This window comes from Neopsephotus bourkii, unplaced genomic scaffold (assembly GCF_033783945.1).
Source record: "Neopsephotus bourkii isolate Nb327-2 ecotype Australia unplaced genomic scaffold, CSIRO-AGI_Nbou_v1 NB_1139, whole genome shotgun sequence".
NCBI lineage: Eukaryota > Metazoa > Chordata > Aves > Psittaciformes > Psittacidae > Neopsephotus > Neopsephotus bourkii.
The window spans coordinates 681,401-749,599 of NW_026901625.1; the positions used below are offsets into that span (position 1 = coordinate 681,401).

At 55.9% G+C, this 68,199-nt stretch overlaps 3 protein-coding genes across 5 annotated transcripts in view; 2 read left to right on the forward strand and 1 right to left on the reverse strand.

Annotated features, from left to right (window-relative positions):
* Nucleotides 1-8,767: 8,767 nt before the first annotated feature.
* Nucleotides 8,768-35,632, forward strand: CDK18 (cyclin dependent kinase 18). Of its 3 annotated transcripts, XM_061362830.1 has the most exons (17): nucleotides 8,768-9,075; nucleotides 23,619-23,750; nucleotides 25,041-25,195; nucleotides 27,966-28,111; nucleotides 28,644-28,769; nucleotides 30,236-30,292; nucleotides 31,027-31,141; nucleotides 31,277-31,371; nucleotides 31,449-31,511; nucleotides 31,800-31,923; nucleotides 32,001-32,121; nucleotides 32,413-32,510; nucleotides 32,743-32,848; nucleotides 33,051-33,093; nucleotides 33,519-33,609; nucleotides 33,758-33,835; nucleotides 34,226-35,632. In XM_061362830.1, exons 3-17 carry the CDS (start codon nucleotides 25,072-25,074, stop codon nucleotides 34,258-34,260), a joined length of 1,422 nt encoding a protein of 473 aa, XP_061218814.1. In that variant the 5' UTR covers nucleotides 8,768-9,075; nucleotides 23,619-23,750; nucleotides 25,041-25,071; the 3' UTR covers nucleotides 34,261-35,632. The 3 variants fall into 3 exon arrangements, with proteins under 3 accessions (XP_061218814.1, XP_061218813.1, XP_061218815.1); XM_061362829.1 differs by lacking the exon at nucleotides 23,619-23,750 and having other exon boundaries at nucleotides 8,769-9,075; XM_061362831.1 differs by lacking the exons at nucleotides 8,768-9,075; nucleotides 23,619-23,750 and adding an exon at nucleotides 13,932-14,064.
* Nucleotides 35,633-42,442: 6,810 nt separating this feature from the next.
* Nucleotides 42,443-58,512, forward strand: MFSD4A (major facilitator superfamily domain containing 4A). Its single transcript, XM_061362832.1, has 10 exons — nucleotides 42,443-42,793; nucleotides 47,440-47,638; nucleotides 47,723-47,962; nucleotides 52,129-52,297; nucleotides 53,580-53,695; nucleotides 54,616-54,789; nucleotides 55,946-56,093; nucleotides 56,347-56,417; nucleotides 56,605-56,725; nucleotides 57,391-58,512. Exons 1-10 carry the CDS (start codon nucleotides 42,564-42,566, stop codon nucleotides 57,453-57,455), a joined length of 1,533 nt encoding a protein of 510 aa, XP_061218816.1. The 5' UTR covers nucleotides 42,443-42,563; the 3' UTR covers nucleotides 57,456-58,512.
* A 7,843-nt stretch (nucleotides 58,513-66,355) lies between these two features.
* ELK4 (ETS transcription factor ELK4) overlaps nucleotides 66,356-68,199 on the reverse strand; it is a 12,933-nt gene continuing 11,089 nt past the window's right edge. Inside the window, exons 4-5 of the mRNA XM_061362833.1 lie at nucleotides 68,004-68,120; nucleotides 66,356-67,370 (exon numbers count right to left, since the gene is read on the reverse strand). Of these exons, the coding sequence (XP_061218817.1) occupies nucleotides 67,272-67,370; nucleotides 68,004-68,120 (216 nt within the window). The 3' untranslated portion in view covers nucleotides 66,356-67,271. The remainder of the gene's footprint in view (nucleotides 67,371-68,003; nucleotides 68,121-68,199) is intronic.

Consider the following 68,199-nt stretch of genomic DNA (forward strand, 5'->3'; position numbering starts at 1 on the left):
GCATCCCATTAGCTGTGCAGGAACGAAACACTCGGCTATCCATTTGATGCACAGGATGAAGATCCTGGCAGCACCTCTGGACCTGGGACACTGCTTCCTATAGATCCTGGCTAGAGGAAACCTCCAAGAACAGGGAAAGCTGCTGACAAACAGACACTGGTGCTGGTGAGGGGCTGATCCCATCAGCGCAGCACTTGGGCGAGCAGGATGGTGAGTGTAGTGCAAGGACTCTGCTGCTCACAGATGGGTGTTTGCATCCCCTGCAAGCCACAGGAGAGCTGCATCTAAGTTGTAGTTAATGTTGAGAGTTAACTGTAAAAGAGCAACATCCTCTAAGATGCACATATTGAGCTGGATTTCTATAGCATTTGCTGAGCTGCACCCAGGGCAGAAATGACGGGTGGCTGTCCATCCTTGGGGGTACTTCAGCTGCTCCGAACCACAGTGTTCTCACAAAGGCCCCCATGGTTCCTGTAACAGCGGGGAGGGAATCAGCGGCTGTGTTCGGAGTGCTTTACCAGAATCCACCCATAGCTGGCAGCAGGACCAGAGGCTGCTCATGGGAGCAGTGAGGTGCTGCCCTGCTGAGAGAGGGATCGTTGGTCTCAAACCCCGTTAATGCGCAGTGACCCTGTGCAATGCCCAGCCGAACCCTCTGTGTGCCAGCGGCAAACCTGAAGGGTTTCTCTAGAGCATTAAAGCCCAGGCAGCGCCCACAGCGGAGCGGAACTGAAGCACCCACACTTGGGATGCTGCTGGTGGCAGACGCGGGATGGGGACGCGCACGGGGATCTGACCCCCGTGTTCTGCAGCGCTCCCCATGGACCAGCACGGGCACACGGCCGAGTGCTCAGGGCTCCTCCGGCCCTTGGCCTCCTGCTGCCGCACAGGCACACGGGGCGGGGGGGATGCTGTCCTCCCGCAGAACAGGTTCAGCAGCTTCAGGGCCCCAGGCTGAGCTTTGGCCAGCGCCTGTGCTCCTGAGTGTGTGCACACATGGGCTGCGAGGGCGGGGGTTTAACACCAGGGGCTGCTTTAGCCCCTTCCCCAGCCCTGCAGCAGCTCCAGTCCATGCCCCATCCCTGGCAGTGCTCAAGGCCAGGTTGGACACAGGGGCTTGGAGCAAGCTGCTCCAGTGGAAGGGGTCCCTGCCCGTGGCACGGGTTGGAGCTGGAGGAGCTTTAAGCTTCTTTCCAACTCAGACCATTCCATGATTCTATGCTGGTCCTATGGGATACACCAGTGCTGGTCCCTGCATGCTGGGAAGCCTGGGCCCCGCTGTCTGCTGTGTGCATTGGTGACAGGATGCTCTGCGCTGACCCAGCATCCAGGCAGCACCGGGGCTGAGCAGGGTCACTGGGTTCCCCGCTCCAGCCTGGGTGAAGGCAATGGAGCGAGCAGAAAGGGTGGCCTGGCCCTGTTTGCGTCCGTCTCATCCGTGCGCTCGGGTGCAGGCTCTGGAGTCATTTCTGCAGAGGACCACGAGGTGGAAGCATTTTCCATCAACTCCTGAGATGATCCCGGATCCTGGGGAAACCTGGCTCTGGCTTGGGAACAGGGGGGAGCAGGGCAGCCCAGGAGCTGGACAAAAGAGAAGGGCTCAAGCAGGGGCACAGGCACAAGGGTAAAATCCCCTTCTCCAGGAAAGGCTCCTGTAACCATCCCTGATGCTCACTGCTTGCTACGCAGAATGCACCTCCGAGGCAGGGATGCAGAGGCACACACTGCACAGGCCATGCATGCTCCGGAGCATTGCTCCATGCACTGGTAACCGCTGCACTCCAGATGCTGAGCCCCGACATCCCGGGCTCCTCTTTCCCTTCCTCTAAGCAGGACTCCATCTGTGTGGATGTGTGGCAGCTCTGTGCAGCCCACTGCCCTGGCACAGGAGGGCCAGCACAGACATCCCCCTGCTTGTCCGTCTGCATCCATGCACCACGTCCTGCTGCTCATGGGGCTGTGAGCTGGTGGGACCTGCCTCTGCTTGCCTGGGAGGCTTTCCCTGGCCAGGCAGGAGCCAGGAGCAGGGCTGGGCACGGTGTGGAGCTCAGCCCCTGTTCCTCGTGCCTGCCATGGGGTGCTGAGTCACGGCCCAGCAGCGGTGCCTTATCTAGGCAGCAGCAGCAGGGATCACTGGAGCCAGGCACCGGCCTGCAGGGAGGTTCCCAGCCCATGGGAGGTGTCTGATGGTGCTTTCCCACCCCAAGAGCCCGGCTGCTGTCAGCCAGCGTCTGCCCCACACTGTATTGGGAACACAGCCACCGTGGTACCATTCCTCACAGCCATCAGCCTGTGCGGTGGTACCGTGCTCTGTGGCAAAGCCTGTGCTGAACACTCATCTCCCTGAAGTACTTTATACTTGAGGCACAGAGAGGGTAAAGCACTCGGCAGCAGTGAACCATCACTGGGATGGATTCACCTGAGTGTGATGAGGGCTCTGCTCAGTGCTGCTCCACCACACTGTCCCATCGACCTTCACCTCTCCCTCACTTGTGGCTCTGGACTTGGGCATTTCCTTGTTAGCTGCAGGTGTGGAAAGCTTAAACATGGTGAAACCAGGGAGGAGATCATACCCAGAGCCAGCTAAATAGAGACAGACACAGGTAATCCCACAGCCAGGAGGTGCCTGGCTTCCAAGCAGCACCAGCCTCTAGGCAGGACCCGCACTCCTTGCCTGGCTCCAGAGGCAGTCTGGTCCAGCATCCCTGTATGTGACAGGATAAATGTGCAGAGCCCAGCTCGGTATGCAAAACTGCCTTGACATTTCGCTTCCCTTGTGTTTGTTTAATAAGTAAACAGCTAAAAATAAGCTGGTTTTACCCAAGGGGCTTTTGAGTAGCACTAAACCAAGAGAGTGAAGGCTATAGATTGTGTAACAAAGCTGTATGCTGGGGAACAGAACTGGTATTTCCCTCTCTCTCTCAGTTTTACATCAGAGTAGTTTGATGGAAGGTAGAGGCAGAAGTGTTGTATTCAAGCCCAGGTTTCCATAGAGCCTGTTGGGATGAAGATAGGAGCTGACACTGAGGAGCACAGACCTCAGGAGCTCACACACAGCCCCATCAGGGGCACCCCATGCCCTGGGTGTTGGTGGCCCCACTGGGAGGTTTTTGGGATGCTGTTGCTGCAGCAACAGACTGGTCAGTGGATGGTGTGGGCTGAACATCAGCTCCATGCTCACCCATCAGACCCATAGGGGCTGCAGGGGCTCCAGCTTTGCTGGCGCAAGCACCAGCATATCCAGGAAGGTGGGACTGCACCCTCTCCACTTCCAGCTATCCAAGCGTCTTTCTTGGATGTATCCCCACCATTCCACCCTTTCCAGGGTGCTTTGCTCTGTGCTCCACCATGCATGTGTCTGGCACTGCAGTTCAAGCCCTTTCTTCTCTCTCTTCTTGGTCTCGCATTTATCCTCCCTCTAATACCCACTGAAGTTTCTGCCTGCATCAATGTTTTGGGCTGAAAACAGCTACAGACTGAGGCAAGCAGCAGATCCTGGCTTAGCATCCCCAGGCTGCTGCAGCCAGCAGGGAGGGAGTCCCTTTCTGGTGCCACCCAAGCTGTTCTTGCTGAGCAGTGCCAGCCTGCTGCCAGGGCTCCTCCTCTTCCACCCATCCTTCCAACCCTGTGGCCAGAGGCTCGGTAGAGTCCTTATCATTCTGTAGCCAGACCTGCACTGCCTACACTGAGGGATCGCACCCTGCTAATAGGGGTCTTACTGGTTTGGGCTGGAAAACCCCATCTGACGCTGGTTTTGATCACTGGTCCCAGTCCAAGCGGGGACTCCCACTTCCCGTCAGCAGGAAAGCACCAGACACTTTGCTGGTGTTCCTGGTGTACACTGGTGCAGAGATGCAGCTGGGCTGTTGGGTTTGCCCAGGCACGTTGCCCTGCAGTACTTTAACCCCAGTGCTCCTTGCTCCCAAGAGGAAGCAGAGATTTAAGGCCCTGTGCGCTTGCTCACCTCTCCCCCGCAGGGAGGACTGTGCCCAGCTGCAGCTCACCCTTGCAAAGGGGAAGCTTGAGTCAGTGGGAGAGATGGGTTGTCCGGGGACAAAAATAGACTTCTCCCTGCCCTTGCTTCACGGGGGGTGAGGAGGAGCAAGGTCCACTCCTAGGAGCAAACTCCTTTGGGAATGGTGTTCGGCTGCTTTTGAACGGCAGCGCTGGCGCCTGGGGTCCTCTCTGCAGAGCCGAGAGGCTTTAAACCCTGCAGACAACATCTGAACCCCATCTGAACCCATCACCCCTTGTCCTATCACTACAGCCCCTGATGAAGATCAGTGCCTTTGGGAGGTGCCAGCCCTACCTTGGTGCGGAGGCTTCCTCTGCTCTGGAACATGGACAGGGTGCCCGAAGAGAAACACCAAGGACAGAGGCCAAACTCCCCTTCCAGGCACACCACTGGCAGGGCAATGGATGCTTTTGGTCCAGAGCTACTTGCTGGGAGAGAAGTTCTGGTGCCTGTTGTACCCTGTGCATGTCTCTGGCTTTGCCCATGGTGCTGCTGGGTTCTGTTCACTGACAGGAGCATCCTGCAGGAAACACTCGGGGCACAGTTTGGGCTTTTCTCCCTCATTTGGCAGCTCCTGGTTGCTACGTGCGTGTCTCTCTGGTGTGGATTGGTGGATCTGTTGTTATGGTGATGCTTCATGGAGATCTGCTGCTGGATTCACCAGGTTGCTGTTGGCCTGATGGAGGCCAGGGTCAGCCGTGCTCCGGCCCACTGTGCTGTGTGAACGTGTCACACAGCATGGCAACAACACAGTGCTGTGCACTGAGCTTAGTCCCGGGGTGGACGGTGCTCACAGGCAGCTCTTGTGCAGCTCTTCTGGGCTCAGTTATGAACCCCAGCTTGGTTTGTGTTGGAAGGGACCTTAAAGCTCATTCAGTCCCAATCCCCTGCCATGGGCACGGACACCTCCCACTACAGCAGCCTGCTCCAAGCCCCTGTGTCCAACCTGCAGGGACAGCACCGGGTGCCTTTGGCCTCTCTAGCAGTGGCCATGAGCAGATCCGGACACTGGGCTGGCCTGGAGTTACACAAAGGCTCATATCCCCGTCTTCCTTGACTTAGCAGCCAGCCTTTAGACTGAAGCAGTCTGCTTGCTGCTGAAATGCAGCGCTGGTCTGCAGGCAATGATTTCCACATGCCTGCCTGTGCACAAGAGAGAGGGCCATGGGCAAGGGAAGCATTGAACACATTCTCTTTCCATGACTCGGTGCCTGTGTCGCTATTGAATGGCAGGGCAGCGGAAAGGGAGCTGCTGCCTGGATGCAGTCACTGTAAAACATCCCCTGCAGACCTACACACAGCAGCACACATGCATGTCCATGTGAGGTTGGTAGGGGGGAAATGTGCCTGGGAGCTGCTGGGGATCTGGAGGGATCTGTGGGCAGGGGAATGAGGATGGAGGAGCAGGGAGAAAGCAGGTGAAACCCGTGGGAGCTGAGCTGTGATTCCAAGTCAAGCACATTCCTGTTGCTGCTGTTTTATTGCTCTAGTCTAAGCTGTCAGGTTCAATGTACTTCTGTATTTCCTGGGATTGCCAGGACTCTCATGTGAGAGAACTGGGTTGCAGATTGGAGCTCCCAGACCTCTCTCAAGGAGACAGTGATGCCCACTGGGTACACACTGTTTGGAGGCTGTATCTTCATTAACTGCCTCTTACTGGGCCTGGCACATCATTGCTCAGCTCCTTTTGACATCTTCATTCCAGTCAGCTCCCTTCTAAGCACATCCAAATGACTCCCACTTAGGCTTTGATTCCAGCCTGGAGATGGTGTAGGGGAGCTCCTGCCTCTCACAGGGTGCTACACAAGGCACCTGCAGAGGGCAGGCAGGCAGAGTGCCCCCAGTCTGGGCACTGGGATTAAATGGGGGCTAACAGTTTACAGCAGATACTAACGTAAGAGGACAGGCTGCCTCCATCCACCTTTATGCATTTGGAGCCTTGGTATCACCTCTGCTCAGCTCTTTGCCCTTGCATTGGCCATGGGTCTGAGGTGCTCTCCCCATCACCCCAAGACTGTGCTGGCTCCTCGGCATCCGCGGTCCCTCTCTCCCATCTCTGTAGTGCTGTTTGCTGACAAGGAGGGTTTGGAGAGGAGCAGCCCTGGCAGACCCCTTGGGTCTGTGATTGAAATGCTGCTCAGGATGCTGCAGCCTTCCCTGCTGCTCCTGGAAACCGCTGCAGCCTGCTTGGTGCCTGCAGCCTGTGGAGCAAGACACTGCTGCCCCTGGCTTAGCACAGGAGCCCAGCTCAGCACCTCCGGCTGCTGTGGTTTCAGGAGGGGTGCAGAGGCATGTGGTGAACAGCAGAGATGGGATCGCTTCTACCTGGAGGATGCCCTAGCACTGTGCCAATGGCATGAGCAGCTCAGAGCCATCATCCTGGGTTACAGGCATCCCAGCCCTGTGCGGTTCCAGTCTCCATCCAGCCTGACCCCTGCTTGCTGCAGCTTTCCCTCTTCTCTCCCCTCTCCAAGCAAAGGCACAGCTGAGCTGAGGTGCTGTCTGCAAGGAGGTGACAGCAGAGGGGTCCCGGGGGGAGGAAGATCATCAAAAGATGCAGTTCCTATCAAGAGGGAGAGCAGGAAGGGATCCCAAGGCAAGGGATGCGCTGGGAACTGCACAACTGGGAGGAGGAGGATTTGCTGAGCAAAGTCTCCCCCAGCATGAGCTGAGGTGATCACAGGCACAGACTTACACAAAGCCTGCTCTTAGGCTGGAGATTTGGAGCAATTCCTTCTTCTCTGCCTCTGTGTTTGAGAGCCTCCCTGCAGGCGCTGCCTTGCAAACACTGCTCAGCACTGCAGAGGCACCCGCTGCTGGGTGCCAAGTCCAACACCAGTGACCTGAGCCCGTGTTGCCTTTCACAGAGCACACATTAAGGGACAGTTTGCTCTGGCTGTTCCTGGTGGAACAGACCCAGCCCCATTACACAGGGCAGAGTCTCATTGATGCCTCAGCAGTCTGGCAGGGAGATGCCCTGTGCTCCTGTCCCATGTGCTGGTGAGCATCAGGCTGGAACACAGCTCCCTCCCACCACTCTCTAACATGCATGCCATGGGGTCCCTGCCCGGCTTCCCTTCTCCACACCCTCCTCCCAGAGCCACCCCTGCCAAGCTTACAGCAACCCCTTCCTGCTGGTTATTGTCAGTTATGTCTGTGAGGGATGTTATGCTCCAATAACAGCAACTGAGCTCCTGTCTCTGTCCACTAATGGCTTCTAATGTTCTTGCTCCTTGAACGTCTCTCTTGGAGCTGGCTCCTCCGTCCATCTCCAGTCTGGGGCTTCCTTTCCTTCACCAGCCACAGCTTTTGCTGGAGATCTCCTTTGCTTTTTGATTTAAAATGGGCTCAGTGGTCTCATGGAGCAGGTGGCAGCAGTTGTTAGGCTGAGGGCTGGGCTGTGCTGGGAAAGACACAAGTGCTTGAGAGACCTCCCTCCTGGAGACATCTCCCCTTTAAGCAGAGGAGATGGGCAAGGGTGGAAGCCAGAGCCATGCCAGAGCCTGCGGGAAACATGCTGGTTCCTGCAGCCGGTGGCATGAAGGGAGCGTGAGGACATCGTCACCCCGGGCTGCGCTGACTCTGCAGCACACATGACCAGGTACTCATTGACCAGGGATAGGGGAGGGCCTCTGGGTCTCCCCCTTTGCTGCTCCTCCCCGTGCCCTGCGGTGCAGGGCACAAACCGGCTGCTTGTGTCACAGGGGATGGGCCTCACCCCTGCTGCAGTCATCGTGCCCCAGCCAGGGCAATGTGCCCCAAGCCCGAGCTCTGCAGGGGCAGTTCCAGCCCACTGAGCCCTGTGAGCTCAGCTGGGTCCTCGCTCATGTGCTCCCTGATGGCATTGACTGAAGAGCTGGTGTCAGATGCTTGACCCCAGTCACAGAGCAAAGCATTACTCAGGGCTTCAGGTCTGGGCTCAGTGTTGCCATGGGACAGGCTAAAGTGAACAAACAAAATGGGTCCTGGTAAAACATCCCTTTCCTCCACGGGGGCTGGTTTTACACTTTGGCAATGCCATCTGTGGAGCACTTCCCTGTTCTTCCAAGTGTCTCCCAGCAAGCCTGATGGTTCCAATATAAGAAACGAGAGTCAGCAAGTCCACCGAGACTCCCACATGCTAAGAGGAAAAGGGAAAAAGGAGTTCTGCCAGCAGCAGAATGAAGGAAGCCCAAATATGTGCGTTCTGGACAACCTTCCTTGTGGAATCTATCTGGGAAGGAGAAAATCCTGTATGAGAAGCTGCTATATGCTTCCCTGCAATAGGATTTCCTGCAGAGCTTGTGCCCCCTTTCCTCTTCCTCACCAGCTGCGCTCTCCAGGTTCCCACTCTCCATACTCTGTGGAGATGGATTTTGCTCCTTCCTTGCCGAGGTGTCCCGGGGGCATCCCTCTGCCTCTCCCCTCCCCATGAAACCTCCCGCACATGCCCCAGATTTAGGCAATACCCACTAATTACAAACACTCTCCTGACAGACAGGATGCTCTGTAGGGGGAAGGTGAGGATTCACAGAGCTGGGGATACAAGAAACTAATTAGCTTCAGCCAGGCAGCGCTGGCACCTCCCGTCAGCCTCGTTCCGTGGCTGCTCTATTTTTGGCAAACTGAGACTGTTTGGCTAAATATAAGACAACAAATGGCTGGGATGGATGGGGAAGGCACTGCTGAGCACATAACCCCAGCGGAGTGACGGCGCCCGGCCTCCCCTGCCCTGCCCAGAGCGGCGAGGACCCGGAGGAGCTCACGGAGTGGGGCGCTGAGGTTGGAGCAGCGGGCGCGCGTGTCCGCGGCTCCTGCGCGCACCGCTCCCGGCCCGGCTGCAGGGGCACAGCGGGGCCGAGCCCATCCCGGGGCTGCGGCGGGGAGGAGCCAGCGCCGCACCGAGCCCAGCGCCGGGTCCCGCACTGCTCCCGCACGGCTCCAACCCCTTCCGGCTCCGGCACCGCTCCAGCCCCGGAGCGGCCCCGCAGCTCCCGTTGCGCCGCCCCTGCCCTTCCCCGGGACCCGGCGTGGCGGCGGCAGGAAGGAGGAAGGAGGGAGAGCGACCTGCTCGGCGGTCGGTGAGTACCGGTAACCCCTGCCCATCGCTGCCCGCAGCCCCGGCGGCCGGGGAACGCCGCTGCCTTCGGGACTCTTTGGGCAGAAAGTGCTCGGGGAGGGGGGGCTGAACTTGGAGGTGCAGCTCTGGACAAGCGCAGCAGGGGGTTGTACCTGGCTGCGCCGTAGCGGGGGGAGCCCTGCGCGTGTTTTCGTCCTAAACACGTTTAGGAAGCCCTTGGGCAGCCCTGCGCTCTCTGTCGCCTTCAGCACGCACCGGTCGGTGGGAACCCCTGGGATGGGTCCCTGTGGGAAGGACTGGGGGGCCCCCGGTGTGAAAGGTTCCGGGGGAGCTGGTAGGGAGTGGGGTAGGTTCCCAGGCTGGAATCCTGCCGCCGGGGGGTTCCCGGGGTGGATCCTGCCGCCGCTGGCTTCCTGGGCTGCAGTCCTGCCCCTGGCCGGCAGCTTGGGTTCTCGTTGTGCTGCATTGGTTTGGGGTTGTCAGTCTCGGCTGGATCTCTCCAGTACGCCTGTTGCGCTGACAAGTTCCCAGGGGCATGCAGAACTTGCCCCTGGGTGCTGTCCCCCTCCTCTCTGGCGATGCTCCCCTGGGTAAGCCTGGTCTCCCTGCCATGCCAGCACTAGCTCCTGTAGTCAGGCTTTAATGCACTGCCCCTTCCCTCCGTGAAAATCAGCTGCAATGAGTGTGCTGGGTGGCGGGCACAATGGTGGCATTAGCTCTGAAAAAGAAGAAAGCATCAGGGTCCAGCCTGGGGCTGCTGGGGTTGGGTTTTGGTGCTCTGCATCAACCAAATGAATGGCGTGATGTGTGCTGGGGTTGGAGAAGGAGCCTGAAGGGGAAGTGCTTTGAACAAGCAGCAGGGAAAAGTTAGTGCCTCTGGATGAGATTTGTGAAGGGGCAAGTGCCTTCCGACAGGACCCTCTTCCTGCAAGGAAATGGGATTAATTTCCTCCTTAGTGGTAATGGGGCAGCGTGTGCTAACACAGAGAGCTGAGATGTGGGAAACGCAAACAGAGTCTTGTTGTGCAGTGTCACCAGGCATTGCCACGGCATCTGGTCACCCCATCTGTGGATAGTCATGAAAACCAGTTCCCATGATCCTTAAAAGATTCCCTTGATGCAAACAGCAGGCCATGAGCTAACCGGTCAGTTCGTGTCAGTGGGAACACATCAGTAGTGGCACGCAGAGATTTCCAAGTGCAGTCTAGAGCATCCTTTCCTCCCTGCAGAAGGCACAAGTACATTGATGGGAACGGTATGTCCAAGAGCCTGATGCGAAGAAGGAGCAGAGGCAGGAACAGAAGGAAGGTGCCTGGTTCACCCCATCCATGAAGCTCTATTTGTGTGTGTATGTGTGAAGCATTTAGCCCCCAGTTTCCTGATGTTGAGGTACCATGTCCAGTGAGGGCAGTTCCTAAACAAGTAGTGGAGCAACCTCCCCAGCAATGGCTGGGGGTTCCTCCTCTCTTCTGCTTGGAAAAGGGGAGATTTTGTGACTAAAGATCAGGACTCTGCAGGTGTGACCCTGTCCCTGGCCTTGCTGAGGGTTCTGACAGACCTTGGACACGTCAGCATACCCTATGCCTGAGTTCCCCCATCTGCTAACACTTGACCTTGCTTTGCTCCCCGAGATCTATAGAGCTTTGGGATGCTGGCAGAGATAGGCATGGAAGCACTGAAATACATGTCTCAGTGCTGCAAAGGCCCCTTTCACTACACAAGCACTCTTTGTGGGCCCCTGAATGGACCCTTCAGACAGGCTTGGAGTGACAAAGAGCAAAGTGATGGTGTCACACATTCCTCCGTCACAGGTGACTGAGATGCAGCTGAAGGAACGTGCTGGCTGCTTCCCACTGCCTTCCAAAGGAGCTGCTTTCAACCTCAGTGCATCCATTGCCATCGGTGCTGCCTGGTTCAGCACAGTTGGGCTGGGGACAGCCAAGAGCACGGGTGCAGGAGGAGACAGCTTTTGCCTTCTGTCGCTGGCACTGAAACCAGGCAAGAGAGATGAAGGCAACTTCATTTTGCACACAGGGAAGTGGAGAGAGAAAATGGCTTGCTCAGGGTGCTGCAGGGAGCCTGTGCTAGCGCAGGGCACTGAGATTTGACCTCCCAAGTGCCTGAGGAACCTCCATCCTCTGTCCTGCGTGCTGTGCTCTGCCGGATCGTGAGACAGAAACCTGTGTGTGCGCTGTCTGTACATCCTGTGTGCATTCAGGTACCCACGCTGCGGATTCCACTGAGCCCATGCCCTTGGGCTGGCCCTTCTGGCTAGGCATGGATGTCTGTCACTGCTTGTAAACCCTGCGGCATTCCTCTGGCTCCCACACGCACCTGAGGCCTGGGCCAGGAGCTCTGGGAAGCTCCAGAGAGTCTGGGCCACGTGTTCGGAGCCGTGTCCAAGTCACAGCGAGGGCTTCCAGGAGGGAAGAGCCTCCTGAATTCCCCTTCCACGCTCCGGGAGCTTGAGGCAAACATCAGGCAGCGTCTGCAGGGGTCCTGGCTACAGAGCTCAGAGATCCCAACCCAGGCTCTGCACAGTGACGGGGTTGGAAGCCTCAGAGGTCAGCTCTGGCTTACGGCATGGTCTTGGTTTACGCCTTTACAGGTAGAACACCAAGAAAAGGTCTCTCTTTTCCAAAGGCCCTTGAAGTGCTCTCAGCAAACTCTGCCCTGCAGAGGGTTCACCTCCTGGGTTGGCTTTCCTCTGAATTCCCTTGCTTCTGCTGTTTGTCAAGGGCAGTCTGATAGCAGAAACAACCTGTTGATGGATGTAGATGTGAGAGCCCCGATTGCAATCTGGTGCTCAATTAACTGCAGAGTCGCTCTGTAATCAGAGGGAGCATCTTTTGCTCTCTTTACACTGCTAAGCAAGGGGGGGGATTTTTCAGATAGCATTTTGCCTGCAGCTCCTCTGCTGCTTGTTTGCTCTCACAATCTCAGCTCCCATCTTTGGCTGGAAAAGGAGCTGCTGTGAGATGGTTTTCCAGCCCCGGAGCAGAGCCAGGAGGGCTGCAGAGGTGGATGGGGTTCCTCTGTGCTGCCAGCACCGCTGCACTCTCTCATCAGTCTTGATCTTTCTTTTGTCTCCCTCCTTTTGTGTGCCTGTTCTTGCTGTAGCCCCCATCACAGCCTGAGCTCTGTGTTCTGCCTTATGGGTTCCCCACTCTTTTGGGGATGAGCTCCAAGGCACCCCAATGAAGGCCAGGTTTCTGCTGTTAAGTCTGGGCACGCTGCGTTCCCACTGGGAAATGGCCACAGATCCCCAGCCCAGCACAGCCCACGGCTGAGGATCTCTGCTGAGGATGGGACCACTCCTTTGCACACCTGAGCAGCTCTTGTTGGATTTCTCACTCGTGCTGAATGCAGAATGCTCCAACGTGGAGGCAGGACCTGCAGGGATGCTGCTTGGAGCTGGATATCTGAAGGTCCTTTCCAGCCCAAGCCATTCCATGGATGCTCGCTGCTTTTTGGGAGCAAGGTCTCCCAGAGCAGCTCAGGTGGAGCCATTTCAGAGCATCTCAGTCTGTGCTGTGCCTCTGTTCCGCTTCCCTTTTAGCTTCCTCTGTGCATTTAAATCAGGGGTGTCTTGAAGCAGGGATGATGGCTGCACAGTGAGCCCTCAAGCTCAGGGGTCAGTGGGCACAGCCATAACACAACCAATACATTATCCAGGCAGCACATCCCTGGTGCAGTGATGTCAGTGCCCGGCACTGTCACCTCTGGCAGCCGCAGGAGCCCATGGTGTCATTGGAGCTGTTGCTGCTGCGGTCGAGGTGATGGAGATTCTGTCTGTCCTTTGGGCACCCTTTGCTGTCCCTGTCATGTTTCTATCACTGGAGACCTCCACGTGAGCCCGTTCCCCTCCTTGTCTTCCTTCCCCCTCCCCAAACGCTTAGCTGTACCCTTTAAAACAAGCCAGGTTTCCCCAGCCCGGGGGCTGGAATGGGGCTGGGTTGGAGCAGTTTCATGGGGTGCTGCTGTGGTGACTTCTAATTGAATCACTAAGTGAAAAAGGAGAGGCTGTTTGAGCTCGCCATAAACATGGAAACATCCAAAGAGATCAAAATGTGCTTTTTTGGGGAAGCGCAAACATTCCAAGCGTTCCGGTTATTTCTGCTGCTTCTCTATTTGGATTTCAATACTTTCTTCTTCCTGGCTCTATTGAATTACCTTGGGAAGTGTCAGGATGCTGCTCCCTCAGGGATAGGATTCAAGATCCCGCTTAGGTTCAGCTGCAGCCCCCCCTCTGCTGTCTCGCTGCCCACTCTTGGAGCTGGTGTCTTTTTTTAGCTGCTAAATATGTCAAGGTTTGTGAACGGGAGCCTTCACTCGGCGCTTGTGAGCATGCACATGCAGTTAGATTCAGCAGGGCTGGGGGTTCTGTCTGTGTTCCAGCATGGAACATCACCTGGAGCTCAGGTTTATGCCTTCGAGCATGAGCGGGTGGAAACCCTCTTAGACTGGGGGCTTATGCACCGAGATGGGTACCCCAAGATGCAGGCAGGGACCTACGGGGACCTTCAGTAGCGCTTTGGGTTCCTTTCTTTTTCTTTTGGACTTGAAAAATCAGGTTTGAAGACTGTAACAGCAGCTGAAATGGTGTCTTTTCACCCAGCAAGTGCATCTAGCCATGGTGCTCGGTTAAATCCCCCTTCCTGCCTTACCTCAGCAGATGCTTGAGTGGTTTAAATCAGCATTGCTCTGCAGGAGACCCACAGCAGCACAAACACAGGGCTTTTGTCACCAGCCCAGGCTGTGAGTGTCACAAGTCCTCTCTGGTTTCATAGTAGGACATCTTATAACGTGAGCTTGTGTCATCTCTGCTGTCATCCAGATAGCACAGAGAGCTAGAGACTAATTTCTGCAGCACCAGCATCCCAGTGACCTGATAGCGTGATCCAGGATCCAGTCCTGATCCAGTTGATCCATAAACAACCAACCAAAGGAAATGGGGTAGGATCCACTGCCAAATCTCCATTTACTTGCTGTGTGACCTCGGGTAAGTCCCATCCCATCTCTGCACTCCTGCTTTGGATACTAGAGAGGATGGCAGCGGAATTCACAGCCAGTACAGTTGCTATGAGTGAGATGCTTTGGCCATCCTTGGTCACAGAAGGGCGAGGAGCCATCCCTGTGTTCCTGTAGGCATAATAACCTTCCAGCATCTGTTCTCCACGCCTCAAATTGGAGCAGTGATTTAAGCACAGAGGAGAAGCAGCAAAGGAAAATCTGCATTCAGCCTAAAGCGCATTGCTCCTTCTGCTACAGCTACTCCGGAGGCTTGGTCAGCTTGTAATTATTAACTAATTAAGAGAGCAGTAATCACTGTGCCGCGGGATGCAGGAAGTGTTGGCAGTCGGGAACAAGCTGTATCTCACAGATCCCAGCCTTCCCTTATCTGTCCTTTGTATTTTGCCCATGTTGCGGTAGCTGAGTTCCAGCCCTGCCCGTCGGGCTCTCGGAGGGGCAGCGCAGGTCAGCCTGCGGCTGGATACCTCCGTGTGCTGTTTGCCTTTCATGGTTGCAATTAGGGGACTGAAGGGCAGTGTTAGACCAGCGCAGGGAGCAGCTCCACCCCAGGCTGTGGTTGTGAGCAGGACCTCTTGGCAGGTCTGCCAACGGTCCCCATCCTGCTTGAAGGAGACCACATCTAGGGGCGAGCCTTTGCAGCCCTCATGATCTGCTCGACAAGGAAGGCATTGAGGTGGTGTTTCCTCAGCATGGCACTGCCCAGAGGAGGTACTTTGGCCACTCCAGAGACTGAAAGCCCCTGTTTATCCCAGGGGCAGACAGGCTGGGATGGAGGCATTGCCCATGGGTAGAGCTGCCTATCGTTGGGGGTGTGGGGGACCATGCAGAGCCCGTGTCACCCCTCAGATGGAGCAGAAGACCCGTAGTCCATCAGCTGTATTCTCTTTCTTGAGGCTGGAACACTGCTCAGTGCAGGAGGAACCTCTGCAGGGCCAAGTCTCACTGTAGGCTTGTGTGATCGAGGCAAGAAACCCTTAAGGGGTGCTCAAAGCAGCCGAAGGGTTTGGTTTTCTGCCTGTTTGGTGTTCGGTTCAAGGCAGAAAACTGGGTCTGAGGTGGGGAGGATGGGCTGTCGGGGCCATCACAAACCACCCTCGGCATCAAGAGCTGAGAGGAGGTGGGGATACAGGGCCCTGGAACTACAGGAGTGGTTGTTTGAGCCCCACGTCCGAGCCTGGAAGGGTCCCAGAAGGGCTGTGGATGCTCTGGGCAGCCTTCCTGGTACCTGGGGTTGAGGCAGGAATTTGCAAACACCATTTGCAATGTAAATGAGTGTGTGGGTCAGGGAAGCAGCATTACCTGCCTGGGAGTCTCGGCAGGAGGCAGGACCAGTGGGTTTAATGCTCTTTTTGGTCATACCCAGAGGCTGTTTTGTGTCTTGTCCCCAGACTGCTCTCTCCATCATAACACCCCAGTTACCACCTTCGCATCCCTCCCTGCCACAATCCTCCTGCTGTAGCAATAGCTCTCAGCTGCCCTGGAAAGAGCAGTAGCAGGGAGGAGCTTTCCCATCCCTTGTGTTGCTGCCCTGTCCCCAGAGCCATGGCTGGGACGCACAGAGGTGCTGCTTCTGCTGTGGGATTCCTCCCAGAGCCCAGCAGTGATGGAAACAGGCACTTCCTCTGCGCAGGAGGAACACACAACAGCATCTGAGGGCGAAGACATGGTTTAATACATCCCCATTAGCAGCATGTGTTCTGTTTAAGTACTTAATCCCTTTCAATCCCTTCTTATTAATGATTAATTGTGCAATTCATTGCACTATGATAGCAGCACTGCGAGTGCAGTGTGTACAAGCAACCCCACCACTGTTAAAGCAGCTCAGGATCTGGTGTGGTGCTCGGAGGGGGACACCTGGGCTCTGCTGATGCTGTGCTCTGTGAACACAGGCCCAATCTCCTGTCTCTTTGGGTCTCGGATAGATAATCCTGCCTTATCTCGAGCGTCCCTATGAAGCACACAGCTTATCGGCTGGTGAGGCAGGAGAGGAGTAGAATTGAATGCAGCCAAGTGAGCTTTGAACAGCCCTGCTTGATGTAGTCCCTGTTCATCTCCTGTTCTCTGAGCTTTGGGGCTCCTTGACTCTCAGGGCCTGGGGAACCACATGGGGATGAGGGCTCCATCTCAACCCAGGTCCGGACGTGCTGCTGGTGTGTGACACAGGGCAGAGCCCTGGGGCTGGGGGCAGCGCATGCAGCAACGCAGCCCCTGCCTCCTCCTCACAGCATCCAAGGCCTGGGGAGCCCAGCCCTGTGTTTGCCTGCTCCCTTTCACTGGTTATCTCCTGCCGGGCTCCGTTATCTCCCCCAGTTGCCAAGGCCTGTGCAGGAGCCCATCAGGCTTGTCAAGGACACCAGAGCTGTGCGGGGGATCCTGCTCTGTGCAGTTTATCAAGGGGGTTGGGAGTGAATGGAGAAGTGGAAAACTGAGCTTAAACCCGCATCCATCTCCTTGCACACTCGTTCTGTGAAACCCCAGCAAATCCACTCGCTTTGGGCGTCATTCCCATGGCTGCCAGTGCAGCCTCCAGGCCACGGAGCAGGGAGCTGGGGCTCGGTTTGGCTGCGTGGCGCGGGTGGCATTTACACTTTAACAAGGAGCAAGGTTTACCTGCGCCCGGGGCTGCAGGAAGCGGTCGGTGCTGTCTGTGCGGAGGGGAGCATTGGTTTGCAGGTGCCCAGGCGCGCTGCCTCTGTTGGGACACGTTTCACCTGGGATCTCTGGCTCTGCTGTCCAGATGTGGCCGGGGTTGGTGCAACGTGGAGGTGTCAGAGCCGTGGTGCTGCTTAGGGTGAGGGTGTCAGGGATGTGGGTGCCTGCAGGCGGTGCAGAGGGGTCAGTGCAGAAGGTGCCGTAGGCAGATCTGCAGGCACATCCTGCCCTGCGCTGCCCAGGTACCAGAGGACATCAGGATGAGGAGCATCTCACACCAGGCTCCCCTCTTTCTGCTCTCCCAGCTTACTGAGAAGCTTTTTGGGCACACGTCCAAGCTGGTTGAGAGCCCTCAGGAGCTTCCATACATCTAGGAGAGCCCCTCATTTACCATTGCTTATGCTAGTCAGATCCTAAGTGGAGCAGGACTATCTGAGGATCATTTGCTTTCAGTGGTTGTTCCTTGAGACGTTTGCTGCTGTGAAAATCCCTTCTGGTTTGGTTTTGCATGATTCCTTCCCTGCATGTGGCCCAGACAATCTCAGTTTTTCACTCTGTTGCCCAGCCCCTGGCTCTTTGCTTCCTGTGCGTGAAGAAGGAGAGCAGTGTTGTGGAATCAGTGCTGAGATCTGAGAAGCCAGAGGAGGAATGACAGGAGCACTTGGCTCCCTTCAGTTTATGGATCAAAACCTGCACGTTCAGATGGGGAGCACAGGGACAGGAGAGCAAGTGAAATCCTTCTGCACCGGAGCAGCTTTAAGGGTTTGCAGCAGTTGTGCATCCCCGCAGGGCAGGCAATGCTGGTGGCTTTTGAGGTCGTGCATGTGCAGGAGCCAGGAGCAAGGGAGAACCATCCCTGGCGGGTGGTCATGCTGGTACAAGGGTGCCTCAAAGCCTGGCATCCAAGCAGCCACACAGAGCTCTTGCCAAGTTCACCACCTCAGAACAGTGCTGTTATCGCACCGGGATCCCTGGCAGCCACCTCCTGGCTCAGGGAATCTGCCTTCCTCCAGCCTTGACAGCAGCTTAATAGAGCAGAGCTCCCTCATCCCTGCCTGCAGCAAGGACCAGAGCAATCCCTTGAGGGTGAGGTGCGGGCTATGGGTCTGGGAAGCAAAGCCAAGCCAGGGAGATCATCAAGATGCCCGCAGAGCATCTCAGCCCTCTCAGCACAGGAACTGCGGTAATGGTGATAAGGAAGGGTCTGGGTAAAAGCTATTTCAGCATTATCATGATGGGGAGACAGGGGTGCCAAAAGCAGTTACAGCTCGTGCTGAGCTTTGACATCCTGGGGTCCCTGGAGCGTTGGCTCCTCGCACTCCCTACCTGTGTGGCTGCATCTGAGGGGAGATCGCACCCGCACACGTGCATGGAGCCCTCCGAGGGTGGCTGCATGACTGGTTGATGGGTAAATAGGAGCTGAGGGCAGGCCTTGGCAGGGCAGGACCTGCAGTGTTTGCCTTCCTGCCACATGACTGTTGCAGAGCCTTGAACAGATCCGACACCCTGCTGCAAAGGGGTTTACGTGCCTGATGCCAAGCATCAGCTGCTCCAGAGCATCGTCCTGGGGGGACCCAGCCCCTACCTGGTGCTGTCAGCCCTGGAGTGGGCAGGAGGAGCTCCCCTTTCATTCATCTGTTTCCCTCTTGCTGTCTGAGGGCTCTTTGGGGCTGGTTTAGCGGCAGCATCAGCTCCAAGGTGCTGCTGGATTGAAGCTGGGACCTTCCTGGGGGAAAAAGGAGCATTCATTCCCTGTGGAGCTGCCTGTACAGACTCCCCTGCTCCTCCTCCCATTGGCAGGGCCGGGTAGCACAGAAATCCATGGATGTATGGGTCAGGGTAGGGCAAGGACTCCTTCTAGGCTCCTAGAAATCATGTGGCCAAGTGCTGGGCTTTGAGTGCCTGTGGTGCTGCTGCTTCCTATCAGCGCTGTGCTCCTCTTTACATTAAAGCTGTTTCCTTCCTTCTGGGAAATGGAGGGCTCTCGAGATCCCTCGGTACCAGGGTCCCTTTCAGAAGCCTCTTCCCAAGGATCTGCCTTCTGTTTCTTCACCTTGCCCTTGGGAGCTCCTATTCTCCGCAGCAGCGGTAGCTGCACATCACGCATTCCCGTGGCTCTCGGGGGCACAGGGTGGCATTGCCGCTGCTTTAAACACCCTCCTTAGGAATGCCTTTGGAAAGGGGACCCGGGCCCCTGCTCCGGTGTCCCTGTGGGCAGTGTGATGCCAGCAGAGCCGTGATCACAGCCCTGGGCACGGCTGGCTCCTTCCGGCCTTGTTCTGGGCCAGGAAGAGGGATAAATCCGTGGGTCACAGGGGGAACATCCCAGTGTCTCCTGTTAGAGAAGGAGACGTCCCCTGGCTCCTCCTGGCCGCGGCAGGGAGAGCGAATCCAGGCTTCCCATGAGCGCTGGAGTGCGCGGCAGCAACGGGAGCGCTGTGTGGGCTGGGCACAGGGGGAAAGCTCTAATTAAAGCGAAGAGAAGGGAAAGGAGGGATGAAAATAGCAATTAAGAAGGCAGCAGCAGACCCTACATTGCGAGGGTGGGGATGGCAGCGTTGCACATCCCTGAGCTCATCCCGCGGGATGGTGCTGGGAGAGCCTTGGTGGGACTTGGTCTCTCCTGTCTCAGGGATCTGCTCCCATAAGGTGGATCCTCCTTCCAGGCAGCAGTAAAGGAGGGGCAGGTGCTGACAGCCTCACCCCCAGGTTAAACGCTCCTGAGACAGAAAACAAGAGGCTTTGTGCTATGGGGAATGACTTTTGTTGGCAGTCAGAGCCTGGCACCCTCTCCTCTGCCTCTCGCAGCCAACTGGGAATGCTGGCTGCCAGCTGCAGGGATGGCAGGGGATGTCTGTGTGTAGGGAATGTCCTCAGCAGGATCCATGAACTCTCTCTGGGTTGTGCTTCTCTATTCAGGACCCTCTGCTTGGACTGTGGCAGTGAATTGCAAGGAAAGGCAAGGACCAGGCTGGCTTTTGCTGGGAATGACCTGTGTTGATGCTGCAGTGCTGGGAGCTTGGTGTACACAGCTTGGTGTGAAGGACATGCCCACTGGGTGATAAAAGGGTGAAAGGAGAAAGTGAGTAATGGGAAGGGGAAGAGAATGGCAAAATACCAGGAGGCTGATGAGCATTGCTGAGCTGCCAAGTGCTGCTGCTGCCCTCTCAATCCCAGCACAGCTCCTTGCTCCCAAGCATCACATTGCTCATGGTCTAGCTCTGTCCTACAGCGCTGCCATCGTGGGACACACGCCCTGAGCGACCATAAAGCAAGTCTCAATAACTTAGATAGCTGCCATAGCACATGGAATAGCAAAGGGAGCGTCTTGTCCTGGAGCCAAGTGCTGGGCTCCAGGGACAAACTCAGCGCTTTGGCTGAGCTGTTTCCTGCTGCTGCCCTTAATGGTGCAGAGCAGCAGTGGTGGCATCTTCAGGGATCCTGGAGGGGGTGAATGTGCCATAGGAACACTGTCGTGAGCACCTCCAGGGTGGCCCAGTGCAGCAGACACTGGGAGCGCTGAGCTCCCAGCAGGACTGGGCTGTAGCTGCTGTCTGAGGGCATTGTTCTTGCAGGCAAAGCCTGGACCCCAGGTTAGCATCAGCTGAGGAAGAAGTGCCCAGTGTTTGCAATAATGAGCATCATTTTAATGCCTCCCTCGCTGCCCTGATCTCACCAAGAGCCGGGAAGGGAAGAGCCAAGGGATTGCTGCTGACTGCTCCGCACTGGGCTGTGGGCACAAAGAGAGGCAAAATACACAAAGGCAGAACAAACCTCCTTTGTGTGCTCCTGTTACTGGGCTCATTGTCAGCACCGGGACAAGTGAGAGGAGAGATGTGCATCTACCAGAGCAGCTTTCCTTCGCGCTCAGCCGTGCATCGAGCACAGCTTAGGACATCTCCAAAGGCTGGCCTGGCAGGAAGGTTTCCATAGCATTCACCATTCCCAGGTGATCCTCATGTCTGCTTGAGGCTGAGATCTGGATGTGCTCCAAGGCTTGGCGCAACCTGGTGTAGCCGTGGCAGGGGTTGGGACTGGGTGAGCTTTAAGCTCCGTTCCAACCCAAACCATTCCATGCTTGTCTCTTAACAACCTTCCAAGGGGTAGTTGCAATGCTGCAGGTGAGGGTTGGGAGCCCGGCAGTGCTGGGTGCTGTCCCCCCTGAACCAGCTCTCCCAGCCGAGGGCAACACCAGCAAGCTGGAGGGGAGGAAGGATGTGTCATCATCCCTGATTTATGGCTGGGAAAACCGAGGGATGCGGGAGCCGGGGGGGAAGCCAGGCTCCTGCCCGCTGCAGTCCCTGCCCTGAGGTCTTGCTGCTTGCTGCATGGCTCCTGTACGTTAATAGGAATTGACTGCCCTCACTTCCTGCAGGGTCCTGACCTCCTGGCAGGGGCTTTGCTCACCCACAGGAGGGAAATGTGAGGCTCAGAGCTGAGCCTAATGTGCAGATGTGGAGGGAGGAGAGAGCTGGCCTGGCTCTGCCCGCATCCCTCACCGTCTGCTGAGAGTAAGTGCTGCAGACTGCTGTGTGATGAGCACATCGCTGCCCATCCCGGAGCCTGTGCAGGATGGGGGCCCTGCTCTGCAGCCGTGCTGCTCCTTGCTGCATCTCTGTCCATCGGAACCAACCTACCCGAGCGCTCAGAGTGTGCTCTGCAGATCTGAGCTGGGCAGGGACCAGCTGGGAGCGTGGTACCCAGGGAGGATTCCATCCCGACAGCTGGGCAGCCGTGGAGGCGCTCACTCGGTGGCCAGGGGCTCACATCCCTCCCTGCTCTCCTGCCCTTGCCCTGCCGGGATTCCCAGCTGCTGCCCAGCCCCTGGTCTATGTGAGAGTCATCCCCAGAGCGCTGGAATTCCCTCTGGCTTCCCAGAGCAGCCTCAGACCTCTCCCCATCCCCTCCATGCCCATGCCCAGGACACGGCTCTGGCCCCACTGGGACAGTTTGGGGCATTGAGGAGCCAAGTTCTGCACAGGAGGATGCTCCAGGGATGGGGCAGCCACAGCTTCTCTGGGCACCCTGTGCCAGCGCCTCAGCACCCTCACAGGGAAGAGCTTCTGCCTAGGAGCTCAGCTCAGTCTCCCCTCGGGCAGGTTCAAGCCATTCCCCTTGGCCTGTCCCTACATCCCTTGCCCAAAGCCCCCCTCCAGGTTGCCTGTAACCCTTTAGGGGGTCTCCAGCCTTGCGGTGTGAGGAGGGGCCTGGTTCATCTGGAGCTGCGACTCCTTCCTTATGTAGCCCCATAGCCACACACGGCGATGCTCGAGGGCTCCCCGAGCAGGATCCATCCTTCCTGTGCCGCCCGCAGGAGTGAATCCGTGCTGCCTCATAGCCGGGAGCGGGAGCTGCAGCTGCTGAATAGGGCTGTTCATTTGCCTTGTAAACACAACTGCGAAGCTCTCGGTTTAAAACAAGCATCCCAGGCCCTCCAAGCCTCCCACCCTTTCAGCTGGGGAACGGGGGCAGGAGTCTCCTGTAATGGGAAGGGGAAAAATGGAGCCACTTACCGTCTGTGAAAAGCAATGAAGTGGTGACTGCTTGAAAGCCTTTCCGAGCCCCTGCAATGTGCTGAGGGAGAAGGGGGCAGCTTCAGACACTGATGATGCTTTGTCTGTGCCTCAGATACCTGCCTCTTGAGTTCCACAGCAGAGAGCAGCGGGCTTTGCTGTACGAATGCAAGAGGGATTCGTGTGGGTATTCCCAGCCCGAATGCCTCTGGGAACAGTTTGCTGTGAAACAGGGAATGTGGTTATTGCCGGTGCAGCAACTGCAGCTTCAAACGCGGTGTTTAAGGAATCGTTAACATCTTGTCTTGGGCATGTGATGGGTTTTCCTGATGGGATTCAGCTTTGGGTTCTTTGAAGTGCTTCAGCCAAGTATTTACTCTGACTGTATTACAGCAAGTGCAGATCGTTCCCACTCTGGCTTCAATCCCCGGGCCTTGGCCAAATCCCAACCAGAGTGATTTCATTTTTGCCTACCGGTGCCTAAATTCCCTGTTGCCACCTCAGACTGCTGCTTCCCTTCGTGTCCTGCCATGCAGCGTCGTGTTCCTGCAGGTTGTTAAGCAGCCAGCTTCTTCCATCCTGGATGACTACTGCTGAGGGCTTGCTGCGATTCCCTTCGAGGTCCCGCAGCAAGGAAAACCAAGTGATGGCACTGCTTCCCTTTGCAAGTGTCACTTTCTCTTGGGAGGTCAATCAATGCCTCCATTTACTACACCAAATGTGGGGGGAACAAGAGGCAGCCACAAGCAAGTCTTCCTTTGAAATCCACACTGTGGGAGAGGGCTGGGATGCTCCCTTCAGCTGTTAAAGGGATGCACCCAAGGAGACAATGAGTGTGAAGCGGGTTTGGGATCCATCCTGGATACTCTCTTTTCCCCACTGTTCAGGGTGCACAGCTTTGCTGAACCTCTCCCTTCCTCTCTGAGCTGTGATGTAAGCACCTTGAGGGACTGGCGAGGGGGATCTCATGCAGCTCACTCTTCTCTGCCTGTTGCAGGTGAAGGCAGGCTGGTATCTTCAGGGGGATTTGAAGTCAGGTCATTGCAGCGCTTGCTGCTGTGAGTGTCCTTGCACTGTGTTATGGACATGGGCAAAAGCCTCTCAGGATGCTACCAGAGTGCAGAGATGGGTGGAAACGTGCTTATGCTCTCTTCTGAAAGAGCAGGCACTGGGGACTTACCTGAGCATTAATGCAGAAAGTGGCTTTTGTTTGAGTCCCTGGTGTACCTGCTGGGAGCATCAGGGGTTTTACTCTTTAGACTTTATCCTTGGCCATGAGGAAAGCACCAGCACGGAGACTTTGTTAATGCTTAATGCACTGGTGCCAGCATCTTTGTTTCTGTAGTGCCCAGGAGACATTGCAATGTCTGAAGCCTCAAGTGGATGTGTCTAGCATCCTCCTGCCTCTCTTTGCAACTGAAAGCAGCCTCCAGCCTCCCTTCCCACCCCCGGGCAGACACCCCAGCCCTCATTCCAGGTACACAAGCTTTGCTGGTGAGCCCTTTTGCAGCATTAAAGGTGGGAGATGAATGGGGATGGTTGAGGGATGCGAGTCCCAGGATTCAGGTGAATCCCCGGGATCCTCGGGGGATTGCACCCACAGCAGGGTGCCGTGCCTCACAGCAGAGCCTGGCAGACACCCAAACAGAGTGGTTTTATTGCTGACAGATAATCTTTTAAGCTTTCAGATGCAGGCATGTCAAGCCAAGTGTTCCCGTTGCCCTGGCGACGCGATGCAGCAGCTCCCCGATGCTGTGTCTGAGCGCATCAGTCTGGAATGCGATCACTTTGTGCTGATAAGCCCAGGAGCAGCAGAGACAGGGAATTAGGCTGCTGGGCTGTAGCAGGAGCACCAGGAGCAGGGGGTGACCTGCTCCAGGAGGAGCTGCAGGGTGTGTGTAGGAAAGGACCAATCTTGTGTAGCTTTTGGTGCTGGTTTGGTACCCAGGGATGATGTGAGGCGCTGGCACAGGGTGCCCGGAGAAGCTGTGGCTGCCCCATCCCTGGCAGTGCTCAAGGCCAGGTGGGACACAGGGGCTTGGAGCAAGCTGCTCCAGTGGAAGGGGTCCGTGGAGCTGGAGGAGCTTTAAGGTCTCTTCAACCCAAACCAGGCTGGGATTCTGTGACTTTCCCCTTAAGATCCGCCCTGGGCCAGTGGCTGAGAGGAGCATTAAAGGAGCCCAGTGGTGTGAGTGGAAATCCCCTGCCAGACAGGTTAGAGGATTGGGGCAATCAAGGCTGGTGGAGGAGCATCCCTGTGCTCATCGGATTGGGAAGGGGAGGGGGGGGGCAGACCCAAACCTTCTAGGACTGGAAGGGGCAGAGCCGTGGCTCTTTGGCTCAGACAGGCCTGGCAGGAGCCACAGCAGGAAAGGCAAAGCCATGAGTGGCTCCCTCAGCCTGCTCCCATGGCTGCTCAGCTCCGCGCCCTTTGCCGTGTGTCCCCGGGGGGGTTCTTCCTTTAAGGGTTTTATTGCTTTAATCACATCCTTGGCTGAGGCCTTCCTAAAGCCTCTACAGGATGAGTCATTCGGGACCCTGAGAGCCGGAAGCATCTCTCCCCTTGCTGTGGCTCTCAGGGACTGTTCGCTCTGCACTGTTTTCCTTCTGTTTCTGCCCTGCTTTTTCCTTGTTTCCTGGAGTTTCCGAGGATGCTGTAAGGCGCAGCTGCATTGCTGCAGGTGGTGCAGGGTGCAGAGCCCTGCTCTGGGCTCAGCCCCGGTGTCCAGCTCCAGGCTCTCACCCCGCTCTGTCCCGTTCTCCGCAGGGCTCCGCCGCCCCTCGCAGCACGAGCCACCATGAACAAGATGAAGAACTTCAAGCGGAGGTTTTCGCTCTCGGTTCCCCGCACTGAGACCATCGAGGAGTCGCTGACGGAGTTCACGGAGCAGTTCAACCAGCTCCACAACCAGAGGAATGAAGGTGAGGAGCCGCCGGGCTGGAGCATCTGGGGTCAGTGCTGCCTGCCTGCAACCAGCTCCACTCCAGCCCTCAGGCCTTTCGCTGGGTGTGTGGAAAGTTACAGCCCCCGTGTCTGTGTTGTTTTCCCCGTATCCAGCAGGATTAATAACACCGAGTCATTAAATCTGATCTGCAGAGAGATTTATACTTGCATAAGGAAAGCCTTATTAGGAGGGGAAGGTGTTTGCACAAAATGGAGCGGAATGACACATCCGTGGTTAAGGTGGAGAGTGGGAAAGTGTGGGATCTCCTCCTGCCTGCCCAGAATGAAGGTGGTTGAGCCCTCCAGGCTGATACCTCCACCAAGAGCAGGGGAGCATCAGGGGCTCCATCCCTGATGCTCCAGGGAACCAGCCCTGGCTCCTGGACCCCACTGCTCCTCGGGTGCAGGGAGGTTTAGGGTTAACACCTCCATCAGCAGAACAGAGCACATCCTGCTGCAAACAGCAGCCTCCTGCAGGCTGGGGCAGGCTCTGCTGTCTCCTGTGGGCACATCAAGGGAGAGGCGATGCTGGAGGCACAGACTGGAGTGCATCGAGCCGAGGTGGCTGTGCATGGGCAAGCAGGCAGAGCACTGACAGCCCTTTGGGAACCCGGTTCTTCCAGGGGGAGGTTTGGTGCTGCAGGAGCAAGGCTGGAGCGCTCCTGGCCATCACGTCATGCGCCTGCTGCTGCCTCCTCCCCACACAGCGCACTCATGTCGGTGCCCTCAGCATCACTCGGGTCACGTTCAAGCTCTTCTTCCCCTCACCCTGCAGCCACAAGTGCTGGAAGCTTTGGCTGCAAGCAGGGGCTGAGGCCCTGATGTAAGTGCCTGGCACTGGCAGGGAGGGCTTGTGCTCTGCCAGCAAACCTGCTTGAAAGGAGAGATGAGGCAACCTCATTTAGGGCTGGCTTCCCTCACTCCTGCAGCTCCCGATGCTCCTCTTTATCCCTCCAGGCTGCCCTGAACAGCATCCCTTCATCCTGCCCTGAACAGCATCCCTTCATCCTGCCCTGAGCAGCATCCCTTCATCCTGCCCTGAGCAGCATCCCTTCATCCTGCCCTGAGCAGCATCCCTTCATCCTGCCCTGCTCCGACCCATGCACGCCTCCCCTCACACCCTAGCAATCTGTCAGGGCTATAATTAGACTTGAGCCCTTAATTAGATGTGCAGAAGCTGTGGGGATAACGTGGTGCAAGGCTAAGGCCTGGGTGCTTGGGGAACCTCTGCTCTGGGATGGCTGAGCCTGGGCTCCTTGTCTCTGCTGTGCAAACCCAGGGGTGGAGAGGAGACTTCTCTGCTCTTCTGCTTTCATGAGGTGTTTGTTGGTCACGGTTCTTCCTGTGCCCTGATCTGCCTGCAGGGCTGCTGGATCAGAGGCACAGCTGCAGATAGCACTTTTCAGGGCAGGCTGCGTCTTTGACCAAGGTTTTGGGCTTGTTTACCTGTGGGAACCAGCACAACTTCACCCAGACTCAGTTAAAGTGGATTGGTTGAACTCTCTTCACTCGGGTTTTCAGTGGCCTTTGGGTCTTTTCCAGGTAATTTGCTTAGGAAGTGAGCAAGTTAAAAAGATTGGATCCACTTTCGTTGATCCACATTAATTTCATACCTGCGATCAATTCCGGGTAAGCTTCCAAACCCTTCCTGCCCAAACAGATGGTGAGCAAGGGGCAGGGAGCAGAGGGGGCACTCTGTGCCTTGCTGCTTCCTGTGTGCCCAGCACCTCCTGCAGTGATTCAGGTGCTCCCGAGCCCTGTGGCTTGGGCTGGTCCCATCCCTTCGGTGCGGGCTGTCTGTGCAGGACACCCTGCATGGCTGGGTCCCCTGGTCCCGCAGTGACCGTGGCACCGGCGCACGTCTCTTCCCAGGTCACTTGCCTGCCACCTCTCATCCATCAGCTGAGCAAACGGCAGCCAGGTCCCAGCCCTGCTCACTGCCCCGTGAAAAGCAGCCTCCAGCAATGAGCTCATCCCTGGCTGCCTCAGCACATGCGTTAGGCAGGGCAGGGGAGTGTGTCTGTGCAGCCCAGGGGGAGGGCTTGGCGAGGGGCAGGGTCCCAAGCTCAAACTGGAGCATCACAAGGAGCCTGGAGAGGGGCTGTGGACAAGGGCCTCATTTCTTGCTCTCTTGAGGGTGTCTTGGGCTCATTGAGGCTTCACGCCCGGGGTCCATGGGGAAGAGCTGTTTCTCTGAGCTGCTTTGGTTCCCAAGAGGGCTTTTGTGCCCTCGGGGTTGGGGCAGGAAAGCCTCGAGTGTTTCCCCAGAGGCAGGGCTCTCTTTCTGGGATGCTTTCATACAGACCTAGCACAGAGCTAGGGAGCGGTTCCAAAGTGCAGGTCGTGGTTTGTCTAATGTGATGGTAGTGAAGGTAATAGGAGGTTCAGATGACCCCTGCGATGATGCTGCAGCAGTGCTGCCTGGTGGCTTGAGCACTGGGCTGGGACATGGGACATCTGCGTGGCCTTGGGTATGAAGCGGTTCCTGTCTCTGCACCCTCCTCCCTGTCTGCCAAAAGGGGCCCTCATTGCAAGGGGCTGCATGAGGGATGCTGCTGAGCGGAGCTGTGTGCGTGGTGATGCTCAGGAGGCTGCAGCAAAGAGAGGCATTCCCTGTGCCTCCTGGGTACGGAGAAGGAAGGAGGCTTTCCCGTGGCCTCAGAGCATCCCTGCCTGCTCTCTCTCTTCTCCAAAGCAGTGCCTTGGGCCTTGGCCCTTCTGCTCACTCTCCTCTCTCTTTGTCCCCAGACCTGGGTCAAGGGCACCTGCAGCTGGGACACCTTGGCCGGGACTTGCGAGCAGACACCAGCCCCATCTCCCCATCCGAGGGGGAAGGCCAGACCCCGATGGCCGTGCGCTACCGCAACAGCGCCCAGCGCCGCTTCTCCATGGAGGCAGGTTCTGCTGCGGGATGGGGCGGGCAGGAGGGATGCAGCAGGTCCTGTTTGTCACCTACCTGCTGGCGGGAAGAGATGGGGCTTGACCCGTGGGGACCTGAGCCCTGGCGTCCTCTTGGATGCACTGGGCATGATTCCCATGGTACCTGGCAAAGCCCAGTGCACATCCCTGTGCACACCTCCCCTTCCCCTTTTCATTTGTCTGAGGGTCCCACAGATGCTGCCCCCATTGCTAAGACCAGCTCTGTTTAGAGAGCATTTCTGCCTGCATCACCAAATGGTTTGGGTTGAAGGGATCTTACAGCTCCTGCAGCTCCAACCCCTGCCACGGGCAGGGACCCCTTCCACTGGAGCAGCTTGCTCCAAGCCCCTGTGTCCAACCTGGCCTTGAGCACTGCCAGGGATGGGGCAGCCACAGCTTCTCTGGGCACCCTGTGCCAGCGCCTCAGCACCCTCACAGGGAAGAGCATCCCAGTCCAGTGCTGTCATCAGGTGCGTTCATGCCCTGCTGCTCCGTGCCCCCCTGCAGGATGTCAGCAAGCGCCTCTCCCTGCCCATGGACATCCGCCTGCCCCCCGAGTTCCTGCAGAAGCTGCAGATGGAGAGCCCGGAGTTCCCCAAGCCCCTCAGCAGGATGTCCCGGCGGGCTTCCCTCGTAAGTGTCACCGTGCGGGGCTGCACGCACACAGCCCCGGCCAGCCGGGTGCCCCCAACCCACACAGTGCCGCACTGTGCAAGCTCCCCGTGCCTTGGACACACACACACACAGCCCTGCCCATGCAAACCCCTTTCCACACACATTCCCCCACCGTGCACACGTGCATCTCTGCTGTGCACAGCCCTTCACTCACCTCTGCACTTGCCTCTTGGCCTGGCTTCTTCCAGATGGGACGAGGTGGAAAACCTCCAGTGCTGGAGCGCTGCTGCTTGAAATGCAGATGCTGGTAAATAATGAATTAGCCTTTGCATTAGTGTTGGCATCTTGGTTTCTTCACTGCAGAGCATCAGCACATGGAGGAGTAAAACCCTGGTGCCCTATTTACAACAGTGCAGGCTCGTGTCCTGCTGCCCAGGGGTGCTCAGTGCTGTGCAGAGACAACAGCGAGGTCTCAGCAGGCCTGTTCGGATCTGACATGCGCTTTCAGGGGAGGGAGGAGGAAAGGAGAGCTCCCATTTACCTGCCTGTTCTGTCTGATCAATAGATCAGACACAGCCAATGTGCCATCAATATTCACGGTCCCCTCCATGAATGAGGCATGGTCCTGCAATACTCATGGCTGTGGGGTGTGTGCAGCACCTCTGGTTGCAGCAGCCACCCAGTTCCCTGCTCAGGACGCGGCTGTTGCAGGGGGTTTGGGGAAGCCAACGTGGAATAAAGAGATGCGCTCTGTTCCCCTGGGATTTGCTGCTCCAGATGCAGCCTGTGTGAGCAGGGAAGCAGCATCCCTGCTGCGTGAGCAGCTTGTGAGAGCTCTGTGGTCTGGGCAGTGCCTGTGGCAAGGAAAAGCCCTCCCATGGGGCAGAGCTGGGGAACAGGGGATGCTGTGAGAGCATCCAACCCCTGGGGCTGCAGGCAGGGCCCTGGGCACAGTGCAGGGGCTCCTTCAGTGCCTCCCTTCCCTGCAGAGTGACTGCTGTCCATCCAGCTCCATCTGGTGATGGTGAAAGGCATGGCAGTGATGTGCCTTGGGAGCCATCCCCTCCCCGGCACACAGGGGTTGGAACCGGATGATGTTAAGGCCCTTTCCAGCCCCCACCATTCCATGACTTTATGTTCCAGACTAACCAAAGAGGTGTCTCTGTTCCCACAGAAAGCAGCAAGGAGCAACACCTAAACCTGGGGCCTTGCAGCGTTGCCCTCTCACTGGGAGCAGGTCTCAGCAATGCACGAGTTACTGTTCCCAATGGGGAAATGTCCTTTCCACGCTCCATTTCCCCAGCACACAATGAGCAGAGTCCTGGTAAAGACCAGGGTGTAGGAACGCACTCGAGGAAAGGCTGGTGGTGTGGCAGGGAGGTGGCTGGGAGGAGAAGGGAGCTGCAGGGGGAAGGGGCAGGCGTGCAGCCTGATGCTGGTGCATCCGTCATCCCTCCTGTGATGTTTTCCTTTCTCTCTTACAGTCAGATATTGGGTTTGGGAAGCTGGAAACCTACGTTAAACTGGACAAACTGGGAGAGGTGAGTAGAGCATGAAAGCCCTGTGTGGATTTGAATTAAGTTAGAAGGGCAGATTGTAGCCGAATTCCTTCAATACCCTAGCAATTCGCAGTATGCTAGAGATTGGAAGGGACCTCAGAAGCTCATCCAGTCCAATCCCCCTGCAGAGCAGGAACACCTAGATAAGGTTACACAGGAACGTGTCCAGGCGGGTTTTGAATGTCTCCAGAGAAGGAGCCTCCACAGCCTCCCTGGGCAGCCTGGTCCAGTGTTCTGTCACTTCACTGAGAAGAAGTTTAAGTGGAACCTCTTGTGTTCCAGTTTGTACCCATTGCCCCTTGTCCTATCATTGTTTGCCACTGAGAAGAGCCTGGCTCCATCCTCGGGACACTCCCCCTTTATATATTTATATACACTAATAAGGTCACCCCTCAATCTCCTCTTCTCCAGACTATAGAGACCCAGCTCCCTCAGTCTTTCCTCATAAGGGAGATGCTCCACTCCCTTCATCATCTCAGTTGCCCTGCGCTGGACTCTCTCCAGCAGGTCCCTGTCCTTCTGGAACTGAGGGACCCAGAACTGGACACACTATTCCAGATGCGATCTCACCTTGTTCCTAGAACAAGTCTTTCTGTGGCCTTCCGACTTGGCCCCGTTGCTCCAAGCCATCCTCCCTCCAAGTGTCACAGAGCACACCAGTGTTGTGCCATTGGTCAGTGGTCTGCAGGGCTTGTGCTTTCTCTCTCCCCACGCAGGGCACTTACGCCACTGTCTTCAAGGGGCGCAGCAAGCTGACCGAGAACCTCGTTGCCCTGAAGGAGATCCGCTTGGAGCACGAGGAAGGGGCACCGTGCACGGCCATACGGGAAGGTGAGGCCAGGAGGGGCTTTCCCCATCACAGGGAGCAATGCTGGGTCGCGGATGGCTTTGGGATGGGTGCTGTGGGGTGACCGCTGCAGTGACCCAGGGCCCACTGCCCCATCCTGCCACGTCCTCTCCCTGCAGTGTCACTGCTGAAGAACCTGAAGCACGCCAACATCGTCACCCTGCACGACATCATCCACACGGAGCGGTCCCTCACCCTCGTCTTCGAGTACCTGGTGGGTCTGGGAGGGTTGTGTGGGAATGGGGGGGATGGATGTGGGCAGGAGGGGCTGACGCGTGCCTCCCGTTGCAGGACAACGACCTCAAGCAGTACCTCGATAACTGCGGGAACCTGATGAGCGTGCACAACGTGAAGGTAGGATGGGGATGAAGGGAGCTCAGCTGAGCGTGGTGCATGGGGCTGGGTGAGGCTGGACCCCCCCTCTCTCTGCGCTTCATTCTGGTTATGGTGATGCTCCTCCAGCATCGCTCCAGTCACTGCACTGTGCGTGCAGACGTTGTTCCTCCCCTGATGACGGGCCTGAACACTTGTCTGTAGCGCATCCCACCCCAGGCCAGCTTCGAGGGGGCTTTCCTCCCACGAGCAGACTCACTTTGGTGCCCGTGTCACCATGCTAAACGCAACCCCTTCTCCTCCCCACAGATCTTCATGTTCCAGCTGCTGCGGGGTCTGGCTTATTGTCATGGCAGGAAGATCCTGCACCGAGACCTCAAACCCCAGAACCTGCTCATCAACGAGAGAGGGGAGCTCAAGCTGGCTGACTTTGGTGAGTGGAGCTCGCTGGGGAGGGTGCAGCATTGCCAAGAGGTGCAGCTCCTCAATGCCCGTCCCTTTCGTCCTCAGGACTAGCCAGAGCCAAGTCAGTCCCTACGAAGACGTATTCCAATGAGGTGGTCACACTGTGGTACCGGCCCCCTGATGTCCTGCTGGGATCTACCGAGTATTCCACACCCATCGACATGTGGTGAGCTCCAGCCCCAGTTCCCTGAGCCCTCTGAGCTGCTGGGTTGGGCATTTCCACCTCAGCACTGTACATGCCCAGCACTGGTTACACCGCAGGGTGCTGGGATCAATCTGGTTCCGTGTCCCCTGGGCTCAGCTCTTTGGAGCCCCATCGGGGTGAATGGTTTCCTGTAGCAGAGAGGGGACGCAGCTCCTGGAGCTCTTTTCCCTCTCCCGGAACCTCGGCCAAGGGGTAGGGGCTGGCCCCAGGGCTTCTCCATCCCTCATGCCAGGGTCTCTGCTGCCGCTTTAGGGGCGTTGGGTGCATCCACTACGAGATGGTCACCGGGCGGCCGCTGTTCCCCGGCTCCACGGTGAAGGAGGAGCTGCACCTCATCTTCAGGCTGCTGGGTGAGGCTCGCCTTGTGCTGTACCCGCAGCGGCCACGCGAGGGCAGTGCGGGCCCGCGGGAGCCACGGCCGAGCGCAGCCCGGTGCGGGCCGGGCAGCAGGGGCAGAGCGCGGTCCGCACGGACCGGGTGCGGGGGGCGCAGGCGGGGGGGTCCTGCCTCTCTCTGCCGTGCATGAGGCTCTGCTCTCTGCACCGCGTCAACGTGGCCCGTTCCCCTCTCTTCCCTCCCCAGGAACTCCAACGGAAGAGACCTGGCCCGGGATAACGTCCAATGAGGAGTTCAAGGCTTACAATTTCACACAGTACCGAGCGCAGCCGCTAATAAATCACGCCCCAAGGTACCTCCCTGAGCAGGGACATGGGGGGCACGAGGCGGGGTTGTGCTGGTTGGGGGGACCGGTTTCATTTGCTGCTTGTGGTGGTGGCAGCTTCTAATGCAGCTGGGCATGGAGGGCCCGGTGCCACTTGTCCCTTGCAGTGACCACTGCAGTGTCTCCTGGGTGCAGTAATGCTCCGTTCTTTATTTCCTCCTTCTCTCAGGCTGGACTCGGAAGGCATTGACTTGCTGATGAACCTGCTTCTGGTGAGTGGTAGAGCACCCCATGTGGATGGCAAAGGGATTCTGGAGCCAGGCAGAAGAGCTGTGCATGCAGAATAAGCCATGGCTCTACAGCTATAGCCTTGTATAAGGCTATAGCCTATTACCTTAACGGGAGGCTATAACCACCTCCCATTAAGGACGGAGAACCAGCCTTTACACTGTGTCCTCCAACACGAGTGCGAGCACACAAACCCGATGCTCCATAAGGTACAACAGGAGCAGTGCCCCCTGTGCTCACACAGCTCGTGCCATGCCCTGTGCCCGTACAAACAGCACTGGGAGCTGCCTCCCTGGTGCGCGCAGTGCTGGGACCCGCAGCCACCCGCATGCATCTTGCTTGGGCACCCCCTGCGCGTGTGCGTGCCTGGGGGCAGCCCCGGTGTGTAACCGCCTCTCCCTGTGTGCAGTACAAAGCCAAGGGCCGGATCTCGGCGGAGGCAGCCCTGCGGCACCCGTACTTCAGGAGCCTGGGGGAGCGGGTGCACCTCCTGCCCGACAGTAAGTGCCCGTGGAGCCGGGGGCAGCGTGGGGGCTGCGGGAGCAGGGGGCAGTTGGGTGGGATGGGAGCGTTGGGCGCGAGGTGCAGGGCACCGGGGCACCGCTGTCCCTCTTGGACTGACCCCCCTCTCTCTGCCCCCCCCGCCAGATGCCTCCATCTTCTCCCTGAAGGAGATCCAGCTTCAGAAGGACCCTGGCTACCGAGGCTCAGCCTTTCAGCAGTCAGGTAGGAGTGGGGAGAAGCGCTCTGACCCCATGTGGTGCCATGGGTGCGAAGCGCTCTGACCCCATGTGGTGCCATGGGTGCGAAGCGCTCTGACCCCATGTGGTGCCATGGGTGCGAAGCGCTCTGACCCCATGTGGTGCCATGGGTGCGCTGGGGTTGATCTCAGTGGGTCCCACATAGGAAAAAGCCAAACCTCCCCCTGCTTCCTGCTTTAGTCCATAAATCACCCCTGGGGCATCCTTGCTTGTCATTTACCACGGCACCGAAGTCACATCCCTGTGGCCTGAGACGCTGCTCCCTCCTCCAGGACCGATGTGGGCTCGTAACCTCCTCTGCAAAGTGCTGCTCCCCAGCTGACCCCCCTGACCCATCTTTCTCTCTCTTCCTCAGCCCGAGGGAAGAACAGGAGGCAGAGTATATTTTAAACTTGGATCCCGTGTTCCCTCGTCACCATGGAGATCAGAGCACTGAGAAAGGAGACGGCAGCTCCCACCCGACCCACCGCACAGTTACTGACTCCAGCAGGACCATGCTGAAGCGCCCTTGGCCTTAGGCTCTCCCCTGCCTGTCCCCACCACCACAGCCCCTAATAGTTGCTGTTGAGGAACCTGTTGCCTTTCTCCCCTCTTGTTGTCATGTTACCCCCATCAGACGTGACCTGCACGTGAAGCACAAAACCCAGGGCAGCCCTCCCTGGTTTGCCCTTGCCTCTCTAAAATCCCTTTTTCCCTCTCCATCTTTTGTACCCGAATCCCGACGAGGATGGAGGGGCCTTCCCACTGCTTCCCCCAGCATCTCCCCCTCCTTGCCTCCATTGTGTTCCCAAAGTCAGTCAGCTGGATGCTCCCTAAGGATGTCCTGAGCTGTGAGAGCAAGGCCTGGCTTATCCTGCCTGGGGAGCAGATACCTGGTGGTGGGGCTGTGCAGAAGTGGAGCCTGATGTTGGCTCTGTGCTGCCTCCAAGGCCTTCATCCAGCCCTTCCCAAGCACCGACGGAGCGGCCCCTTCCTCCTCTGGGATCCTGCTGCCCCAGCACCCTCTGTGCCAGCGTCCCGAGGGGCAGGACACGGCTCCCAGCCAGCATCTCCCCCCGTGCTGAGCATCCTCTGCACAGCAGCGTGTTGCACACACCCACCCCAGTGCAGCTCTACCCAGAGGAAGGGGGGAGAGGTGCCAACCCTCCCACAGCTCAGCTGTGGGTACCAGAAATAGACCCGCGGAGAAGCAAATCCTCCCTCAAACCTCTCTGCCTGGCCTCTGTGTTTGCAGCCAGCACCAGATCGTACCAGCCCTGACTCAGACCGATGCTGTGTGAGCGGGATGTGCGCTTAGGTATGGTATGAACGGGCTTTGCTGGCTGAGGACTGCTCCTGGTGTGTTTTGCCCTCGGTACTTCGGAACGTGCCAAATCCATCCAAGCGAAGCGGCCCCTGCTGCACCTCTCCCCCACAGCCCGCAAACAGCATCAAACGTCTGCCAGTGCGTGAGCGTTGTCTCCCTGCTGTGTAACATCCACATCCCTGCTCTGGCTGGCTCCGCTCACTGGGCCTCTCGCCCACCTCCATCCTCCAGCCATGGATGTGGACAGGACACCGGGGACTTGGCGGGTGCTGTGACCATCACCTGGTGCTGGGACTGGCAGGACACGCCGATGCCTTCATCCCTCACGCTCTCCCTGCCCTGTTCCCAGGGGGTGAGGGCCGGTTTCTGCTCTGCTCCGTGTCGTTTGCTCTGTGATCCTTGGAAAATGCAAAGTGTGAGGATAAACGTGGAGACCCTGGAGGTCCCCAAAGCTTCTGGGGTGACTCCTCCCTGTGCCAGTGCTTGCTGCACCCTCTGAGCCCCCCCCAGTCCAACCAGAGCTGTTCGCTCGGGTTTGTCCTAGACAAGCATCCAGACGTCTGCATTGTTTGAGGTTTGCCCATCCCTGCTCCGCTCTCTCGCTGTGTCCGGCACAGAGCAGGCTGAATAGTTCATTAATTGTTTCCAGTTGATAGGGAAGAGCGTGAGCAGCCACCAGTGACGCATTCACCCCCATGGCAGGGGACTGAGTGCCTGGTGCCTGCCCCGGGCTCCTGCTCCATGGGGCTTTGCAGCGGGGAGGTTCACAAAGGGAGGAGGAAGCCTCAGCGCTCCCGTTGTCCTCTGTTCCTTCACAAAGGCGTTTGACACAGGCATTTCCTTGGCGTGGCAGGGCTCTGTGGTGCAGACGCGCTCTTCCCAGGGCAGCTCCCAGCAGGAAGGAGCTCAGCAGACAGGCTCATGGATGCAGCATCCTCTGCGCAGGTCCATGGGGGAAGAGTGGTGTGCCCAGGGGATACAGCCCCGCTGTGCTCGGTGAGCACCGATCAGAGCAGGGGAGCAGGAGCCCCCTCCACACACCCTGGAGAAGCTCGGAAGCTCATCCTCGATGTCTGACCTGGCTCTGGGGGGGTTTCTTGCTTGGCATTGCCGTCCCCATGCACGGAGGTTGCCTCTTGCTGGGGCTGGCACAGGGGGAGGATGGGGGCACAGCACAGCACAGCACAGCACAGCACAGCACCACCCGGTGCAGGCTCAGCTCTAACCCAGAGAGGGACATTCCTTCTGAAGGTCAGGGTCACCTCCAGAGGGGAAGCCCTAGCAATGGCCATGCAGACAGAGCTGCCTTGCCCGGGGTCAGATAGCAAAGACAAGCCTCTCAGCTGCTGTTTGTTCTCCATAGCCTTTGCCTTTCCCCATACAAATCCTCCTTAAAGGAAACGCTAATATTTATTAGCCCTGTGAGCTCCTGACAGCCCAAATACAAGATAACCCCTTTTGTTCCACCGCACTCAGTGGTGTTTGGTTCCTGTGTGTCAATATTTGGTGTCCCGCCGAGCAAGAGTTGAGCTCCCAAGCTCCTGTCGCTGCTGCCCTTGCTGGTGCAGGTCCCCTGAGGCCCATGGGTCTGACAGGGATGGTGAGGATGGCATCTCTTGGACTAAGGAAATGAGAACCCCCTGTGCTGGACACTACAGCTGCCTGACAGGAGGATGGAGCCAGGAGGGGGCTGGGCTCTGCTCCCAAGGAACAAGGGATGGGGCAAGAGGAACCGGCCTCAAGCTGCACCAGGGCAGGTTTAGATGGAGCTGAGGAACAATTCCTGCCCCAGAGGGTGCTCAGGCATTGGAACAGGCTGCCCAGGGCAGGGCTGCAGGCACCGGCCCTGGGAGTGCTCACACACCCTCAGTGCCATGGGTTAGGGGTGGCCTTGGCACTGCTGGGGAATGACTGCACTGGATGATCCTAAAGGGCTTTTCCAACCCGTTTGGTTCTGGGATGCCTCCATCTAAGAACCCCTGAGCTCTGCTCCCGCTGCTTGCAAGGGGAGGAAACATGTGGTGGGGCTGCGATGGCTTCGCTCCCTGTCTGGTCCAGCAGCTCATCCCGGGCAGGCTTTCCCCAGCTGGCTGCTTGCAGCAGCATTAATGAAGATGCTGGGAATGGCTGTGGCTTCTTTCATTCCATGGGTTCTCCCATCCTGGAGCTTGGACAAAAGAAAACTGTTCTTTTGTCTTTCCAGACAGTTTTCTTGCAAATATGGGGTTTGGTTACCGGTTCTGGTCCCTCAGGAAAGGCCCTGTTCTGCCGCCTCTCCAGCTGATGGCTAGCTCCAGAAAGGTAAGCAATGGCATGTGTGAAGCAAGGTCAGTGTTACAGGACAACGTTAAAGAGGCAGAGCTGTTTAATCTCACCCTCTCCATGCACGCATGCACACGCCTTTCCTGGCCAATGCGGTGCCAGATCTATTTAAGACTTTAAATAGCAAAACCACATCGTATCTTGGAGACCAGGGACAAAATAAGTGGGTTTTTTCCTTTCCCTTTACACATGATGAGAGAGAAATAATGAAAGCCGTTGGAAGGCCTTTTCCCAAGCTCAAATGTCTTGGTTTGGGAACCTGCCTGGCTCTATGGAGCCCAGCTCCGCTTCCACCAGTGTGTATCTGGTGTCCTGCATGGAGCTGGCTCGGAGCATGGAGCCAGCGGTGCCTGAACGGGTCCTGCCGGGGCCATCAGGGCTTGATCCTGAAATCCACAAGGTTGGAAGTGCTGTGGTCTCACTGCCTGTCCCTGTGCGCCCCATTGGAGGTCCCCTTTGTGCTTCCCACTGCGGCCCCTGGGCACAAACACCGTGATGCCCGCTCTGTGGAGCCTTCACTGCCGCCTTCATCCATCCTCAGCATCACGCTTGTCCTGCAGCAGGAGCAGCAGATCCGAGCAGCCGGGATGCACATACTGTGAGTGTTCTCTGCTGTCATCCATTTGCAGAATACCAGTAATGTATTTAAGTAGTGTTGGACAAACGGAAGATGCGCTTTAAAAAGGAATGATTTTAAAGATTTATTCCAAAAGAAGTGATGATTTTTTTATATGTATATAGAGAGAAAGGGTTTTCTGGAATAAATAGAAAGGTACAAAAATATTAAAGAATAAAAGATTGTATCCATCTCTCAATCTTGTGTCTGTTTTCTATTTCAACTTTTGTATTTCAGATGTGACCTGCACTATTTTGTGGATGTGCTTATTTTATTGCTGAGGCTGATATTGCACTTGTGTTGTGAATGCTCCGAGGCCAAGACTGGACAATAAACTTCATTGAACTCAGGCTAGTTTTGTACAGGGTTTAATTTCTCTCTTTTCTCTTCTCTTTGGTAGGAGCAGGAGCTGCTTTGGGGCCGAATGTCAGCTCGGTAGCACTGATGGCCCAGGCTGTGCGTCCCTTGTGGGGCTGCAGGGCGGTGAGTTGCTCCGTGCTGAGCAAAGGAGCCCCAGACACAATGCAGAAGGACTTCCACACTCCCTGACCTTGGCAGGGGGTTGAAGCACAAGACCTCAGGAGCCTGTGTGCAATAGGAAAAGGTTCCTATGGTCCCTCGCGCAGATCTGAAGGCCCTGAGCAAATATTGCCATAAGGCTATCGGGTAAATAAAGCACGGAGCTGTGACCTGCCCAGCCCGCGGTTGCAAAGCAACTGAAGGGCAGAGCTGGGGAAGGGACAGGGCAACCCCGCTTCCCACAGCTCGGGCAGCCCAAAGTCCCCCTCGGGTCAGAGCTGCTCAGCACAGCAACCCCCTTACGTGGTCCCACGCTCCGGTCCATCAGTGCTGCAGAGGGGCTGCAGCCACACGGAGCTGGGGTTATGGGGGCACCGGTGGGATCTCTGGGGCCAGAGCCATGGTGTGAGCCTGCGGGTGATGGGAAGGGGGCCGTGCCCTTCACCCCCTGCCCTGCTGCACCTCGGCCGTGCCCAACCTGCCTGAGTCACGTCCAGGCCCTGACATGGGCAGGTCCCCAGGAAGGACCTGTTTGCTGAACCAGTTCCTCCATCTGCCGCTCTCATTGCTCCAGTCTCACCAGGGCGGTGGCACCTGCCAGCGCTGGGGCCAGGGAATGCACCCAGTGTCCCAGCACACATGGAACCCAGCCTGGGTTGTGTTGGAAGAGGCCCATCACGACATGTTCTATCACTAATAGTCCTTCCCAGGGATCCAGCCAGTGCCCAGATGTTCCCTGCTGCCCAAGCAGCTGTGCCACCCTGCTCCATGTCCCTCCGTGCCTCACAAGGATGCTCAAGCCAGGTCTCTGATTGCTCCCCTGGTCTCCCAGCGTGTCTGCAAAGCAGGGGTGATACCAGCTGCTCGACATGGGATGATTTGTGTGTTGTTAAATCACAGGTCCAGCCTGGTCATTGCATTGCAGCCCACCCTCCTCTGCAGCAGTTTCAGTGCAGTAAAGGAGGAAGCACACTGACTCCAGCTCAGCCCGAGTGGGTGGTAGGAAAACATGTAGGTGAGTGCTTCCTCCTCTTAGACAAGTGTTACAGGATCTGCACCAACCGAGCCAACATCTCAGGCTGATGTTTGACCCAGAACTGGAGCCAAGCTTTCCAAATCTGCCAGGGTGTTCTGAAACTCTTGACTCCAAAACAACACGAGGAGAACACCTCTCTTGTGCAGCCCAGCCCATTCGTGCTGGGGTGTTGAGCTTCTTACACGCAGCCTCACCCCATATGGAGAGCTGACCCTGTGCTGTAAGAAGCATCACGTCTTGCCTCAGTAAGGTTCAGTGATTCAGGGGGGTTATTTACTTATCTGCCCAAGCTTGGTGCTGGGTTTTGGGGTTGGGTTGGAGCTGTTGAAAAGCATCAGTGCTCCTGTGCCCAAACGCACGCACAGCTCCTCAGCCCATCACCCCAGCTCGGGGCATCACTGGGATGATGTGTTGGGATTTCTGAGGGTGTCAGCCTGCATTTGCCATTTGTGGTCTCTTGGGGAGAGAGGGAAACTCTTTGACAGTATCTTTATCTGTATCTTTATCCTGTCTGTAGGGACAGGACAAAGGGAATGGCTTGAACCCGCCAACCCAACCAGGCTGGGATTCAGTGCCGGAGTAGTTGCCCCACTGGCTGAAAGGATTAAACCTGCTGCAGCATCCAGCCCTGCAGAGGCCCTGCCTGCCCTGGGAGCGTGCGAGGACACAGGGAGCAAAGGGAAGGTGTTCCTCGAGCACTGGTGGGATGGCTGTGATGGGCGCAGGGGATGCTGCTGCCGCCCGCAGTCGCGCTGCGCCGCTGTGCCTTCATTCAGCAGCTCCCTGTGCAGCAGGCGCAGGAGTGTGGGTGTTGAATTCATTGCAAGTATAACCTTGATTTCAGTTTGGAAAACAGCCTCAAGTGCCTCCTCGGGAAGCTAATTCGGGTATCGCCTATCCTGGTCCTGTGCCTTGCATTTCTATGAGGTGCCTCTGAGGAGCTGGGCTCCAGAGCGTGCAGCCGGAAAGGATCGGTGTGTTCTCATGCTGACGAACCCACCTACACCCTGGGTCTTATTTGCAAGCAGATCTCTGCAGGATTTGTGTTATCCCTGGTAAAATGGCCGATATTCCTGGAAGGAAGAGTGCTGATTAGGCCATTGATTAGCAGAGGGGGTCAGCTCTTGCAGCTGGGGTAGGGGCTGTACTACTGTCTGTAACCCAGGCTGTGCTACCCTCTGTAACCTCTGGTGCCTGGATGCTGCCTTTTCACCCAGGAGTGGATGCAGTGAACCTGCAAAGGTGGGCAAAGTGTTGCTCAGCCGTTTTATGGGTGGGGAAGTCAAGGTCCAGAGAGCTGATGCTATTAAGTGCTGGTGATGCAAGAAGGGAAGCCAGGGGCAGGGTGCAGGTTGCCTGACTCCCTGCCTGGTAAAGGGGGAACCAAGTTTGGTATCAAGAATGTGGTCCAGGGGAGCCCCAGGTAAAGACCTGTCAGCCCTTTTCTTGGAGCATGGCTCCTGGTGTGTGGATCTGCTGTTTCATCAGGTCACTCCGTGCACAAGGAGGTGTATGGACAAGGAGGGTCGGGAGATGACTCTCCCAGCAGTGCTTTGATGGCAAGGCTTTCCTGTCACAACCCTGCCTCCCTTGTGCTGTTGTGTCCCCACTTATGGATGGGGATAATGAGCGATTCTGCAGTGGTGTGGCCTCTGGAAGCTGGTTATTGCCTGGCAGGGAGAGCCCGAGGCCATGGCTCCCAGGGCGGCCTCTCCCTCCCCTCCATCAGGCTGTTAAGGGAGATGCTTTATCACCTCATGGTACAGCCCAGTTTCCGGCCATGCTGGTGACTCACTCCATGTCCATGGTTCATTCCTTTCTCACCCTCAATTTCCCCATCAGTAAAACAGAACAACATTACCCCAGCCCTGCACCAGCTGAGCTGGTCCTTTAATTGCTTAATGGCTTCAGGTGCCCCACAGGTGCTGCACATTAGGGCAATCAGGGCTTTGTTGACGACCCCCTGCCCTCTGCTGTTCCCCACAGCTCACTTTGGTGGTGGAAGAGGATACGATTCTGCTCCTTTTACTATGGGAAGACTCCAGTGGATACCGCAGACAGGGAGGAAGGAGGACTCGGATGCAATTTGGATTAGCTAAACATTAAGCTATGTCCAGGTGGAAATGAGCACCTGCAGCCTGGAGCAGCATTCCTGAGGTCACAGGATGTGTGAGTACATGTGCGCGGTCCCTGGCACTGCCATGGGAGGGGATGTGGTGCGCAGGCCTGGAGCCAGCCCTGAGCCATCGATTCTGCTTTGCCTGGAAAGAGTGTTCTAAAAATTGCCATAGTCTTTCCTAGCTAAAGTAGGTGAAATATTTATAAACCCAGCCTCTAGAGGAGACCTTTTGCGTAAGCATCAACTGCTCCGGCTTCCCAACAGGAGCCCCCATCCCCCCCGAGCCATCTTGTGCTTCTCGGCCACAGAAGGGGCAACTTTAATTGCGTTTGTCTGGAACGCCTGAACCTGTTTACGGGTACGGGAGACCGCAGAGACGGTCACAGCAGCGGGAGAAAAGGGATTTGGGGGCTTCCTTCCTTGGCTGTGCTCGGCTGCGGCCGGAGCGTGGTGTCAGTGGGGACGGGTGGAGGGGGGGGTACAGGGAGGACCGGGGGTGGGGGAGTCAGGATGCTTTCTGTGCCCGGAGGGATGCGCTGGAATGGGGATGCTCCGGGGCCGAAGGGGGGCTCGGGGGGGCTCCGCCCCGGTCCCGGGAGGCGGCGGCGGTCCCCGGTCCCGGAGGCGGAGCCAGCGCCCGGCGCGGCCCCGCGGGCTCCGGAGCCACATCCTGCAAGGGAGGAGCGGGGCCGGGAGCGGAGCCGGGAGCGGAGCGGAGCGGGGCCGGGCGGCGCGGGAGCCGCATCGCCGTGGCCGCCCCGCGCCGCCGCCCAGGATGTGGTGGGACGAGCGGGTGTCGGCGCGGTTCCGGAGGAACCTGCAGCCCACCCTCACCTACTGGAGCGTCTTCTTCAGCTTCGGGCTCTGCATCGCGTTCCTGGGGCCCACGCTGCTGGACCTGCGCTGCCAGACACAGAGCTCCCTCTCCCAGATCACTTGGGTCTTCTTCTCCCAGCAGTTCTGCCTCCTGCTCGGCAGCTGCCTCGGAGGGGTCTTCAAGAGGACGTAAGGCGCCTCCCGCAGACCCCCCCCTTCCCCTTCCCGAGGCTTCGCCTCCCCCCCCGCATCCCTCCATTGGGTTGGCGTGGGATGGGAAAACCCGAGTGGAGCGAGAGGGGAGGGAAAACTGCCCCTGGGATGCGGGGCTGGAGCCGTGCTCCCCGCTCCCGCATGGTCCCGTACCCCGCAGAAAAGGCTCCGGTTCCCCCGGCGCTCAGCATGGGGGAGCCTCGGTGAAGTTCCAGCCAGAACTTCCCGGGGGGGATTTGCCTTAAACCGGTTTTCGATCACGGCAGTGTCGTCGGGAGCCTGTTTTGACAAGCTCGGTATCGGGGATCGGGGCGCTGCTGTGCTCCCTGGGACCAAACACGAGGCAAGACGCGAGTGGCCCTCGTGGTCCCACTGCTGGGAGCCAGCAGCGCACTCCATGGGCCAGCGCGGAACGCGGGCAGGGATCTGTTCAGGATGCGTTTTAAGTCCCGCACAAAGGCTCAACCCTGACGATGGCCAAACAGGGCTTGGTGACGATTGAGCTTCGGTTGCTTATTTACCCTGTCACTAGTTCTTCAGGCAGTGATGTAACGTGTGAGCGCGGGGTGTCTCCGGTGTCCACGTCGTCTGCGTGTTTAGCAGGGAGAATATGGGGGAATTTTGCATGAAGCCTTCCCTGTAAAATGCTGTTTAAAGGTGGTGTGTTCAGCTCTTGTGGATTGTGGCTGATGAGGATGGCTTTAGCTCACCTGTTAAACTGCCATACTGGTACACTGAACCCCAGTCTGGACAGAGCCCGGGGGGTTCATGGAGCACCTCCTGGTCCGGCTGTGCCCGGAGGGGTGGCTGCATGGCAATGGGGACAGCACACGGAAACCTTGCCCCGGGTCTGGCACGGATCTGAGGCTGCTGGCTCAGCGGCAGCGCCTCTGCCAGCCCTCGCTCTGCTTCACGTGTGGTTGAAGGAGCAAATGCACGGTTGTTTCCTGCTCTCTGCTTCCTCCCCGGTGCTCTCGCCCTCGCCCAGCCGGTTCCGTGCACCCCAATGGGGCTTCGTGCTCGGAGACTCCCAAACTTCGACCTCTGGGGAGAAGAGCGTGTGCTGCTTGTACCGGGATGCGTTTGTGAGCGCAGCCTCCAGAGCGAGGGGCTTCGGCAAAGTGGCTGCGAGCCCCCCCGCAGAGCAGCAGCCAGGCGGGGGGGCATGGTTTGGGTAACGGTAGCTTGTGAGCACCGTGGGGGTTCACTCGGAGCGGTGTGATGTGCAGTGTGTGGGTTTGGGTGAGGACATGAACTGCTCAGACTCTGGCATCCCCTCTCCAGGGAGGGACCCATCGAGCTGTCCTGCTGTGGGTTTCTACTTCTGGGCCATGCTGCAGGCTTGTAAATCGAAGCCTGGCAGGCAGGGAGGAGTGCTGGACAGGCTGTGTTTCCCAGTTAGGAGATGGATAGCTGCTGGTAGAGGAGCCCAGTGCCTTGCCTGCCTGCAGGCTGCCCGAGCCAAGGTCTGGCTGCAAGCTGTGCTTGATTTCTGATGCCGGAGGGATGTAGGCTTTGCTGCCTGCTTGTGATTAACGGCTGTGCTGGTCTGAGCTGGCTGCTCCGAGTGATGGACTCCACGCTGTGGCAGTGGATTTGCAGCACAAACGGGTGGTAGGACCTAAATAATGGCTTGGTTCCTCTCAGCAGAGAAGCTGCTGAAGGCTGGGTTGTAGCCTCTGTGCTCTCAGCCCCGCTGGAGTCCTGGAGCACTGGGAGGACGGAGCATAATGATGGCATCCGTGCCTTCCGTAACTGGGCACGAGCTCCGGCATTCCCTCTGTGCGAGATTCCAAGGAAGAGCAAAGTTTGCCATTGTGCCTTTCCCTGAGTGGTGTGGAAACGGGATGGGTGCTTGTGCTGGAGACCCGGCTTTGCTGCGTGCTCCTTCCCTGGCTTGGCGGGGAGCTGTGGGAAGCTCAGCTCCCCATGGAGCAGCAGGACCCATTGAAGCTCAGGTTCCCAGCAGGCTGCTCCTCTCTTGGGGTTTGCAGGGTGGTAATGACAGGCTCTGCTTTGGAACAACACAGCTCTATAGAGGGTGCTTGCATGGTCCATGCTGGGAGCTGCTGGGATGGGACCCTTCTGCCCCTCTTCCTCCCATCGTTACCCAGGCACACGATGCAGGATATGGCCCTGCCCTGCTCCCTCCGTGCCCTTCACAATCCCACTCTCTGAAGGTTCCTGCTCGAACACGTGGCTGGGGCATGCAGGACGCTGCTCACTGCAAGTGACAGCAAAGCCTTTTGTATCCGAGAGCAGAGGGCACGGTGACTCGAACACGGGCTCCTCCGGGCAGGCAGCGCTCCCTGAGCCCGGCCGGTGCTTCCTGCTGGGGACCCGGAGGCAGATGTGGGATAATCCATGCAGCTGCCTTCAGCCCTGTCCTCGCTTCATCCCCTCGGGGCGCTGGGGCTTTAATGATCAGTTTGGCAAGTCGGAATTAGCCTGCTTAGCATTCTTCTTGATGTGAGTGGCTTAGACAACGCTCCCTGGGGTGGGGAAAACGTACTTGAAGTCAAAGAGTTCCTGCTGCAACAGGAACACCGAGGGGGGTTCTATGCGCTGCGTGGGAAGGAGAGGGGAGGCTTTGCTGACTATAGGATAGCATTAACCATCCTAATCCCATAGAGATCATCCTAGAACTTCTGCAGGGAGCTGCAGAGCTTCCCTCGAGCCTGATGCCGGAGCCAGGACGTGCTCTGGGTGATCCCAAAGCAGAGTCCATGACGTTCCAAGTCTCGTATCGCCAAGGGTTCAGCCCCCCTCTGAAAGTCATGGGGTACCTCACTGGAGGATGCTTACAAAGAGGTTTGTTCCTGATGAAACCTCTCAGCTGGTTGGTGGGTGCTGGCAGTGGTTCCTTGGTCCCATTAATGCCAGAGGCAGGGAAGGGGCAGCAGGCTTGTGGCATCTTATTGATATCCTATGACTGGAGCAGGGATTTTTGCTCATCGGGGAGGAGCAAGGTGATGCTTTTAATGGTTTTTAAGGACATAACATGGAATTAATGTTTTAACTCCAGTGATGGATGCGCTCCCTTCACCATGCACAAACGGTGCTGTGGTTGCTTTGCTGGGGCTGCAGAAGAGAACAGGGATTGCTGGGATGCCCTGGGGGTGTTTCCCTGTCGCTCCCAGCCTTGGATTCCCCCATTGCTTGTGCCTCTGCCTCTCTCCCCACTGCTGTACCCCAGTGGGTGCTCGACGCTGCTTCTCCGGGCTCAGAGCTGCTTCTCTCCCATTTGCTGGCTGGTTTTCCTGCCGTGACTGTGCACATCTCGCTCCGCTCCCTCCCTCATCCCTCCCCCAGGAATCCCACGCTGGCTCCCGTTTTGCTGTCAGGAAGATGAGGCCTTGCAGCTGTACAAAGCATTGGCTTCCCCAGCGTGGACTGGGAGATGCGAGCACCCAGCGGGGCTCTGGTGCAGCCAGGGCAGGAGGAGCAGGAGACCTGCCCTTGGCCTGGATTTCTCCTCAGTGCTGTTGTAAGCAATGAGCAGGATGTGGAGGGATAAATCCCTCCGGGGCTGCAGATGAGCAAGGGCTGTGCATGAGCACAGGGATGTGCCAGGGCTATGCAGGGCAGGAGGGCCAGCACCAGGCACCGAGGCTCTGCTGCACCCCCAGCCGGTGCCTCCACGGAGCCTTCTCCCCCTCTGGGCAGAGCACAGGGAGATGTGGGTGCTAGCAGGGAGATGAGGGTGCTTGCTTACGGGTTCCGTGTCCGTGCTGGGGACAGGGAGCTGTGTCCCGCATCCCCAGCTCATTGCGGCAATGGGCTTCTCCCAGGGCCTGGGAGCGGGGCTGGGGTTGTGCCTGTGCTGCTTCTCCCCTGCTGACTCTAGTCCCATCTCTGTGGTTGTTTCAGTGCTCGCTGTCTGGTCCCTGTTTCCTTCCTTCCTTCCTTCCTTTCCACTTGGCAGCTCCGGAGCAGCGCGGTGCCAGCCCCGGCGCCTGCTCCATGGCTCGGCTCGCACCGAGAGCAGGCGCAGGCAGGGCTGGGCTGCTGCCAGCCTTGGGGGGCCGGGTACCAGCGTTACCGCTGCCACACGCAGCCCCGGGCCTCCTCCGATGGGGGGGAAGCCGCTGCCTGCACCGGGAATGGCAGCGGTGCTGCGGGAGAGGATGATGCTGCTGGCACGGAGATGGCACAGGGCATGGGAAGGGAGCCTCAGTGGTTGCCTGTGGGGCAGGATGGCACTGAGGGCAGGTTTGGGGTGACAGTGATGCGGATGCTCTGCTGGGAGCTGGGGTTGCGCAGCAGTTCTCATGCATGCTCATGCGATACAGACCGATGTCCCTTTCCCGTTCCCAGATCTGCCCAGGTAACAAGGGGAGGTTGTGGGTGTTATTCTGCCTTGGAGTGTGCAGAACAGGGGTTTGAAGGGTGCAAAATGTGTCTCTTTGAGGTGTCACCGTGCCCACAGGAGGTGGCTGTGGCTGCAGTGTGGGGACACGGGGGTGCAGGGTGTGTAGCATCTCCCTTGCAAGCGCTGGAGCTGCGTTATTGGAGCTACAGCCTCTGGGCACATCTGCTAATGCCTACCCTGACGTGGGGCTGTGGGGTGGGTGCTGCTCTCGTGCTAATCCCGCCCTGTCTTTCCTCTTTCCCTGTTTCAGGTTGTCTCAGTCCTTGTTTGCACTCTTTGCCTCGTCGCTGGCAATCTCCTTGGTCTTTGCCATCATCCCCCTGTGCCACAATGTGGTGGTCCTGGCTGTGGTCATGGCTGTGGCAGGGCTGGCCATGGGCTGCATCGACACCATCTCCAACATGCAGCTGGTGAAGATCTACCAGAAGGACTCTGCCATCTTCCTGCAGGTGAGCAGGGAGCCCTCATCCCCCCCCGGCTGAGGAAGAGGAGCAGTTCCCCCCCACTTCACCCCCGTGTCCCATCTCTCGCAGGCCCTTCACTTCTTCGTGGGCTTTGGGGCGCTGCTGAGCCCGCTCATTGCTGACCCCTTCCTCTCGGACACCAACTGCATCCTCTCCAACTCCACGGCCAACGCCTCCAGCAACCTCCCTCACATCCGCAAGTCTCTGGTCCCGCATCACCCAGGGAACCTCTCCCATTACGACCTGCCCATGAAGGGCATGGTGGTCACGCGCGTCTCTTACGCCTTCTGGATCATGGCCCTCATCAACGTAAGTGCTGGGGACATCCCTGGTTCTTGGCTCTGGAGGTTGCTGCGGTGTTTGGGGGGTGTTGGTGCCCATTAGGTGGGTCCCAATGGGAGGTGGGGGTGAGGATGGGGGACATGCTAATGGTGAGGATGGGGGACATGCTAATGGTGAGCATGGTTGTGCTGGGAGCAGGTTGTACCTCCAGCATCCCCCGGGCAGGAGGTACACCACAAAGAGCCACAGCTCTTGCCCCATGGTCAGCCTGGGGAGCTCTATGGGGCTCACTCAGTGGGAGGTGATTTGCACTGATATTTATAGCGAAGTGCCATTGATGAACTGAGTTGTGGGGCCGAAAGCTCAGTTGAGCTGTCTCTGCCTATTTGCTGCTGCCCTGGTGGTTTGCAGCAGATGCAGAAGCCCTGTGGCCCTTCCTTTGTGAGCGAGATGGGTTTTGTCCTCTTCCTTTGTCCCAGAGCTGCTCCTCTGCTGTTGCCCTGTTCCCCACCCCCAGTTAGCACCCAAATCCCAGCATGGTTCAGTAGGGCCGGTCCCTTGCTGGGCTGTGGCTGTCACGTCCCCAGCAGCAGGAGCCCTGTGTGTGTCATTGTCCGTGTGGATCTGGAGTGGTGACACCAGATCGTGTTGCTGCAGCGGTGCTGTTGGTGCCAGGGGTGATGCTGAGGGCAGCGCTGACAATGGGGTCCCCCTGATGAGCACAGCCCTTGCTGTGGGGTGCTCTGTAATCAGCCAGGCGGGTGCTGGAATGGGTCCCTTTCAGTGCCCAAAGGAGCAGTCCCTGGCCAGGAGGAGGCTGCTTGAATCACCTCTGCCTCCCAGTGTGCCAGGGGAGAGGCGCTTTTAATTACACTGGAGCCTTCTCCATCCTGGCAGGCGGTGCTGAGCAAGCTGGCTGGGCTTAAAGCACCGGTTAACAGCTGCTTTGAATGCAGCAGTGGGGCTGCCAGGACCCTGCTCTGTTCCTAGCGCTGTCCCGGGGATGTTTTGGGGGCATGGATGGGCAGTGCTGGAGTCACCGTGTTCACAGCCCATGCAGATGAGGCCCTTGGTGCCATGGGTTAGCGGTGGCCTTGCTGGGAGGCTGATGGGCATTGGGAAACAAGCACAAGAGGAGCGTGGGGTTGGATGTGCACAGCCCCTGAGCGTGTCCCCTTGCCAAAGCCTTTCCCAAAGCCTGGCTGAGGGAGCTGACTCCATCCCTTGTTTGAAGTGAATAACCCAACCCACAGCCTGGAGGAGCTGGGAGCAGCTCGGGGCTGTGCCCCTTCCTTAGGCTCTGAACGTCAGAGAAAGAGGGGGATGATTTCAACCCCCAGGGAAGGGGATGGAAGGAGGGAGCTGTAGAAACGGGCACCAGGAGCAGCAGCTTGGTTATGGAATGGCCAGAGCCCCGCCGCAGCCCGGTTTTCCCAGGGCTCTGTGTATTCTGACAAGACACCAGCTGAAGTGATTCATTTCCATGCCTTGCTTTGTTTAAAGTGGAAACGTCTCCGTTTGGCATCGCTGCAGCGGGCGAAGCTGCCGGAAGGGCTGTTGCGATGTGATTGAGGTTTTGCTTTAGTGCGATGAAGTGATTGAGCATTATCGAAATGAAGCGCTGGGATTTCTCCCGGCCAAACCCTTTCATTCGGAAGAGCAGATTTGGGGGTTTTCATCCAGATTTGGAAGAAAACCACAGTTTTAAAATCCAGTTTTCCCACAGAACGGAAATTTCATCATCCAGCCCGTTCCAAGGGGCTGGAAATGAGGAACATGTTCCTCCGAGAGAGCCGTGTTTGGCCGGAAGGTGGTTTCCCAGGGGAAGTGTGGGATACTCCATTGTGCTTAGGTTGCTTAAAAGTAGCCTGGACACAATAGCAGGGAACAGCCTCATGCTCCTGGGGGGGGAGACTGAAATAGAAAGGGGAGGGAAGGGGCCTGGGTGATACCGAGGCTGCGAGCGTGAGGCAGCAACTGCTTGAGCTCATGATAATGGGAGAATGTTGGGATGCCCTCATCCCCTTGGGAAAAGAAAATCCTTCCTCTGGCAGTGGTGAAGCAGAGAAAGCCCAAAGCAAATGGTTCCTGTAGCAAAACCTCTGCCTGCCCAAAGGGATGGTCACAGAACCCCAGCCTGGTTTGGGATGAAGGGAGCTTAGAGCTCACCCAACCCCTGCCACGGGCAGGGACCCCTTCCACTGGAGCAGCTTGCTCCAAGCCCCTGTGTCCAACCTGGCCTTGAGCACTGCCAGGGATGGGGCAGCCACAGCTTCTCTGGGCACCCTGTGCCAGCGCCTCAGCACCCTCACAGGGAAGAGCTTCTGCCTAAGAGCTCAGCTCAGTCTCCCCTCGGGCAGGTTCAAGCCATTCCCCTTGCCCTGTCCCTACATCCCTTGTCCCAGCCCCTCTCCAGGTTTCCTGCAGCCCCTTTAGGCACTGGAGCTGCTCTCAGGTCTCCCCTTCAGGAGCCTTTTCCTCTCCAGGCTGCCCCAGCCCTGCTCTTTGCCTTGTGCCAGCCTGGAGCTGGTGCGGTTGGATAAAGCAGAAGGGACTTCGGTGCCATTGCTTTAGAGATGAGGATGTGGGGAGCAAGGATAAGCCTGGCCTTTGAGTGGGCATTGCAGGGGTCTGGAGCTGGGGCCCTTTCCTGAGTGCTCCTTAAGGCTGGAAGGCTCAGGGATGTTATCATGGCCCAGGCCCTCTGCATGGGGATATTTTTTGCCAGATCTGCAATTTGGAAGAATAAAACCAGGTCCTGCCCTCCGGAAGGATTGGAACTATCAAGCAAATGCCTTTCTCTTCCATGGGACCGAACTCACTGTTCCGATTCCCATTGTTCCCAGAACAATGAAGTCCTCAAAAATGAATTCAGGCAAGAGGGGCGGGATGGGGTGGGGGGGAATGCTCCATACATTTAAATCCTGCCCCGAGCCAACAAAAAGCAGGAAATTTGGAGCTGGGGCTCCCACTTGCTCACAGACATGGAGAAAACAAGCGCTGGGCGGCCGGAGGGTGAGCTGTCCCTTAGGATTTCCTGGCTTTCTCCCACGCTTTGCTGCAGGATCAACTCGGCTGTGATGGGAAGAGAGGACAATGGCTCCCGTTGCTTCCCTCTGCTTTTCCTCCCCCCAAAATAGGGAAGTTCCCTTGCCCTGAAGGCACCGCTGGGCCGTGGTGAGCTCAGGGTGCAGGGGGTGATGCTGCGGTGCCTGTGATGGATCCAGCCCTGAGCCAGTCCCAGGTCCCTCGGTACCAAGGGGCCGTTTGAAGCTGCGGGGCTGCTGGTGTTGGCCTGGGAACCACGAGCTCGTCTCTTAGGAGGTGCTGAGCAACCTCTGCTGATGGCTGGAACTGGGCAGAGCAGGTCTGGAGCTGCTGCTTGTTCCCTCACAGAGGGTTTCAGGCGCAGCTCTCCTGCTCTCCACAAGCAGCAGCTGCTTGATTGCTGTAATCTCTGGGCAGATGCTCGGAGCCCAGGACACCTGGGTGTTGAAGGAGTGGTACAGTGCTTCGTGAGGGTTGTTTTTAGGTGCCTTCCATTGCAGTGTCCTTGTTCCCAGGCGAATTGTTCCCATCCCACAGGACCCTCAGGAGATGCCCCAGTTGGGTTTCGCAGCAGGAGTCTTTGCTCTAAACTCGTCTTAATTCATCTTTTCCCTTTCCTACAGCTCTCCTAACACCCCCTATCCCTCCTGCAGTAGCTCCGTACCCCACTGCTGCCCTGTCCTTGCTCTTGGAGGTTAATCCAGGCACATGGAATGGTTTGGGTTGGAAGGGACCTCAAAGCTCCTCCAGTTCCACCCCTGCCACGGGCAGGGACCCCTTCCACTGGAGCAGCTTGCTCCAAGCCCCTGTGTCCAACCTGGCCTTGAGCACTGCCAGGGATGGGGCAGCCACAGCTTCTCTGGGCACCCTGTGCCAGCGCCTCAGCACCCTCACAGGGAAGAGCTTCTGCCTAAGAGCTCAGCTCAGTCTCCCCTCTTTTGTCTCCATACGGGAGCTGCTCCAGCCCCTGAGCATCTCTGTGGCCTCCTTGCTCCGACAGCTCCATGTCCTTGTGCTGGGGCTGCCGGAGCCGCACATGAGAGCGGCATCGAGGGGCACCCATTGCATGTGCTCAGTGCAGTCCCTGCGATGCCATTGGGGTGTTGAGCTGCGCGGTGCTGAGTGCCCCCCTCTGCCCCCCCCAGCTGCCTGTGCCCATCGCCGTGTTCTTCCTGCTCTACAAGGAGCGGATGGTGCCGTGCTTCAGCAGCAGCAGCCACCCGCTGCTCTCTGCCGACGAGCTGGCCATGGAGACGCGCCCGGCGGACAAGGATGAGCTCAGCACCACGGTGCAGCGGCCGCCCGGAGCGGGAGGTGAGCGGGGGCAGCCCTCGGGTTAGGGGGGAGCAGGACCCCTGCATGGAGCTCGGTGTCCCCGTGCTGGCCTCAGCCCCTCCACACACGTGGAGGTCGGGTCCCTTTGTCTCCTGCTGGGTCCAGGCCAGGCTGGGAGCTCGCGGTTGGGTGTAACCGTGGTGGTGCAGGTGGGTAAATGTGAATGGAACAAGGATGGGGCCTCTGCTCGGGGAGTTAAACCCAGCGATGGTTTGCTCTTGAACTTGTGACTGCCCCCGTTCCGGGGGCAATAGCGTTGTTCTTTGCTGCCCAAGGGAAACCTCTCCAAGGAAACGCATGGTTTAGGGCTATCGGAAGCAATGGCTTTACCTGAAGGGGAATTCCAAGGAATGCTTGCAGGTGGAGGTGTTAGAGATGTGTTGAAGTGCTGCAGGGAAGGGTCACAGGTGGGTTCTCTGCTGTCTGGTAAGGTTGTGCTCATCTGATAGCATTTCCCTTAGCTGAGACACTGATGGTTCCTTTCCTCAACCCCGCCGCCCGTTTCCATAAAACCCATTGGAGCTTCACGTTCTTCAGACCTCGGTCTTCCTCTTAGAAGCAGTTGGGATGAATCCTTTGGGAAGCAGGAAGAGGCTGCATGGGGAATGTCTCTGACAGACACGTCTGTGCTGGCAAAACCCCTCCTTCCCCATATGAGTAGCGAGGATTCCATCTTTGCCACGCAGGAGCATCTCACCTGCACAGGAGTCCTTAGCAGCAGCCCTTGGCGCACCCCAGAGTGGGGCGATGCAAAGGGGAGAGTCGGGAATTCCAGGGGTCCTGAGCCCCGGCTTTGCTCTGTTCCGAGGGGGTGACTCGAGCTCGGCGTCCTCCCTCTCTTTCCCAGAGTTGGCCTGGTTGGGTGTAAATAGCACTTAGCTGAGGAGCGTGCCCCGCATGGCGCTCCCAGAGACCAGGGGCTCTGAGCACGAGTGCTGTGGGCAGATGGGCTTGTTCCTGTTGGCCCTAAGAGCAGTGCAGAGCTCCCAAATGGGAAGAGGAGCACAAGCAGCTACAGAAGGAGAAGTAGCAAATACCCCGGAGAGCGAGGATCCCAGCCTATGGCTCCTAACCGAGCCCATCTTCCTTGTGGTGGGTAAAGCCAGAGGTGGTGCCAGCGGAGGTCAGCAGCGCTCCACTGTTGTTCACGGTCCTCTATGAGTCTGGGCACAAACCAAACCCAACCCGCAGCGTGGGCTGGCAAGCACCCAGCCCCAGGGGGATGTTCCAGCTAAGTTTGCTTTGCATTGTTTCTCACCAGGTCATGATGACTTATTTAGCTGCTGCCAAAGCAAAAACTTCAGAGGGGCTTCTTACACCTACTTCGCAGTCCACATCACTGGGGCTCTTGTTCTCTTCATGACTGATGGGATTGTGGTGAGTTCAGCGGATAGAGGGATCTTCTCTGAGCAAGGCTCTGTGGCTTTCTTCCTTCCCAACCACTTAGAACAGCCCACAAAGCCAATGGCAGTCAGGCTGATAAGCGCCCTGCTTCTTGGGAGGGTTTTGTGGCTTCTCCTGTGTTCCGGGCTCTGTGTTGGTGCAGCCAGAGCGCTACTAACCCAACCGGTTCAGGGTTGTGGTGGTGTCTGCTTGGATGCGGTGCAGGTCTCTTCTCAGGTCAGCCAAGAGGCAGGAACAGCTTCCTCTTAGTTCATGACAACCGTGGCTCTTTGTTCCATGGGTGTCCTGAGCCCTCCAAACCCGAGCTGGGAGCACGTGGGGATGGTGCGGGCTCGGCAGTGGCCTGGCAGCGGGGCCCTGGCTGGGTGCACCGTGCGTAGCCCTCGTGTCCGGGTGAGCAGGATGCTGGCAGGGTGCTGCTCTTTGTCTTTCCTCAGCTTCGGCTCATGGTAAAACACTGCTGGGTCCTCCCAGGGCATTAAGCAGGGTCTGGAAGAGGAGCGGGGTTACACGCAGTAGCTGTCAGACACAGGGACTCTGCAGGGCTTCCATCGCCAAGGTGATCGACTCCAGGTTCTTAATGTGGTGTGCTTGAGAGTGCAGCGTTCCAAAAGGACGAGGCAGGCCCTAGAGACGAGAGCATCTCTACAGAGAAGAGCTGAGCATGCATTTGACCCAGTCATAGCGCAAGTCTTGCCCCTTAGGAGAGCTCAGGTCTTGTTTCTACTCCTGGTGGAAGCCTCTCCAGCTGCCACCCCTTGGGAGCAAGGCTCAGTGCGGGGCGGTAGCGCATCCATAGGTGGGCTCTGCAGCACTGCCACAGCCTTGGGAGTAACTGAGGGCAAAGCCTGGGAGTCCTCACAGCGCCGTGACTGCTCCTGTGTTCCCTGCAGGGAGAGTACTCGGGCTTCATTTACAGCTACGCCGTGGAGGAGCCGCTCTCTGTAGTGCACAAAGTGGCCGGGTACCTGCCCAGCCTCTTCTGGGGCTTCATCACGCTGGGCAGGCTCATCTCCATCCCCGTATCCTACCGGATGAAGCCAGCAACGATGGTCTTCATCAACGTGGTAAGGCTGGGTTTACTGTGGGTCTAATGCTGCTTGCCTCCGAGATGCTGCCTGGCTTTGGTGTTGATGGGTAAAGCCTTCCTCTGCATGCCTGTTGCTGATGCCAGTGCACGAGGGAGCCGAGGCTTGCTTACCTCTTGATTGCATTGCTTTGCTGAGCGATCCTCAGTTGATCTAAGCATAGAAAGCACCTCATAAAGTGCCTGCCAGCGTTCCTGCATGTTCTCTTTGGCCTCTACAGGGGAATTAATGCCCATATCAGCTGTGGGAGAGGGAAGGCAGAGGTCAGTCAATTCTCTACTTGGACTGTAGCAGCTGGCAAAGAAGCCAGTGTGATGTGAAGCTGCTTAACTTAACCAAACACATCCGCTTGGAAGGGGCAGGAATCCTTTCAGGACACGTGAGGAAGATGAATGTCAGGATGTGGCAGCCAACAGGGAGGGGTTGTGCCCATTCACGTTCCTTGCACCCAAAGAGGAATGGAGGGAGAAGGCAGTGAATTTACAAGTTATTGTAAGCACAGGTTCTTTTCGTAGCAGGGCTCACAGTCAATATTGCAAAGCCAAGGGCAGGCAAGGGGGTAAACTGCAGGGGGAATTCAGTGTCTCTAGAACCCAAATCGCTGTGTACAGACACGCACCCATTCCAGGGGCCGAACAAGGAAGAACTAACGTGTTGGTGCTGCAGAGCTCCCTCTGGTGACTCTGCCGTGCTGGATGCTGCATCTCCTCTCGGATGGCTCTGCTGGTCCAGGTCAGAGGCCAGGGCAAGTGTTTAAGTGGAGCTGGTTCTTTGGCTTTGCTGCTGTGCCTGGTTTCTGAGTGAGTTCATTCCTTAACGTGCTCAAACAGAGCTATCAGTGACTGAGATGTGACTGTTATGGAAGCGGCAGTATTGTTGGATTTAAAGCTGCAGAGAAAAAGTTAGTGTTTCAGCTACAATCTGAAGTCTCTACCCAGTGCGTTATGGTCTAAAGCCCTGTTATAAAAAGTACCAAATTCTTTGCTGTAAAGGCTTTTATTTGCCAGGTTTCTCCAGTTTCTCAGGCTGTGATCTTTGTCAGCATTTATGTTCCTTTTCCAGACTATTTTCTACATTAAAATTGAGTGTAGGTCCTATTCTTGCCACTCAGCATTTTCCACCCTCCTGTTCGCAGGTCGGAGTCCTGATAACCTTCCTCCTGCTCCTCATCTTCTCCTACAGCGTCGTCTTCTTGTTCGTGGGGACAGCATCTCTGGGGCTGTTCCTCAGCAGCACCTTCCCCAGCATGTTGGCCTACACTGAGGACATCCTGCAGTACAAAGGTGAGCAGGGACCGGGCACTGGCAGCAGGTCAAGCCCAGAGCCAGCACCTCCTTCCCTCCATCCTCAGGGATGCTGCCTCAGAAGCCTGGAGGAAAGCTCTGGTTCTGAGCAGTGTTTGTTCAAGCTGGAGGAGCTTTATGGTCCCTTCCAACCCAAACCAGTCTGGGATTCTGCGATTGCATGGAGATACCCATGGAAGATGAGGCCGTCCCTGCAGGCTGCCCCAGCATCACTTGTGCTGTTTCTTTGCAGGCTGTGCCACAACCGTGCTGGTGACTGGAGCTGGAATTGGGGAGATGGTGCTGCAGTTACTGGTGGGATCGGTGAGTGCGGACAGGGCACAGCACGAACTGAGGGCAGCCTTTAAGCCAAAACCTTAGTCCAGGCTTTGAGCAGCTGCCGGGGAAAAACACTGCCTTACCTTGGAGCTATGGATCAGTAACGCTGCTGCTGACTGAGGTATCTGAGTGCTGTGATGCCATCTGCTCCCTTTCCCCCTTTTCATTGCAGATTATACACGATCAGGGCAGCTACAGTTTCCTGGTCTGTGGGATGATCTTTGGAGGCTTGGCCTTTACCTTCTACGCCTTCCTCTTGTTTTTCCACAGGATGTACCCCAAGCCCTCCGCAGGTAAGGCAGCCCCAGGGCCCAGCACTGCTTTAGAATGAGAGGAAGAGCGGCACACGCAGCACCCCAGAGCCGGCTGCAGGGCCTCAGCAAAATGCAAGGAAATGGTTCTTTTGCTGCTGCTTCCCGTCCCCTCTTCCTGCTTTGCTTTGCCCACAAAGCCTTGGCAGCCACAGCTTGGGGTTTGCTTGCTTTGCTGGGGGAGAAGCAAGGGATAAAGTAGGACTCGCAGAGGACCCGTAACTCCCACGGGCTGGCTGTGCCAGCACTGCGGTGCTGCTGGACAGTAGCACAGACTGCACAAGCCTCCCCTGTGCGGGTCTGCCATCCAAAGAGAAAAGCCTCTCTGATGAGGAGCTCTCTTACCTGTCACCTCAATCTGCATGTGCTGTGTGTGTTCCCTTTGTAAAAGGTGCTTTGTGTGACAGGCAAACACTGGTCCAGGTTACTGGAAATGGAGGCGTGTCTTAATGGAATGGTTTAGGTTGGAAGGGAGCTTAAAGCTCCTCCAGCTCCAACCCCTGCCACGGGCAGGGACCCCTTCCCCTGGAGCAGCTTGCTCCAAGCCCCTGTGTCCAACCTGGCCTTGAGCACTGCCAGGGATGGGGCAGCCACGCTGCTCTGGGCTTTGCTGCTCTTGTGATGCAAACCTGATGTCGATGTTGCAGACATGGACGATGCCTCCCCTGACAAACCAGCAGTGAGAGACGACACTGGACAGTACCAGCGCTGAAGCAGCGGCCAAGCCCTAGCCAAGCAATAAACCACCCCACAACGAAGCATTGCTCTTACGGATGATTTCACATTTAATGACTGAATCATGCAAGTCTTCTGCAATCAAAAGCACATGAGATTGGGTAAGTCAGAATCAAGACAACATCCTGAAACACTGCGTCAAGCGAAGCACAAGCTGCCCCTGTCACACAAACCAAAAGGACTGCCAGCATCGGCGTGACCCTTGCGTCTGATGGCCGTGTATGGAGGGGCGATGGGAGCAGCTCCTCCTGCCAATGAACCTTCTTTCTTACCAGTTCAGGATGAAGGGGACGAAGGAAAAGGTTCTCTCTGTCCCATAGGTAAGACTGAGAATCTCCTGGCTTAGACATTGAACAGGAGATGTTTCTTTTGGCCTGTAACATACAGAAGCCCCACCACTTTATAGCACAATACTGGATTGGATTCCTTTTCGTGTAACACTGACTCGAGTATGTGTCACCTCCATGTACACTGCCAAAGGGGAAAACCTACACCATTGGTAGAGCCAGCCCACCAAGTGCACAGCGGTAGCAGGACCTATCTATATTTGCACAGTTGATTCTTCTCTCTCATGCACTATCATCATCAGTGTCTTATGCAGCATGCTAGGGCCTCTTGATCATTAAAATCATCAGCTTTCACCTTGGTTTGGAGTCAAGACTGACTTGTGGTTTGTTTTGCTTTCAGTCACTGGTTTAGCTGCTACGGTCGCAGTGTCTTTGAGGGTGGTTTTATTTCTAGCTTCCAGTTGAAGCTTAACCAGAGGTATTTGGGAGCCAGCCTCCAGCTGCTTAATCTGTGCAATACTTATTATCCAGGTGCCTTCTCTAAGGTACTCTCATAGCCCCCGCATGACCTATTACAAGCGATGAAGAAAGGACTGGCTTCAGAGGAGTGTAAAGCCCCATCCATCTATTTCTTCAGTGAGTGATTGGACATGTACTTTTTGCTTTAACTGCTGTATGTGGGTGTACATATGTACGTGTGTATATAAAGTAGTGTTTAATTAAAGGTGATTGATTGCTAGATTCTCAGCATGATTGGACTTGGATAATTCAGCTCTTTCTGGCCAAGGCTATCAGCTGCTGCCTAAATCTAACAACTCTTTAACTTACATTTGGTTCAGTGGGTCTGGTTTTTCAAGCAGATCTTACCTTCCATATGCTACCTCCCAAGCTCCCACGGGTGGTTTATAGAGAACAGACTCCTTGGCTTGCCTTAGTCAGACCTAAAGCTGAGTGAGCATCAGGCCAATGCTGGAGGGAGGGAGATGAGGTGAATCCCAGGCTAAGCCAATCCGTTGTCTCCAGGTACATGCAGCCTCACAGCCCGGGTGCTGCAATTCTGCTCTGGCACCAGAGGATGCCACTGTTAATCTCCTTGAGCTACCCAGGATGAAAAAACAAAGCCCTTGTGCAGCAACCCCCCCATATCTGTCATTAATAGAGGAGCCCCTCCCACCATGACAGCATTCTCTCCATCTCTGTACAGAGGAAGCGAGCACAAAACAATACAATGAGGGAGCTGATCTGGAGCGGAGCCTGCACAATCCCATGTATATCACACCAGGGACTGTCAGCTATTCAAAACCACCTCATGACGTCCGTGCAGCTTGCTAATACGCAGCTAAATGGCAGGGTAACAATCCTTTATGGTAGGGGTGTATGTGACAGCTCACATCTCCACCCTGGGAACAGAGCTGCTCCCCAAAGGAAACGTTCACCCAATAGTACCTGACCTGGTGCAGAGGGGGTGCAACGGCAGCTCCAGCTCCTGGCTCCAGGCAGGTGGGACACGGGCCAGCCCGTGCTGTGGAGAAGGGACAGGTTAGCTGGAGGCCTCACAGCTCCCTCAGCATCCCGGGGCCAGCAGCGCTGCAGCTGGGACTCTCCCTTTCCTCTCTCGGTGCCAAAAGGAAGAGGCCAAAAGAGCAGGAGCTTTGTTAAAAATATTTATTTAAAAAAATACAGTTGTTTTGCATGTCTGTTGCACATAACTATTAACATAGGATTGACTTGGATAATTGCTACAATGCTTTTGGAAAGCCAGCCTGCATTATACAAAGCAAATCCCTCGGTCAGTTCTTACACAAAATAGTTTTCTTTAACTGTTCCCACCCCGCTTTTAAAAAAGATTGCAATACAGTCAGTTGGGTTTTTTTTTTTCTTCTTTTTTTTTTCTTTTTTTTGCACAAAAATCGAAGCAATAGAAAAGTCACCTGATTCCTCAGGAAAGACCTGCGTGATGTGCGAGGACCAACAGCCAGCGCGCTCTAACAGCAGCCCCCGTTACTGGGACGTGTCCTTGCAGTGCACCTCCTCCAAAGTCACTTTTGCACCTTAGAACATTGCCCCCCCAAATCACATTCAAACCTGAAGTGTGTCCCAGTAACTGCAGCTCTCCTCTAAGCAAAGGGATCAGCCGTTGTTTTCCGATCTGCTATCGACACGCTGAAGGTCTTCCTAATATGTTATCTTGGAAGGTTAAATAAAAGCAAATTTAGTAACACTGAACAATTACTGAAAACTTTGGCTATTTATGTACTTGCATTACATACCAGCATTTGTTTTAGAAACACAATGGCATTAAGATACTCTTCCTATAAGGTATTACTTTATAAAGAAGTTAGACTGAGAAGCTATTCTCTCCCAGGTGAGTTCCCCCAACTTGCAACGCCAGCACCAAAGCAGTGCCAGGCTGCAGCTGGCTCTAAAAGACTGTGTCTAGAAAGAAAGTCTCCAGTGTAGGAAGTTAAGACACTCACTACAACTTAACGTGCTTTGTCTCTCGACTTGGTGCTATAGATATAGATATATATAAAGATAAATAAAATGCAATTCTGGTCTGGAAAGAGTAACTGAAAGCGTTCACGCTGCTGCTTTCAGTGTTACTTATTTTTACCACTGATGGCTCTACTAAAATGACAGGAAAGCAAAAAGAATCCATTCCAGATTAAAGAGTGAGTTCACTGATGTGACTGTCTGCTCAGTCTGCCCCAGGCAGAGCTGCTGTAGGATAAAACCACTGCAGACATCACTGCAAAGGACCCAGGGTCACCTGAACATTCAATTGAGCAGTGAAACACTAAAGGCATCAGGAAGTCCCTTTCCAAAGCAGATGTGCACTTTAAAACCAAACACCACCTGCCCCACGTTACCACAGCTGATTCGGCTGCTAAAGTTCTCTCAAATGGAACTTCAAGCTTCCCTCCCCTGCCTTCATCCGAGCCACAGCCGGGGTAAGTGAGACCAGTTGCAGCGAAGCCAATGGATCTATACTCTGATTTACAAGCTTCTGGCATGGGACTCACATCTGCCAGCAGCTGGCTCAAGGAGTCACAGAATTCCCAAGACAAAGTCTCAACCTGGTTCCGATCCCTATTCAGGGTCCTTTCAGTCCCAGATTGATTCCAGCTGCCATAACAGACGTTAGAGGAGACAACCACCATATCCTTACGTGCACGTTGCTGGAATTTTCCCTTTTATTCATCTCTATTATAAAGAATATACTTCTCAGCTATAAAAACGGGGGGGGAGATAAGCATTAAATGTGCTACTGTACTTATCACAAAACACTGTGACGTACATAAGGCCATCTGGTAACACTGCAACAGAATACAAACAAGGTTTTAAAAGGGAGGTTTAGAATACAACTCTCTTTTTAACTACAAGGAATAATCTCAACCCTGTTCACAGAGCATGAAGGTTAGAACTAGCACATCATATATAGAAACCTCTGTGCAACTGAACAAGAGCAGAACAAAAAGTCAACACAAGTCTAGAAAGCCGTTTCAAAGCCTGAAGATTTAAGACATGCCAGCCCCCACTAAAACACAACGCAGCTCAAGGAGCCGAGAGCAAGCCCAGGTATTTAACCCCCCCAGCACACAGCACACACACGGAACCATGCAGAGCCCATCCTCCGAGCCTTCCTGTGCTCAAAAAAGAGAGAAAAAGGAAATAAACCCCGAAAAGAATAAAAAACAGCTTCCAGTTATCAGTACAGCACCGCTGCATGTGCTGCCCGCGGCCCGAACCGGCTCCGGCCACGGCGCTTCCCTTCTCCTCCCTCTCCTGCCTGCGCTGCTCGCAGCTCATCCACGTCTCCACTAAGAGAGCCCTGATTCCCAAAGGTTCAGCATCATTCCGTTAACTCCCTGCTCAAAGTCCACCTCGGAGATGAAAACCTTCTGCAACGCGTGGTCTCAACAGAGGAGCAAGGGCTTGAAGTACGAGAAGTCCAAACTTCTGTTCCATGACCATAAAACTATTCAATAAAGACACAGTTAAGACATTTATGAATGTCAAAGGTGCAGTGAGAAATAACCTTTGGCAACCAATTCATCCACACCATGGTATAATGGAATACCAGAAACTAAAAAGCCTCCCAATAGCTCAGCAGCGTGTGAGAAGTGGCACTGCAGAGTGCAGCGTCTGCTCTGGTGTATGTGGCATTATCTAATGTGTTATCTCCACACATGCAAAGCCAGACTCTGTGAGAACACTGATCCTCCCAGGCAGTGAGCACGTGTGGCCACACGTATGTTCACAAGAGCTATTCCAGTCTCAGCTGAATCCACATCTACAGCTCTCAAAGCCTGGTTTTTAGCACACATCACAGAGCTCCACAGCCAAATCTTCCACTACATCCTTTGGGAGGGGGTGAACAAAACTAAGCTCTAGCCAGCTGGACTTTGTTGGGTGGAACAATGCAGATGAAGTGGATATCTTGCTATCCTGAAAGCTAAGAATACTTCAGCACACTCATTCAAGAGACATCATGGGGTCCTGCCCAGCTTCCTTACCTTGTTTTGCAAAGCATGGTTATGGTCAGCAAAGCTGCATCCTCCAGAAAGCATCGTTGCTCTGCAGTGAACACACTCCCCCTTAGTTGTGCTTGCTCTTTGTAAACAGGCAAGGGTAACACAGTCCTCAGCTCAGGATCCCCAGACACCCAAACCCAAAACTTAACCCTTCTGCTTTAGGTGGCACCAGGACGGTCAGGACATATGGACAGAGGGGCTGGTGATGCTAAACACAGGCTGCAGGAACCGGGCAGCGCTGCTGTGGCTCCTCTGTTACATCCTTGTGCCCAACAGCAGCCTATGGAGAAAAGAGCTGGTTTTCCTGTCTGGAATCAGCTTTCACCCCTGGCCCCTGCACAGGCAGCACTACCGAGTGGAATGGTGCATCCACAGGTGTTGAGCCAGGAGGAACAGCCCTGAGGGACAGTGTAAAACGGTGTCACTGCCTTTTTATCTTTCTACCTTCCTCTGAGAGCAGCTGATTTGAGCAGATCAGCTGCAGCATGGCACACACCACTCAGCACAGCGCAATAGCCAAAGGCTTCTGCATTAAGCAGATCTGCTCCATTCAGACTCAACAGCAGCCATTGCCCATCACTGTTTAATTAAATGCAAATCAAACCATAAGCAGTCCTGTTTAGACAAGGATACCAGAGCTCATGAAATCATCCCAAAGAGCTTCGTGATTGCAATTGCAATGGATTTTCAACTTATCCGCTGAGTGTAAGAGCACGTGGGGCTCGGGCCCTGGGTTTGCAACACCATGCTGCATGATTCTGAACCTCTCCATCGCCAGGACCTCAGCACCCAGAAGGTACGTGTGGCTCTTACACAGGAGAACTATGGAATGGAACAGAACAATGTTGTGATGGAGACCCAAAGCTCAACCATCAGTTTTAAAATACCTGTCACCTTTGACAATGTTCCTTAACTACCGACGTAGTTGAATTTCATAGCTGACAATACCAAGATAGCCTCTTGATAAACACTGAGATGTGTCTTGTAAACAAATACGCATAAAAATGGAAGAGGTTGAATCATATCAGAAACACAGGTACAGACAAAACTGCTATAAAACAGTAGCAAAAGGTAACTAAAAGATGCATGAAGAAACCATGGGGCAGCCAACAGATCAGAACCTCCAGCCCTGACCTCAGCACTAGATGTGGAGCAGAACTGGGCCTGTGCCCACCTGAGACACTGCATCGCGGCTCTTCCACTGCTCTCACCCTCGGAAGCTGAAGTCCTGAGGGAGCTGGCAGCCCTGCAGCTCGCTGCGTTTCTGTAAGCTGCATGCAGGAAGACGGGCGCAGGAGCAGCCCCCCCTGCTGCAAGTGAACGCTGAAACCCCAGAGGAATCCATCAGCCAGGTATCTGAGGGCTGAGGACACAGCAGAGGGAGAAACTCTCCCAAACCCACCACTGAACAGCCAAAGCCTTTCATATTAAAACACACGCTCCACTGCGCCAAATGGACACTGAAGCCTTAAGATGCTCTAAGTGAAAACAATGAATTCTCAAATTCAAGGAATTTTATCACTTCCTGACCTCCTGCAAAATGCAACTTGGGTGTGCCAAAGCCAGTGCATGGGAATCACATTCAGCATCCCTACTGAAGAATGATCACTGAAACAAGGAGCTGAATTTAAGCTGCTGCTAAGAAAACAAACCCAGACCTTGCCTCCACCACCCTCAGCATGAGGATCACATCCTCTGAAAGAGGTGAGACAGAACAAGAAGGGTTCTATAACCACGGGGTATTATTAACACCATTCCGCTTCCCATGGATGGTTTCTGCCTGCAGCACGTGTAGCTGGTGGCATCCTGACAGCTCAGCATCTCAAATAAAGCCTGACAGGGCACACACAGCAACAGCAGTGCAAGCTTTCGAACCCTGCAGTACTATTATAGAGCAGCAGTGACACATAAAGAGATTTCCAGAAGCAGGGCAGATGTTCAGCTTCCAAGCTCATCCAGCCTAATTCTACCACCACTGATGAATTCACTGATGCAAGTGTTACCAAGCACTCAGCAATACCACCTCAGCAACATGAGCTGTGATGAGATGCTTCTGTGAGGCTGCATGATGATGTTTTTAAACCAGCACAGTGCTAGACCCATATTACAGATAATCCATGATCACCAAGAGAGCCAGTATTAACCCCAACCTTCCCTACATAGAAAACGAGTTGCAACGAGCTGCAAACTGCTCCTGAAGTGAGCTTGTGGAGTACCAGCAATGCACAGAACCAAGCTCCAAGAAGTCACAGGAATGTGATCCCAAAAAGCTGACAATTAATACAATTGTTAGTAAATGTGTGCTTAATGAGGCAGCATATATACAAGATAATATTATCTTAAGTGACCTGAAAGTTGTAATGGAGAAGAGGTGGCAAGTGGCTCCTCTCCCACCTCCCCAGCCCTCTCTATGTGCTTTCCCAACTGCCTCCTGAGATTATGATCCTGTCTTTTCCTAGGCAGGTGCTTAAGAAGCCAAAGCAATCCTCTTCTCAGTGCTATCTGTGAAGAAGCTGGATATTTCAGACTAAAACAACACAGCCAGGCTGCATATTCATAGTCATTTCCTCTAGGATGGCATCCCCAGAGGTGAATGTGTATCACCAACCAGCTACACAGAGGGATCTTAGGAAGCTGCGAGGAGAAGAGCATCAAACCAGGCCAAGCACAACGAACAAGCTATGTTAGCACTTGGTTCTCCTGCATACCTATGCTGAAAGTGATAGAGTTTACACACAGTTAAGTGCATGTGTGCACATACACAACAAATAAACTTGGCTTTTCTCCATAGGGGATAAGGAAAGGGAAGCAATTAAATTGCAAGTCTTTAGTGCTCATTAATTCTGTTTTAAACTCTAATCCTAGTCTGCAATGTTGCTCACACTTGGTGGGCAATAAAATTGGCCAGCCTAAAACAACCATTAAAAGTGCTGCTATTTATACATAGCTATATATATATTTTCTAGAGCAGACTCACAAGGCATCATGCAAACCAGAGAACTCCCGGTGCCTGCTCTTGGTTAAGATCTGCCGCTTGCTTTCTGCATTCAAAACAAAAAAGGTCAATATTGCACATTGTCATCTGAAGAGCTGCTGGCACAGGAACTCATCCTGCATCTGCTGATGTCTGAACGCGAAGCAGCATCGTGCCTCTGACGCAACGGAACAGGAAGACAGTTCACCACGAGCTCACTCCCTGCTACCTCCACCTCCTCCCTCCCACCTCCAACGGGCAGGGGACTTTGGGGATGAGCAATGCCCAAAAAGCAACCCCCTCACCTCCCGTCTCGGGTGCTCTGTCAGGAACACACCAAGCGCTGTACAGGTTTCAATGCCAGAACACAGAAGATAACGTCACTGCAGTAAAGTCTTGGGTTTTTAAAGTGAATTCAGAGCCTGCAAAAGTGGCAAAAGGAAAACTCTGGAAAGCTCAAGTTCACCACTTCTGCAGAAGATGGGTGCAACTGACAGAGCGTGCGCTGTCAGCTCCTCTTGTGTACAGGTACAATCCTCCTCTGCTCATCACCACTGTGAAGAAAGCCAAAGGAAAGAGATGGTCTCCATCCGGTTTCTAGCAGGTATTTTACAGAGAGGATCACCTTATGTCACAAGCTCAGTGTGCACACACAGAGGTTGCTGCCTGACGTCAGATGCCCACAGCAGAAGGGCACCTCACCCCGCACCAAGAGTACAGCATCCAGCCTGCGAGAGGAGAGCCTCTCTCCTTTGATTCCTCTTAAATGCTCTCTTAAAAGCCTCCTGAGGTGTAAAAAGCTAACTACAGATTCCATTTCCCCCATGTTTCATGGCTCTGGACACCAGCCTTGGGTTAACCCATGTACACACAGCCATCAAGAAGAGGAGCCCAAGCACAGATCTCCTTGGAGGCGGACAGGCCGTGGTACCCTCTTGGCTGCACAGACTGAGCTGAAGTCGTTTGGGATCCAGTGCTTCTTCAAATGAGAAAAGCACCGGATCCAATGGAAACCCTGAAATAAGAGTGGGCAGAAGAGGAGCTTCTCCACTCCAGCTGAGGGCCAAGAGCAGGAACGTTACCGCTCTCACCCACTGCTGGGGCTGCTGAAACTCGAGCATCAGGCAGCAACCTCACAAATCCAGAGCCACCCTCAAACCTGCGTGTGAAATCCACCAGCCTGGTGCTGTTCCAGCAGGGCTCTGTAAGGTCTCTGGCACAAGAAATGTTTGGACTTGAGCATTCAAACCTTCTGAGAACCGGAAGGATCTAATCCCACCGCTCATCTGGCTCCAGATCTTGCCTCCTCACCGACGGGAGGGCAGGAAGAAGCATCCAGGAGCTTTCCAGCTCACTTCCCTGAGGAGCTGGGCTGTGGGGACACGATGCCATTGGAAAACTGTCCGGATGTCAGTAACAAATCACTGGGTATTCCTTGAAAAGCTCTCCCTGCAGAAAGACAAGCTGTTTTTACAGCAGAAAAGATGCGGGCTGCTCTGTTGCTGCACAAGTTATCAGGCCCCAAGGCGAAGCTGAGCGCACACACCCCTTTCCCAAGCATTTCCTGGAATGCCAGCTTCGATCATGATTAGATTTCTTCTTGCCAAGCACAGGAAGCAGAAGAACAGAGGGTTTCTCCAAGAGTCCCAGAGAAAAGACTTCTCTGATACTGTTTAACTGCAGTCAGTGCAGACTCAGTTACTGCAACACCAACCAAAGCTCCCTTTAAGCATAGGGAAGTCTTCCGATCCAAGGAGGGAAGAGAAGAGACTGGAGCTGCAGCTCCTATTAAGGCGTTTGCACAAACATTCCCAACCTGGGTCTTCAAAAAAAGGGAATTTTGCAAAAAAGGCATTTGATTTGGGAATGGCAAAAACTATGATAACTGCTGATCACCTCTGGGGAATTACAAATTGCTCATTTAAAAAACACGGTTTCATGTTAAGTGTCCTGTCTTTCCCTTGCTTGCCAGTCTGTCCTTCCCGTCAGTTCATGTGCTATGTCTTCTGGAGATCAGGGGAAAACGGGCCAGGGGTAGAGGGTCCATCCAGTCCAGACAGAGTAAATGGGCCATGACTGTTCAGCACTGATGGAAACTAAGAGACAAAACAAAACCGTTAGGCAAGAGGCCATGTCCATTCACCATTCCTGTCCTATCTGTGCCTGTGGAGACTCCCCCAGGAAAGAAAAAGACACCTCAAAACACAAAGGAAAACACCCTTGGCTTCCCCCAAGCAATTCACTGTGGTGCCCCTGCATCAGAGGGGAGCAACCCACTGAGGATAACCTCAGCGCTGAGCACTGATGCCATCCTCAATAAGTGACTTGACACAGGTTTTCCACATGCTCTGAATTGCTCCCCAGCTCATTCTCAGCTGTACATAAAGTGTCCAATGCATTTCCCCTCTACTCACAGTACATACAAAGCTACCTCCTTCTCCTCCACAGAGATCACAGATACAAGCCCAAAAGACTGATGGTTACATTCTGCCCTTTGCCTAAGCAGACTCAGGCAATGGATGTGGTTATTCCACTCCAAAGCAAAAGGTGGAAGAGGAACATGAATAATTATAAGGATGTATTTTTTTCTAAATAGAGGGGACGTTTTTATGTATGTATCAGGGATAGAAACCAGGCACATCACTGTCTGGGTCCTACAAGAGGTACTTGGGCTGGAGCCTGCAGGTCTCTAAAGTACCGCGAAGCACGGTGAGACTGGCTGAACTTACCTGGAAGAGGGTGTTAGCACCTTGCAACCTGGCAGGACTCAGAGGAGCAACGGGGCTCAGGGTGCTCCAGAAGTGAATGCTGGAGAGCAAGGGACTGGGGGTCAGCAAGATGGGAGTCTGCAAAACACAAGGAGAGAGCAGCGGTGGGAAGCGGCAGTGCCAGCAACGCGAAGCCCGCATCAATCCAGAGCCACCA

Bases quoted from the DNA above. Each gene is read 5' to 3' on its own strand.
- CDK18 (XM_061362830.1), top strand. From the start codon at position 25,072: ATGAACAAGATGAAGAACTTCAAGCGGAGGTTTTCGCTCTCGGTTCCC. The intron at 32,511-32,742 runs GTGAGGCTCGCC...TTCCCTCCCCAG, and splicing joins CCTCATCTTCAGGCTGCTGG to GAACTCCAACGGAAGAGACC. The intron at 32,849-33,050 runs GTACCTCCCTGA...TCCTTCTCTCAG, and splicing joins CTAATAAATCACGCCCCAAG to GCTGGACTCGGAAGGCATTG.
- MFSD4A (XM_061362832.1), top strand. From the start codon at position 42,564: ATGTGGTGGGACGAGCGGGTGTCGGCGCGGTTCCGGAGGAACCTGCAG. The intron at 42,794-47,439 runs GTAAGGCGCCTC...TCCCTGTTTCAG, and splicing joins GGAGGGGTCTTCAAGAGGAC to GTTGTCTCAGTCCTTGTTTG. The intron at 56,726-57,390 runs GTAAGGCAGCCC...TCGATGTTGCAG, and splicing joins GTACCCCAAGCCCTCCGCAG to ACATGGACGATGCCTCCCCT.